General features: G+C 39.9%; 2 protein-coding genes across 14 annotated transcripts in view; both read left to right on the forward strand.

The window, feature by feature from the left end:
- prdm16 (PR domain containing 16) overlaps positions 1-26725 on the forward strand; it is a 313157-nt gene extending 286432 nt beyond the window's left edge. For 6 of the 13 annotated variants that reach the window (XM_067413114.1, XM_067413117.1, XM_067413118.1 and 3 more), the window contains 14 exons: positions 928-1030; positions 4533-4734; positions 5712-5859; positions 6137-6172; positions 6335-6590; positions 7396-8902; positions 9067-9154; positions 10853-11022; positions 11317-11394; positions 14064-14233; positions 14570-14741; positions 18882-19103; positions 20640-20811; positions 23447-26725. In XM_067413114.1, coding sequence (XP_067269215.1) covers positions 928-1030; positions 4533-4734; positions 5712-5859; positions 6137-6172; positions 6335-6590; positions 7396-8902; positions 9067-9154; positions 10853-11022; positions 11317-11394; positions 14064-14233; positions 14570-14741; positions 18882-19103; positions 20640-20811; positions 23447-23581 — 3459 coding nt within the window. In that variant the 3' untranslated portion in view covers positions 23582-26725. Of the gene's footprint in view, positions 1-927; positions 1031-4532; positions 4735-5711; positions 5860-6136; positions 6173-6334; positions 6591-7377; positions 8903-9066; positions 9155-10852; positions 11023-11316; positions 11395-14063; positions 14234-14569; positions 14742-18881; positions 19104-20639; positions 20812-23446 lie in introns of all 13 variants that reach the window. The other 7 variants (XM_067413121.1, XM_067413120.1, XM_067413123.1 and 4 more) reach the window with 7 other exon arrangements.
- A 13922-nt stretch (positions 26726-40647) lies between these two features.
- Positions 40648-57508, forward strand: LOC137038061 (atrial natriuretic peptide receptor 1). Its single transcript, XM_067412498.1, has 7 exons — positions 40648-40836; positions 42623-42757; positions 46768-46942; positions 48813-48911; positions 49175-49266; positions 49474-49614; positions 56351-57508. Exons 1-7 carry the CDS (start codon positions 40672-40674, stop codon positions 56489-56491), a joined length of 948 nt encoding a protein of 315 aa, XP_067268599.1. The 5' UTR covers positions 40648-40671; the 3' UTR covers positions 56492-57508.
- Positions 57509-72089: the final 14581 nt, after the last annotated feature.

A 72089-nucleotide genomic window follows, 5' to 3' on the forward strand; every position in this document is an offset into this window, starting at 1 on the left:
ATATATATATATATATATATATATATATATATATATAATGTATATATATATATATATATATATATATATATATATATATATATATATATATATATATATATATATATATATATATATGCTAGCTATACAAAACGTGTGTACGATTTTAGATTTAAAACAAATATAAATATAAACACCTTTACCCTGCATTCATAATCTCACACGGAAATACACATTTAATGTCGCAAGTGTAAACAACACACACGTTTTTTTTATAAGCATCTTTAAAAGCATCTTGTTTGCGTGCGTGTTTAATTTGAATATTATTATTATTATTTTATTATTATTATTAAAAACGAAAACACGTCACATCAAACGCATCGGAATACGACTGCATTGTTTTTGCTACATTTACAAATCCATTTTTTATTTAGGCTATATTATTTTACTATTGTATTATTTAAGTTTTATCAGAGGCGCTCGTTTATTTTGAGTGTGTGTGTGTGTGTGTGTGTGTGTGTGTGTGTGTGTGTGTGTGTGTGTGTGTGTGTGTGTGTGTGTGTGTGTGTGTGTGTGTGTGTGAGAGAGAGAGAGTTTTCATTTATTTCATGTTGCATGTGTAAATTATCGAATGAAGCGGGCGGCTTCAGATGCGCTTTGCCTTTAATATTCACTCCGTTGTCTTTTTATCCTCTCCTTTGTGAATGTGTGCTGTGTTTTTTAAATAATTAAAACATCATAAAATATAACAAATTAATAGTATTTCTTTTAAAGTTTCTATGTTTAAAATAAAGGCGTATTTCTCTGAAAACACGGATGATTATGATGATAATAATAATACAAACAATAGCAGTAGGCCTAGTAGTAGTAATATTGATAGCCTACTTTAAGGCCATTTTTGTTGTTGTTGTTTTATAGAGCTTATGCGTTTTTATTCTCTCTTTGCAGATCTATTATAAAGCTATTAGAGATATTGAAATAGGGGAGGAGTTACTGGTTTACATGAAGGACGGAGTTTTCCCCGAGGGCTCGATGGCACCGAACCTGGAAGGTGAGATTAATGCAAGTCATTAGGCACTCTTTTAAACAAACTCACACAGACCACACTCGTTCACCTCTGCTAACTGTTAGTAAGATGCTTTATGTGCTCTATGTATGTCTTGATGTTATTCAAAGTTCGTCAATGAAGATAATATGAAAGTGCATTTGAACCCAGAGGTGACTATAGGCTACTTGTATGAACTTGCTACTATATAGAACTTAATATTTATTTATTTTAAGGTGTCCATGTTACAGTGTAATTATAAGTAACTACATTACATTGACTACGTGTGCTTACTATAGGTTTATGGGCCCCACTTTATATTAGGTGGTCTTAAGTACTATGTACTTACATCAAAAAATAAGTACAATGTACTTACTGTATTGTAAAACACCTTTGCTGATACTGAGGTGGGATACGGGTAGAGTTAGGGACAGGTGTGGTGGGATGGGTCAGTTTAAGGGTAGGGTTAGGTGTAAGGGAAGTGCCAACTGTGGAATTACAAATGTAACTACAGAAATTAATTACAGACATAATTACATGTAAGTATTTTTAAAATGTAAGTACAATGTAAAAACATGTATGTACACAATAAGTGCATTGTATCAAATGATTCATTAAAATGTTAGTACATAGTAGTTAAGGCCACCTAATATAAATTGGTTCCGGTTTATGAATAAGGTTTGGTTTAAGGTTTATTACACAGTTATTAATTACTAACATGTAAAATAAAGTGTTTCTTTTTGTAAGCAGAGGTTGTCACTTGTACTCTCCTTATTAAAACACAGAACGCTGGCAATTTGCAAACAAGCTCGTAATCTTCTTAATCTTTTTTTTTTTTTTTTGTCTCCAAGTGATCTGGTAATCTTGGATTTGAAGCTCAGAGTAGTTGATGCAGACTAGAAAATTGCAAAAGCACTGAAGTGTGTCACGGCGCAGCCGTCGCTCCCCAGCACATGCAAAATGTTTTATCTGATAGAGATGTGTCCTCAGATCTCCCTGCCAGAAAAGCAAGAAGAAAGCCCTGCGAGGGAAAGACCCTGGCTAAGAGAGACAGGGACGCCAAAAGATGCAAGCCAGGCTCCGCTCAGACAGATCAATTCAGAGAACAAAAGAAAGGAAATGTAGAGTAGAATGAACACGGCCGTCGAAGAGGAGTCAGACGAGAGGCTGAGAGATAGACAGAAGGAGAGCTCTCTACATCCACCTCCTTCTCATTCGGCTTATCGGTGGTGGAATTTGGAGTGGAGCTAGAGGAGTCTCGGGGGACCTCACCCATGCTCACAGATTAGCCGCTAAACTGCACATAATTGTGTTCCCCCTACGTCTCTCCAAGAGCTATTAGTTTCCCATTCCCTGTCTTTTTCCCCAACATTCCTGCCTTTGTCGTTAGTGCCACTGATGGGACGGAGAGATAATGTCTTGATTCTTTTTATGGCTTCTCTCGATAAAATAAAAAAGGGGGGAAAAAGTCAGTACAGATTTTTTGCATGGCTTTTTTTCACTTTAGTTTTCCATGTAAAGGCCTCATTGGGGTTACAAGGGTAGTTTATTAAAAATACTTGTTTATTTTCCAGGAATTCTGTGAGCATTGCAATGGAGTGTGTTCTACCAATGCTGCACATGTCATCAGAATATATAATCCTAGTGTATACAGCATCAATGCACCCGTTTCATCCGCTTTGCTTTCACAATATTGAGGCAAAGAATAGTGAAAGTCATCCAACTTGGCTTGATCTGGGCCATGCATGGAGAATATCAGAGTTATCACTGAGTATAATTTGAGGATGATGATAGCTGATGCATTAAATCTTAGTACCTTCCCTTGCCTCTCCACGACTCCAGGGTTATCTGTGTGCTTGGCTCTTGTGTCAGGATATCACCACAGATAAAACAGCCTGCACATTTTCAGCCATTTAACCCCGGGTCACATGAACAATTACTCCAAAGACATTTTTATTCTAAAGTCAAAAACATGACATTTTAATTTTTAATCTTGTTATCTGTTTCCTATTTCATGTCATTAATTTTATGCAATAAATATACAAATATTATTTAAAATTCAATATTTCAATCTTAAATATTAGAATTTGTTATGAAAATGTTAAGCACTATTACCAGTCTTACACTCAACCGCAAGCTTTTTTGGATGTTATGCATTTGATATTAAAACAAAAAATATTTAAATGAGGGGCATCTGCAAACAAAATGCGGCTAGAGCTTTTCATAGAGCTAACATCGCTTTCGTGAACCATTTTTGAAACAGGTGTTTCAGTGATTTTTAGTGGATGTGTAAAATCAGTTCACACAGGTGTCCTATAGAGTAACTGCAGGTCATCAAATGAACTATGGACATGTTCCACTAACATTTAACAGCCAGAAAGTGCTCAAATATTTTACATTTATGCATTTGGCAGACGCTTTTATCCAAAGCGACTTACATTCCATTCAAGGTACACATTTTTTTATATGTAGTATTGTCTTGCTGTCCCTGGGAATCGAACTCATAACCTTGGCGTTGCTAGCGTCATGCTCTACTGGTTGAGCTACAGGAAAGATTTTGGTTTTCATTTGTGACCCTGGACCACAAAACTAGTTATTTGAGATGTATACATCAATACAATATACATAAATAAGCTTTCCATTGATATATTGTTTGTTAGGATAGGACAATATTTGGCCGAGATAAAACTATTTGATCCAGATAAATCTGGATTTTGAAAGTGCAAAAAAAAAAAAAAAATCGAAATATTGAAAATAAAAAACGCCTTTAAAGTTGTCCAAATTATGTCCTTAGCAATGCATATTACTATTAATAATACATTTTGATATATCTAAAGTATGAAATTTATCAAATATCTTCATGGAACGTGATCTTAACTTTACTGGACTTGTCATGATTTTTGTCATAAAAGAAAAATAATTTTTGACCCACTGCTGCCACAAATATACCCGTGCGACTTATGACTGGTTTTGTGGTCCAGGGTCAAACATTATCTATTGTTTTATCATTTAAAAGCTCTTTTTGTGAGATGTCTTGCTGGAAATGGCACTTTGTTGGATGTTTTGTCATCTGACATAATGACATTCAGACTGAAGATGTAAAAAAATAAAAAAATAAGTTACCTGGAGTTCATTTAAATTAAAAATGTAAGTTAATACAATGAACATTTTTGAGAATCAACAACCTTTATTCAAATATTATTCAAATATTTTATAAGCATATTGGGTAATTGTGTGTTTATTTGTGATGACGCAGTGAAACATGCCAAATTGTGCTATTTTCATGATTTATAAATTTTTTTTATGTGGTTCAGATACAATAATATTTTGAGTTTCTATTTATTAAACCAATTTCCTTCATTGTGTCAACTCAAATTTTTCATTTCAGTAAACTCAACATTTTAAATCAACCAGGTTACTCACTTTTTTTAAGTTAAACCAACAATATTTTTTTTTACAGTGTATTTAATTGTTATTCATGAGCAATTGTATGATGCTGTCCCAACAGATGAGCAGATGTACCGCTGTGAACACTGTGATGAGCTCTTTACATCAAAGCTGGAGTTACGGCGGCATCAGAAATACTCCTGCAGCAGCACCAACTCTATCTTTGACTCACTAAGCGAAGACTTCAAACAGGAGCGCGAAGACAGCGATGAGCCAGTGCACGAGTGCAAAGACTGTGAAAAGATCTTCCCTAGCGAGTACAGGTCAGCACACTCCACCACACTGCTCAAGCTGTAATTACCCACCAAGCTTTAGGTAACCCCAAGCTGTTAAAAAAAAAAAAACATGCTTTCTCATGTTTATTTGCCTGATTTGCGTACATCAGTGGTTCTCAAATGATTTTGACCCAGATTTTACATTGTGCCAGTGACCCAACACAGAACCGAAATTGTTTCTTGCTCATGTGTATGTTAAATGTGTATGATAAACATGCTTACGATAAACTTTTGCATGATTACTATGTTTATCTTACAAAGGCAAACAAAAATGTCATTCAAATCAAACACTGAAATTTACTAAAATTACAATGAGCCACATAGGAAAACATTATGAAAAATTATTAACATGACACAGACCGCAAAGGAAAAGGTCGCCATATTTGGCATTTGCCAAGTGATAGATGATTATTCTATTTTTTTAATGAGTTTGAATGATGTAAAAGAAAAAAGAAAAAAAAAGGGAAAACAAACCCGGACCCACTGTATATTTAGTGGTCTTAACTACTATGCACTAACATTTAAATTAATCATTTGATACACTGCACTTATTATGTACATGTTTTTTCATTGTACTTACATTTTAAAAATTACCTGCATGTAATTACATTTGTAATTCATTTCTGTAGTTACATTTGTAATTCCACAGTTGGCACTTCCCTTACACCTAACCCTACCCTTAAACTGACCCATCCCACCGCACCTGTCCCTAACTCTACCCGTATCCCACCTCAGTATCAGCAAAAGTGTTTTACAATAAAATATGAACACAATAAGTACACAGTACTTAAATACATGGTAGTTAGGCCCCCTTATATAGTGGGACCAAATACATTTTTAAAAGATTCCGCTTTTGTTATTATACACGGCTATATGATTAGTTATATTCTTCTCTGTAATATGCAATCACTGACCTCCATGGTGGTCACATAGAAAATATTGATGGTGCTCTTATTTATTCTTAGTCTCGGGCAGCATATGATCGTGCACACAGAAGAGAGAGAGTATAAGTGTGACCAGTGCCCCAAAGCTTTCAACTGGAAATCCAACCTCATTCGCCACCAGATGTCACATGACAGTGGCAAGCGCTTTGAGTGTGAAAACTGTGATAAGGTAGGTTGCTGCAACTACATATTCTCGAAAGCATTCATGAGTTTACATGTGGGAAGTTGAAACATAACATGCTCGTGGACTTGTGTTTTAAAATGTCTTTGAAGAAAAAGTATATCTTTTACATTCAGTAGTTTGTTTTAAAAGGTCCCGCAATGCATGTGACAAATGATTTTTTAACAGTACAAACATTCCATGTAGTCTCTTGATTAATATGAGGTCATGAAAGCTGAAGATTATATAAAATGAATTAGCCAAATTTTGTTTAAAATTCTTTTAGATGGATGTCACACCACAGGACGTCAACTTTCCAAAAGTATTACTTTTCACTTCCCATGTACTTCAAATTTAAAGACATTATAATGCTAACAGTACAATTAATGCTCATTCATTTTCATCTTACATTGCCTTTGCACAATGTTAGATTTGTATATTTACACTTGACACTTAAGTTGGGATATTTCTGTGGGTTCTTCAGGTGTTCACAGACCCCAGCAACCTCCAGCGCCACATCCGCTCTCAGCACGTCGGTGCCCGAGCCCACACCTGCCCTGAGTGTGGCAAGACCTTTGCCACCTCCTCGGGCCTCAAGCAGCACAAGCACATACACAGCAGTGTCAAGCCTTTCATCTGTAAGTCTGAGCAGTCTTGTCTAAGCCTCAGATACAATTACCAGTGTCCAAAGACCTCCCGGCTAGCTCCACCCCAAGATTGTGACAGCTGTTGTTTTATAGGTCAGAGAAACTAAATGAAATTCTAGAGCCATTCTTTGTTTTGTTCTACATTTGTTGCGCTTTTCTTTCGTGCTTTCTTTTTCGCTCTCTTAATTACTCCATTTTACCCTTCTTCTTTTGTTTTGTTTTTTTGTAACTGTGCATTTTCTTTTGAGGGCCCATTAAGGCTTGTATATGGCCAATGCAGATTTAATGTTTAGAGGTAAATGTCTCTGCCGTGTCTTACCAAAACTGAGAAAACATCATCTTATTTTTGCTTGGCTTCACAATGTTATGTGTGTTACCGTCCATGTCCAAATGCATGTATGCTGTACCAGTGTACATGTATTTGTATGTATACAAAATGAGCTGAAGTAGATCTTCTACTAAATAATATCATCAACAAGTTATTAATATGCTAATTTATCATATTTTTAACATATAACATTACCGTGTGTAGCCTTTTTTTTATTTCACCTTCAAAACAGAGTAGAGTTCAATGTAGACTATGGTAGCCAACCCTGCTCCTGGAGGTAGGCCTTCCTGGACACTTCAGTTCCAGCTCTGCTCCAACATACCTGCCTTTAAGTAATCTTGAACAGCTTGACTTGGCTGTCCCAGGTGAGTGTCTGATTAGGGTTGGAGCTGAAGTCTGCAAGATGGTAGCTGTCCCAGAGCAGAGTTAGCTACTTCTGACGTGATTGTTGAACAGCATGCACAGTTTATCGGTTTATCTAATCAGCTGCCGGATTATCATTTCTATTGAATGAACACCAAATGAAAACAGTATGTTAATAGAATTAACCAGTCATGTGTGTTCTCCCAGGTGAGGTGTGTCACAAATCGTATACCCAGTTCTCTAACCTGTGTCGTCACAAACGGATGCATGCAGACTGCCGCACCCAGATCAAGTGTAAAGACTGTGGGCAAATGTTCAGCACTACCTCCTCCCTCAACAAGCACCGGCGCTTTTGCGAGGGCAAGAACCATTATAATCCCGGAGGCATATTCACACCGGGCATACCAATGACATCCAGTCCCATTTTAGGCAAGTCCAAGTCTCATCCTGGCTTGAACCACGGACTCGGCTTTGGTGATTACTTCTCACCCAGGCCACATCATGCAGGTTTGCCCTTTTCCCCAGCACCTCCTGCATTCTCAGCCATGTCCCATGGCTTCCCAGGGATCTTTCCCCCATCACTATATCCTAGACCGCCATTGTTACCTCCTAGTCCACTGCTCAAGAGCCCACTTAGCAACAGTCAAGATGGGAAGCTGCCTCCTCTTGATGCTTCTACTCTTTCCGTGGTCACATCCATGCACAACAGCAATGGCAATGTAGGAAGTGGTCTCAGCAGCCTGTCAGAGGAGAACCGAGAGTCCAAACTGGACTTGTCATTCTCAGACAACAAGAATAAAGTGAAGATGAATGACATGTCGGATGGTAGTGACTTAGAAGATGTTAACACATCTAGTGGCACAGATCTAGACACCACCACTGGCACTGTGTCTGGCTCTGACCTAGAAAGTGAGGCAGAAAGCGAACGTGAGAAGAGCAGGAGGAAACCGATGCAGGAGAGCAAGCAAGATGAAGTAAGCAGCAGTTCAGTATCTGTCTCCAGTTCAGGGAACCTCCCTTGTGAGCGTCCTTTCCTCTCCTCCCAGCATTCCTTTTTCCCACCACCAGAAGAGCAAGCACTTCCACCCTCCGGGGCCACCACTGACTCCATTAAAGCCATTGCCTCCATTGCAGAAAAGTATTTTGGTCCAGGATTTATGGGCTTGCAGGATAAGAAGATGACCTCCTTAAACTATCATTCCATGTTTCCTTTCCAGTTTCTGCCCAACTTCCCACATTCCTTGTACCCATTCACAGACAGAGCACTCAATCCTGGCATGTTCTTCAAACCTGAGCCTAAATCCCCTCGTGAGCACATACAGAAATTACCCACAGCCACTGGTGCGGACTCACCCTTTGACCTAACCACCAAACCCAAAGAGGTCAAACCTCTCCCTCCGCCCCCCAGCAAGCCAGCCTTGCCATCCAACACCCTTCTGGCCCCTGGCGAGGAGCAGCCTCTGGACCTTAGCATAGGCAGTCGAAGCCGAGCCAACCATAACGGTGGCACACACGAACAGCGCAAGAATCACGTCTATGGCGCGAACTGCAAAGCAGCTAAAGATGAACACCCAACACTAACTCAGTCTCAGAACTTGCATCAGCCCCAGATGCCTCAGCCGCAAGCATCCCTTCCTCAGCCACCTCCTCCCCAGCAGCAGCCGTCGCTCCACTACGCCAAGCCCTCGCCGTTCTTCATGGACCCCATCTACAGGTATTTCAAGCCGAGTAGGCCTTATTGTATGACCCAACACAATGACAATCCAAATCTGTAGCTAGGGATATGTTAAAATGTGACAAGTTGTGGAACAAGTATTGGTACCCAGTAGGTTTACAATCAACCTTCGTTCGTACGTAACCCTTGGTGTTGTTGTCCAGCAGGGTGGAGAAGAGGAAGCTATTAGACCCAGTAGGAGCTCTAAAGGAGAAGTACCTGAGGCCGGCACCACTACTTTTCCATCCTCAGGTATGTTTTTACATATATTTGCTTTATTACCTCTTGTACCTCAGTAAAGATCCTGCTCTTCATTGCAATCAAGTACAGTGAAGTATGCCGAGATGCCAAAAACATATTCCCAGTGTCCTCCGCCTCAGGTCTGTTTGGTTCAAGGGGAGCCTTGATGTTTTAAAAAAAAGTTCTAACTTCTGATGGTATTTATTTTCATTAGATTATTTTTCATCATGAAGATAATCTCAAAAGAGGTATTGCCTGTTCTGGCATGCTGTGCATTCAAAATTCTTTATCTTTTGCTTAGAAAAACAACCCCCATTGTTTGTGCTAGTATTTTAAACCTTTCCCACCTTTGAACGGTGACAACAATAATGAAAATATTATTAATAATGGCCTTTTGAATTGAAACAAATTATGCCACATACTTTCGGAGTAGACCATTGTCTCTGAGAAGTTCTCCGTTGAGTCCCCACCGCTAATAACTTCCTAGCATTTCTTTCTTGCTCTGGCTGCCTAGATAATGTCTGCATGTCGATCAGGGACTTCCTGTGTTTGTGTGTAATAGAATGGCCTCTCTTGTTGGGAACTGTCTTATCTGACCTGTAAATCTGGCCTTCATCAATGCTAACCTACCTCCCCCCAAATCCAAACCTTCTCTCGCTCTTTCCTTCTCTCTTTTCAGCAGCCCCCTATTTATTCAAATCTATTTATTCTGACTTATACAGGTGATCTATCTATCTATCTATCTATCTATCTATCTATCTATCTATCTATCTATCTATCTATCTATCTATCTATCTATCTATCTATCTATCTATCTATCTATCTATCTATCTATCTATCTATCTATCTATCTATCTATCTATCTATCTATCTATCTATCTATCATCAGTCTATCTATATCTATATATCAGTCTGTCTGTCTGTCTGTCTGTCTGTCTGTCTGTCTGTCTGTCTGTCTCTCTGTCTGTCTGTCTGTCTGTCTGTCTGTCTGTCTGTCTATCTATCATCTGTCTGTTTGTCTTAATGCATGTTACTGCATTTTTTTAAATTTTGTATTATGTTTGCTATGTTTTTGTCTCAGAGCAATATGTGGTAAAACACTGACAGAATCAAGGTGATACCATGACATATATACAAAAATGAAATACACTGTCTGTCTCAGTGTTTATCCATATTCCAAAAGTAGGAAGGATGTAAGCTGTTTTTGGCCATAGAGCCACATAGCGAAGCCTTTGTTCTGCAACAGGGGAAGTACTATCAGCGAGGGGTATCTTAAACTGCATTGTATGGTTACCGCTCACGGAGGTGAATGGCTCATTCAGACGCTTCTTTCAGAGATTTGTTGGGAACAAAGTAGGAGCCGGGGGCTCCCGAGGGGCTGCTCGAGTGGCTGCCAACGTGCCATAGGTTAGGGAGGTCACTCTTGAACAGCACAATCAAGACTCGACCTTCTGATATATAACTTCCTCCAGTTTTCCATCCTGTCTGGTTATGATGCAAACTTCCAGGCTCTCTGTCAGAGACCCTCCGCACCACTGTTATTTTGTTCTTCTTGTATCTGCCCTAAACAAACACAAAAAAAAGAGTCCCAGATGGACCCTAATCTCACACAAAATCAATTCGAGAGAAGTTTCTGATTAAATGAGCCCCTGAGCTGTGCATCAAACATAGAGTATTCCTCTCTGAACTCGCCTCATGTTCTCTCCTCAGGTGTCTGCGATGGAAAACATGACTGAGAAGTTGGAAAGCTTTAGTGCTCTGAAACTGGATGCTACCAATTCCCTCCAGCACCCCTCACACCATCTTTTTAACTTCCGCTCCCCGCCTCCTTCTCTCTCCGATGCTATCTTACGCAAAGGCAAGGAGCGATACACCTGCAGGTGAGCGTCGCTCATGAAACAAGAGTAAACACATCCTTAAAGGATTCTTTTGACTTCACAGTTGTATTTAGAGCATTTCTACCATATCATAATATTCAGACATACACATTAATAATACACACATAATAGAGAAATGGAGTATACAGAGAAAAAAATACCAATGTTCTGTTTTTGTTTTGTTAGACATCAAAATTTACATTGAATGTCCCCAAACAATGAGTTAGAACTCTCTGAATTTAAGAGTTGTAACAATGCAAGGTGACTGTATCAAAGTGTAGTTTCCATCCTTTGCAGGTACTGTGGGAAAATCTTTCCCAGGTCAGCTAATCTTACAAGGCACTTACGAACACACACAGGAGAACAACCCTACAGGTAAGCCACTCTTACACACACACACACACACACACACACACACACACACACACACACACACACACACACACACACACACACACACACACACACACACACACACACACACACACACAAATGCAGTATTGAAATGCTGAAGCTTTGTACCCCCTGTGTGAGGGAGACTCACTTCACAATTTATCCCAATAGTTTGGTGTTAGCTTGCTGCTAAGCTAACGACACAATAATACACAGAAAAATGCATATCAAATCAGTTGCTGATTATTAGTTTTTTAAGACACATTAAAAAAAAGTGTAACACACATTTACAACTGAATTTGAAATGTGGGTTACACTTTATTTTAAGTAATATTAAGTAACCACATGTACTTAATATAGGATTAGGATTAGAGTTGGGTTTGGTTTAGGGTTTGTTGCTTGTAAGTATGCATACTTTACAGTCATTGCTATAGTAACTACATGTAACATACTGTATGTAACAATGACACTGTAAAATAAAGTGTTACCAAAATGTGTCTATGAGACTCATATACTAGCAGACACAAAAACTCACAGACTTATGTGATCAGCACATGAGATAGCCTATGTTCTGACGTATTGCGTTGCAATACAAGCATTGCTCATTCTAAGAAATATCACAGAAACAATAAAATACATGAGATGTGAGAGACAGCGTGATCAAAAAAGAAAGAAGATTGATTCTGTCTGTGCAGATGTTTTGGAGGTAAAGCAAGCTCTGGACAATGTTGGCTGGTAATAGCACCCTGGAGACATCCACGCTCTGTTTATAGAACAGCTTAATTATCATTGATTTGGCTTCTAACCAGCTGTGGAAAGTCCTCTATGAGGGCACTTTGGAGACGGGGGGCTTTCAGAGTTTTAAGTGATATTTTGACCTAGGCAGGACTGAGATGTAAAAGAAAAAAGACTTTTACTGCCAAAGGCTTCTTAACAGTCCACCTTCTGAAAGGAAAAATCAAATAAAAGCATTCATTTACAAAAGAAAACCTCTTAATAGTGGTGCTTAAACATGATTTTTACCATTGTTCAGAGTTAGGGATTTCAACAAACCCTGACTCTAAGTTATAAACTTGACATTCAACCCGTCCCACAGCGTGTGCAACAGACATTAATGTTACTTCAAATTTTGTGACGCCTTGACATATATTATTACTTTTCTATTGACATTAACGGAGCTAGAGAACTATCTTGCAACTACCACTCACAACACCTCAACAGGGTAACTGATCAGCTTTTCTTCAGAAAGTGTAGGCGTCTGCATTGTTTCCTTCCAAAAGTTCTTTTGTTTCTTTTATTTTTATTTACTTATTTATTTTGGCATTCTACTTGAAAGCACTTGGAAGTTCTGTAACGTGTATCAGTTTCACACAAGTTTTTCTTAGCGTACAAAAAAGGTCAGGCGGAATCAGACCCCTCTTTGAGTTCTACAAATCTACCATAGAGCCCTGTGAACACACTCAGCGAGATAGAGAGCCTCCCGTGGGACACGGGCGCTACATGCTTGGCTCCTTCACAACAATCCCCTGATTAGCTCATTTAGAAACAATTTACCCTAACAAATAGCAGACATCATCAGCATCTCCCCATCTTACTTTCAGCAAAAAAGGCAGAGTCAGGCCAATATCAGAGCGGGCCGGCTTCAGGCTTCATTGTAGTAGGTTATTTGCCTGCAGTAGATGCTATCAGCTACTCTACGTTGCGAAATTGGCCCACTAGGTCTGACCATTGAAAGACCCCATTCGGATTGTAACGCTTCATGTACAGTCCTTGTAACAGAGAAAAAAAGAACTGAGATGATGAAGTAATTTAAAGTCCCTCTGGACCAAGTAATGAAAATAAACAAAATGGGGGGCAGAAAAGACTGGCTTAAAAAAAGGCTTTGCCTTGGCATTTTACCATTCTCTATGAACCGTGATGTGCCAAGTCTGGAAAATTAGTTTGTACAGAAGCACACACACACACATTTGCTCGCCAAATAAACTGGAACATGAAAAGGGGCCTGCATCTTGATTCTGAGCACTTGATGACGAGCGATTTTCCCAAAGCAATTATGCCTGAAAGTCAACTTTGCAGCGACCACGGGAGTCTGAGCTATACGCCGGCCACCCAACAAAGGAGGCACTGTCCGGCGAACTCCTGACACTGCCTCGCTGCGATGTTTGTTTATCAGCACATTAAACTGATGTTCTCCTGCCTATTCTGGCTGATCTGGCATTGCAAACAAGCAAGCCACAGCGATGGAAGCCGAACCGTGACTGCTGAGACACTAGCACACAGAGAATATCTCATATCACATATTGCAAGGGAGAGTTTGTTTTCATGTGCAAATGAAATAAGAGCATTCTGAGAGAAGAAAGCACTGGTCAACACCTGCAAAGCTGTCCGCATTACCTTTGTCAGCCTCTTGGTGGGGTCATTGTCACCAAACATTGTACATATTTAATGGTAGTTAGTTAAGCAATATTTCCCACAAAATGTTCTATATTTCTAATCAACACTTGACTGAAACTACAAATATGTTGGAAACAATGATAAAAATCCCTTAAATGGTGTCAGTGTGCATGCTGATAACTTTTGATCATTGGTTTTAGTCTAGCAGAAACCTCACATGATTTATCTTTTTATTTTCCCCCTTCTTTCCTTCACAGATGTAAATACTGTGACCGTTCATTCAGCATCTCCTCCAACCTCCAGAGACATGTTCGTAACATTCACAACAAGGAAAAGCCTTTCAAGTGCCATCTTTGCAATCGCTGCTTCGGTCAACAGACCAATCTGGACCGCCACTTAAAAAAACATGAACATGAGAATATTCCAGGTAAAATCAATTCTTTCTTCCTTCTATTTTTGCGAATATTTATTTTTAATTATTTTCATTTTATTGTGAACGCACATCTACGATGTTAACAGTCTTTTTCAGTTGAGATAAAAAACGTTTTAAAGATTACCTGAAAGCATATTATTATTTTCTTTTTTAATGAATAGTGATAAAATACCTGTATAACTAATGTGCAAATAATAAAAATAAACTATAAGTTAGTAAATGTAAAAAGTATCTGACATGAGCACATGCATATGTTTATATTTCCCTCAGTATTTCTTGTTTAATGAGTTAAGTAATCAATCTATCTATTTATCTACTTATTTACTGTAGTGAGCCAGCAGTCTGGGATCCTCTCGAATTTAGGAACAAATATCTCCTCACCGAACTCTGAGTCTGACAATCATGCACTTTTGGATGAGAAGGAGGACTCGTATTTCTCAGAGATTAGGAACTTCATCTCCAATAGTGAGCTGAACCAAGCCTGTAGCTCCTCAGAGAAAAGGTAAGAGCTCGCACGAATGCACAAACGCACACATGGACAGAATATGTTTTGAAACTATGGCAACAAACTGCCGCATTACCTGCTGTATATAAAGGGTCAGACATGCTCGGTCATGAAGTTACAGTCTGCCCTCTAGCGAAGGACTGTGGTCCTGCTTCACTCTCACCAGCCCAGCATGTGTGTGTGTGTGTGTGTGTGTGGTGGCACCCATTACAGACTTTTACTTCAGTGGGCAGAGGGACGGGACATCTCAATGAGTCATTTCACCTTGTTGAGTTCTGTTCTGCATTAAGCACAGCCAGATACACATCAGGGAGCACATTCCATCGCCTTATGAAAACACCAAACAAAAGCTCATTACTGCCAAATTCATGAACCGTCAGCACGCCTGACGGTGTGTGGCCAGGTTCACGTTGCTTCAGATTTGGGCTTAGGTGCTGTGGAGTTTGATTCATGCAGACAAATGTGTACGAACAGATACATGGCCAAATACATGAATTCTTTCTTAGACGTGTAATAGTCCTCCTCAGTTTTGCCGGTTCCTCCACACTCCATGCGTCCACCCCATCACTTAAAAGCTCTGCTGTGGACTGAAACCTCACACTGCCATCTGGGATCAATAGTCCTGTCCTGACTCGTACAAGCAGGCCTGGCATTTTAATATCTGTAATTCAAATAAGTGCTCTGTTTTGTCTCCCTGCAAATCGGGCTCACAGAAACACCCGTTTCAAATGGACAGGCAGCTGCAATATTCCCCTATGCGCTCATGCATCTTATTTCATGACGTTTGCCTGTTTCTCTCTCGTTTTCTGTCACTCTTGTGCAGCCAGTCTGCATTCATTTTGGAAGAAAAATATTCTGCTTTTAATTTATTCTTCTGTCTTTTTTACTCTGTAGGAAATAATACTAAATGTAGTATCTCATTTGTTTCTCCTAGTAAACATTGAGACTAGAAGAAGACCAGATGAAGAATTTGGTAGTCTCCTGCTTTTCCGATTGTTCTCCTGAAGTCTCTTCTAGAGTTTCAGAAGCTTTCTCAACACTCTCTCAAATGAGACATAACTGAGAACTCAATTTACTGAGCAAAAGGATACATATTTGCTTTATCCCTCCATACAAGTTGAATGGAAAACTGTCTCATCATATAACTGATAATCAAATGAGACATAACTGAGAACACTGGTCTGAGCTATCATGGCCAAATTAAGTTACTGTGTCAACAACTTATCTTGTTTTGTTTTTTTACTTCTATGGAATGTTAGGAGAGACCTTAATGAAGAGCTCCATACGGTGTAAAAAGATATGAATGAGAAATTTAGGTACTAAATCGCATTTTTTTTTTCCAGAATTTTGTGATGTAAACTCGCAATTAAGAGAAAAAAGTCATAATTGCGGGACGTAAACTCGCAATTACAAGAAACAAGTTTGAATTGCGGGACATAAACTCGCAATTACAAGAAAAAAGTTCTAATTGCGGGACGTAAACTCGCAATTACAAGAAAAAAGTTTGAATTGCGGGACATAAACTCGCAATTACAAGAAGAAAATTCTAATTGCGGGACGTAAACTCGCAATTACAAGAAAAAAGTTCGAATTGCGGGACATAAACTCGCAATTACGAGAAAAAAGTCCGAATTGTGGGACGTAAACTCGCCATTACAAGAAAAAAAGTCAGAATTGCTGAACATAAACTGGCAATTACGAGAAAAAAGTCTGAATTGCGGGATGTAAACTCGCAATTACGAGAAAAAAGTCTGAATTGGGGGATGTAAACTCGCAATTATGAGAAAAAAGTCAGAACTGCGGGACATAAACTCGCAATTACGAGAAAAAAGTTTGAATTGCGGGGCGTAAACTCGCAATTACGAGAAAAAAGTCTGAATTGCGGGACGTAAACTCGCAATTACAAGAAAAAAGTCTGAATTGCAGGATGTAAATTCGCAATTACGAGAAAAAAAAAAGTCAGAACCGCGGGATGTAAACTCACAATTACGAGAAAAAAAGTGAATTGCGGGATGTAAACTCGCAATTACGAGAAAAAAGTCTGAATTGCGGGATGTAAACTCGCAATTACGAGAAAAAAAGTCAGAATTGCTGAACGTAAACTGGCAATTACGAGAAAAAAGTCTGAATTGCGGGATGTAAACTCGCAATTACGAGAAAAAAAGTCTGAATTGCGGGATGTAAACTCGCGATTACGAGAAAAAAAGTCTGAATTGCGGGATGTAAACTCGCGATTACGAGAAAAAAGTCTGAATTGCGGGATGTAAACTCGCAATTACGAGAAAAAAGTCTGAATTGCGGGATGTAAACTCGCAATTACGAGAAAAAAGTCAGAACCGCGGGATGTAAACTCACAATTACGAGAAAAAAAGTCTGAATTGCTGGATGTAAACTAACAATTACGAGAAAAAAAGTAAGAATTGTGAACTGTATATCTGAAATTGTCAGAAAAAAATAGCTTTTTTACTTTTTATTCAGTGGCGGAAACAAGCTTCCATACTTCCCCCATGAATGAAAAAAGACACAATCTGTTCTCTTCACAATATGCAGAGAGGCATGATGGGGGTTTACCTGCAGTCGGGTTAATGGTGTTTCAACGTGTGTGTGGCTGGTCTGTTTGAGTCTGACTGTCAGTCTGTAGGGGGCTGCAGGTTTATCGGGGGACCCTCAGACTGAGACATTTATCTGTGCGCTGCATTGACGGAGCCCCCCCGCCCCTCCCTTGGAGCTAACGCAAACAGCGCTCTGACATGTTTAGACTGAGAGACAAAGCGCAGGTCTGTGGCAGGACCTCTGCTGTCTCCCACGTGGCATGGACTTTCTCTCAGGCCAGGGCAAATTTGATTATGGGATATTTAAGCATGATGGAAAATGGGAAACAAGCCGTTCTTCTTGTTCCTATTTTTTTTTTTTTTTTTAGTTTTTGGTAAGTCTACACCTCACATAGCTTAACCACCCACCTTACAACCCCCTTCCCGGTGCACTCGACATTCGTCTGCTTTAATAGAAGTTCTTTTCAGAGCGCTGAAGTAAAAACGACTTTGGAGGGGTATGCGCAATGACATCATAAACGGAAATGTTTGTAAAAAAAGAGTGGTAGTGGAACGACACGGTGCTGATAGCTGCTTTACAGAACAACCGTTTTCTCTGGAACTTGGTGGCAATGAGACAAACCATGATGATTGCTCCTAACCTGTCTAGTTCGCTCTGTCTCGCCTCTCCGAAATTAGCCAATTCATCATTGCCACGCTCGTAAGAAACGTCTGTCATTAATTGCAAAACCTGTGTGTTTGTCATTCGTGGATCTGTGTTTTCGAGCTCAGGCCAGGCAGGGGGAATTACAGTCCAACCCAAAATGATGGATGGCAACCCGGAGACCAGCATAGCACTGATATTTGGCAGTCACATTATGATGAGAGAATTACCTCAGTGGACTCTCAGGGTGAAAATAGTTTATTTTTTTATCTGATATTTTGGGGAGGTGTCGTTAGACATCAGTCATTTCCAGAAGACATAAAAACTCATCACCAGTTGACATTAGAAATCTGGTGTCACTTCAGTCCTACAGGGATAGGTAATATATGTGTAATATGTGTGTGTTTGTTGAAATTGAAACGTTTTTTTAAGTTTAATTCCCAAGTTGGTAGAAACCTGGATAGGAAAAAGCAAGAGGATAGCTTTGAACATGAGAAATAAGCACTGAAATGCAGACAAAAAGACATAAACCAGGAGCAGTCTTTCTGCTAGGGATACAGTTTCACTCAAAAATATGTCTGTTCAAATATTTTAAAGGGGACATTTCATGGAGAAAACTTCTGATTATCTGAAAAGTTTCAGATTTATAGCTTATATGTTTACTCATGACAAAAAGATTTTTGTTGTTGTTGTTTTCTGTGTGGCGCCATATGACTCCCCCTGTTTGCATATCAACAAAAATTTTGTATTCAAAATCAAAGTATTCAAATAGGTATTTTACTAATTTCGTTTGCAAAGACCTTAGCCAGTAAAAACAGATTTTGTTTGCATGTAGACATGTTAAAGGTACAGTAGTAAAACCAGCCTGTTGAATACAAAGCCTCAAAAAGACGACGAAAATGGCCGTATGTAAAACTAAACAAGGACTGTTTGGCATTACAGGTCAGAGCTGACAGAAGAAGATCATGCTCAGAGTCACACTCCTGCTGTCTCCAAACTGGAGGAGGAGGAAGAGGAGATGGAGGGAGATGAGGAAGATGAGGAAGGCTCGTTGACAGAAAAGTCACAGGACGAGACGGCCTCTCCCGCCACTATGGTGCAGGGCACTTACGACGAGGACGAGGAACCGACCCCTCTCCCGATGTCTTACGAACACACGCGCAGGTCAGCAAAACACATCTGTCTGTTCATTTAAGAAAAGCTTCAGTAGAGCCACTCTCACTTAAATGAACACTCTTTGTTAATATTTGTTTGTTTGTAGTAAATGCACAGATTGATTTTGATCTCATGTTAACTAAATGGAGAGTAGTGTGAAGCAGTGTAATATATATTATTTATTAGAATAAATTAATCATTTTATTTAGCAAGGACGCATTAAATTGATCAAAAGTGACAGTAAAACATTTATATGTTATAAAAGGTTTTAATTTCAAATACAGTAAATGATGTTCAGTGAACATTTTCTACTGAAATCTTGAAAAAAATTAATAAACATTTTCCACAAAAATATTAAGCAACAGCAAATATTTTAACATAGATAATGATAAGATAAGATTGAGGACTTAAGGAGAAAAATTGACCATATTTGAATGATTTCTGAAGGATCATGTGGCTAGTGATGCTGAACATCACAGAAATAAATTACATTTTAAAATATATTACAATAAAAAAATTATTTTAAATTGTAATAATATCTCGCAATGCTTCTGTTTACTCTATCTTTGATCAAATAAATGCAGCCTTGGTACTTATACGAGATTTCATTCAAAAACAAATCTTGAATGTCACTAAATTTACATTTTTATACTACAAGAAGGATTCAATTTTGGTTGAGTGTTTATTTAAGAAGATCAGAATGAAAAATTACTGTAACAAAAGAACAATGGGCCTGCAATGCTATAGCTCTGTTCCAAAACCCAGTGAGCTGCATAGACGCACTTACAATGAAAAACGCCCATTTAAAAAGGAAGCCAGCTAAATTATACCCTATGTTGAATGTTTCAAGTTATAGTATTAGTATTAAAAGGCACAAGAGAGTTGCCTATGTAGACAGCAAGGCAGCTCACCGGATTGAGGAACAGAGTGTCACATCGACAATTGTCGATACCTTATGAATAGACGTTCATTGTTTCCCATAGTGTTTGCAACTGTGATGAATCATCGTCTGTCGGTCCTCGAACAATAACTAACACAACTAATCAGCAATTAAATGTGTGTTTAATCATTGAAACTTTGGTTTGCCAAAACGACGGAAAATAGCCTGTATAACATTAACACTTAACCATACAATTCCATAAAATTATGGAATTCGGAGCGTCCAGTTCTGCAGCATTTCCGTTTACTCTTTCGCTGTTCTCATCTCGAACAGTATTTCTGTTGGAATGCCATGTTTCAATGATCAATATTTTGTGGCATATTTTATTCAAGAGCAAAGGAGACTTATTCAGTGTTTCCCAGCATCTCGTTTAATTCTGCATGGAGAGAGTTCTTCACACCAAAGCAGTGTCCATTTGTTTTGTGCTTTCATCCGCTAGTGTGATGACCACCTATACTTTTCATGTCCCGTCACCATCTCATCCACTCTGCATGCTCCTCAAATGCATCCAGTTCCAATATTTTAGATTTCAATTTCTGGGCTAACTGAGGGTCCCCTCCCCTCTCCACACCCCTGGCCCTTTCCCCCTCCCCTTCCTGGTACAGGTGTATTGAGGAGGATGCAGGCCTTTTAGATCTGGAACCTCTGGCTGGTTTCCCCAAAGGCCTGGAATTCCATAAGGCTGGCGAGGAGCCCTATGACATTAAAGACATTTTTAGCACCTCGGTAGAGTCGGAGGCGCTGAAAGAAACACTTTTCAGGCAGGCTAAAACACAGGTATGTGACTGTACCTGCTCTAGAGAGCTTCTATTATGCCATGAGCCAATATTATCTTCTCATTATGTCCAGAGAAGGACAGAGAGTTAAAGAACATCTTATGAATATGGACACAGATCTTTTTAGTTATTCCAGGGTTCCCCAACCAGGGTGGACTTTGTCAGAAAAGCCAATGGAAAATGAAAATGAATGAAGGTAAATACAGGTGCTGGTCATATAATTAGAATATAATCAAATCATTGATTTATTTCACTAATTCCATTCAAAAAGTGAAACTTGTATATTATATTAATTCATTACACAAAGACTGATATATTTCAAATGTTTATTTCTTTTCATTTTGATAATTATAACTGACAACTAAGGAAAATCCCAAATTCAGTATCTCAGAAAATTAGAAAAATGTCAATATTGAAGACATCTGGTGCCACACTCTAATCAGCTCATTAACTCAAAATACCTGAAAAGGCCTTTAAATGATCTCTGTCTAGTTTTGTAAGCTACACAATCATGGGGAAGACTTGTGACTTGCTGACTTGACAGTTGTCCAAAAGACGACTATTGACACCTTGCACAAGGAGGGCAAGACACAAAAGGTCATTGTAAAAGAGGCTGGCTGTTCACAGAGCTCTGTGTTCAAGCACTTTAATAAAAAGGGTGAAGGGAAGGAAAAGATGTGGTAGAAAAAAAAAGTGTCAAATCAATAGAGATAACCACACCCTGGAGAGGATTGTGAAACAAAACCCATTAAAAATGTGGGGAGATTCACAAAGAGTGGACTGCAGCTGGAGTCAGTGCTTCAAGAACCACTACGCACAGATGTGTGCAAGACATGGGTTTCAGCTGTCGCCTTCCTTGTGTCAAGCCGCTCTTGAACAACAGACAGTTGCATAAGTGTCTCGCCTGAGCTAAGGACAAAAATGACTGGACTGCTGCTGAGTGGTCCAAAGTTATGTTCTCGGATGAAAGTAAATTTTGCATTTACTTTGTAAATCAGGGTCCCAGAGTCTGGAGGAAGAGAGGAGAGGCACACAATCCACGCTGCTTGAGGTCCAGTGTAAAGTTTCCACAGTCAGTGATGGTTTGGGGTGTCATGTCATCTGCTGGTGTTAGTCCACTGTGTTTTCTGAGCTCCAAGGTCAATGCAGTGTATACCAAGAAGTTTTAGAGCACTCCTGCTGCTGAGCAACTTTATGGAGATGCAGATTTCATTTTCCAACAGGACTTGGCACCTGCGCACAGTGCCAAAGAAACCAGTGCCTGGTTTAAGGACCATGGTATCCCTGTTCTTAATTGGCCAGCAAACTTGCCTGACCTTAGCCCCATAGAAAATCTATGGGGTATTGTGAAGAGGAAGATGCGATATGCCAGACCCGACAATGCAGAAGAGCTGAAGGCCACTATCAGAGCAACCTGGGCTGTCATAACACCTGAGCAGTGCCACAGACTGATCGACTCCATGCCACGCCGCATTGCTGCAGTAATTCAGGCAAAAGGAGCCCCAACTAATTATTGAGTGCTGTAGATGCTCATACTTTCATGTTCATAATTTTCAGTTGGCTAAGACTTCTAAAAATCCTTTCTTTGTATTGGTCTTAAGTAATATTCTATATTTGGGATATACTGAATTTGGGTATTTCCTTAGTTGTCAGTTATAATCATCAAATTTAAACATTAAACAAAACATTTAAAATACATCAGTCTGTGTGTAATGAATAAAATATAATATACAAGTTTCACTTTTTGAATGGAATTAGTAAAATAAATCAACGTTTTGATGATATTCTAATTACAAGACCAGTGCCTGTATACACTAAAAAAAAGTTTGGGAATCAGCCCATGCAGAAAAACATGTTATAATAAAACTACACTCTTAGAAGATGTGTACAAATTGTACCTTTAGCGGTACAACAGCTTGTCACTAGGGAAGTACCCTTAAAATGATATATTTGTACCTTTTTTTAACTCTTAAATGGTGCAAGTACCTTAAGGTACTACTGTGAACCTTTTAGGGGTAAAAAAGGTACAAAGATGTACTTTTAAGGGTACTGCCCTAGTTACAAGCTGCTGTACCCCTAAAGATACAATTTTTGCACCTTTTTTTCTGCCAGTGGACATGCAACTTTTGCACTACCTAATCATTGTCATTTTTATTTTGTTTTATAAATATTTTCAATGTTCAACATTGATACAGATATTAACTGAATGACATTAACATAACTAACACTGTTAGCTTTCTGTATCATTGCCTTGAATATCTAACTTTAAATTGTCTTCTGGTCTCAACATTTCATGTGGAGTTGTTACATGTCTTATATGTGTGATCTCAGTTAATAGTTTTCCTTTAATATTGTTTATCGACAGGAAAATTTCTGTAATCCCTCATTATGTTCACAGGCTTTATAGCCAATTGATATTATATAGTTTATAGTTTAGGTTGCATTATAATGTTTCCAAAAAGTGTTTTCAAACCCACATGCTGTCCCCCCATGGATAAATACGTATTTGAGTATTCAATAAGCAGCTGAAAATAACAGCACGTGGATTTGGAATGACAATAGATAAAAGACGATGTGTTTTTTTGTTTTTGTTTTTTTGGTTCTAAGATGAAACTTTCCTTGTTTTCTTCATCCAGGCTTATGCAATGATGCTCTCTCTGTCTGAGAACGCCAATCTGCATTCGTCCTCCCAGAACTCCTTGGACGCCTGGCTCAACATGGGAGGAGGGCCGTCGGAAACGAGCTCCTTTCACCCCCTCAACAACATCTGATAACAAGACAAAAGAGAGATCAGAAGAGATGGAGGGAGAAAGGAGGAGAGGGAAGAGACCAACACGAAGACCAGCAATGCCACAGTAGATGAACCACCACTATGCGCGTAAGGAAGAGAACGTACTGTTGAGTGAAACAGACACAGGAACCAATCATAGATGGGAGAGTTTTATTACACAGCATAAAAGCAAGAACGGAATCATCGAATCCCAGCCATACAGCATCTTTCCTGTCTGCAACTAGCCACTATAGTGATGTTCTCTCCTCAGCAGCTGAATCAAGAGGGGGGCGATGCATTCGAATGACTCTAAAATCACCTCTCCACCTCATTTTCACTTATGCATTTCACAGAGACTGCTCTCAAGGTTTTTTTCTTTTTACCATGTTCTCGGAGAAGCCCAGGCCGGGTTGAGTGGACAGGGTAGTCGATGCGTTTCTTCACCTGGAGATTTTAACCGTTTCTATACAGCATTCCATTCTCAAGTTGATTTTCTACAGCACTGTACCAAGGTTTCCTTTATATTAACTCACAGCCGAAGTCTTACAGTAGATCCTTAGTGTAGACATCAACATTGATTTCCGATGGCAATAGAAGCACTTAAGTCTAGCCTGCAACTAGCATGCTAACTTTCCCCCAAGTCTGACCGCAGTTTGCAAGCCACTGGCTCAAAAAGTCTATGCTGGAAGTCGCCTTTGTGATTTTTGTTTCGGCTGCTCGACAGATAAAAGCAGCCGACTTCATATGATATATCACGCAGCACGGTTGTTCATGTGTATAGCATCATCATCATTGTAATTATTGTTGTTATGGTAAGTATTTGAGCTGTATACAGGCCTTTAGTCTCGACTGAAAGTTTGTTTTTTAGACTTAAATTATTCTCCAGTGAGGCAATTGGAAAATCTTCTTCTTGAATTTTTTTTTCTCTATGTCATTTGTTCCTCGGTAAACAGTATTGTTTCTTTTTGAGCACATCTGTGCTTAAATGTTAATATAATTCTTTAGTGAAGGACCAAATTTGTACAATATTGTTGTATGATGTACAAACTAAGTTAACAGTTGGTAGCAGAGAGTGTTGTGTGCCAAATAACCCCCTTTTCTTTGACAATCATTTCTTGCTCAAGTGGTCGCCTCCACTGTTAGTAGTTTTTTTTTTCTTTTTTTCCCTCTGTTGTTGCTACTTACAAGTGTTTGTCTTTTATTTATTTTGATTTTTTCTTTTTATTAATGAAAAAAATGAAGAAAAAAAATGTTTTACCCACTCTTTTGAAGGAATGAAATTACTGAAATATCATGGAAATTCAGAATTGTTCAAGCTCTGTGTAGAAAAGAAAATTGCCAAAATCTGAAATACAAAAGACTGTGTTTCCTTTATGAGCACATACTAATCATGAAGTTTTGTTTGATGCATCTGTTCAACCATTTAGAAATGTAGGCACTGCGTGATTAAAAAAAAAAAGTAATTAAAATATCAGGTAACTCAAATAGAGGGGCATTATATTTTGACATTTTTACACATTTTATCACTCATAGTTAAACATCTAAAAAAAAAAATGGGTCGACAGTGTATCTCTGGGTTCAAATTGCATGTTTCCTGTGTCGCATTTGTTTGTCACCTGGTCCTAAATATCATATCAAATTTGAATTCAAATGCGTAATAATACCTCCCCCCAAAAAGACACTGCAATTGAGAGGGCTACATTGGGATTGTGATTTCTGAGAGATGCCCAAATCCATGAATACACATGAGTCCTTATCCAACTTCTCTGAACTGTGAAGCCAGCGAATGAATCGTAAACAGCTGAATGCATATCATGAATGTGTAGAGTAGATTTAATATGTAGGTTGAGTCAAACTTCTCTTGATTGAATGTCTTTTTGGTCAGGATTTCACCTTTACTTCCTCTCCTCACTTCTTTTTGGATGTTAAAGACTCTCTGGAATCGGCACTTAAATAAAGCGCACCCCTGTCTCCTAACACATACTTTCCTTTACATCTGAGCTCTTATCTTAGTACTGATTTTAATGAAATGTTTCAAAGCAAGGCTGGTTTTAACAAGCACTTTAACTCATGGGTCAAACAGGCAATTTTATCAGATGCTTTTGAATAAAACAGCAAAAGAATATCCAAGCGTTGCCAGACGAGCTTGTTGGTTTTGAACATTAGGAATGTTCAGTTTTCACCTCGAATACAAACCAAATACGATGGATTTGACTGGCATATCACATGGAGAACGCTCTGTTTAAAAACTTGCAGCAGTGTTGTATTGAATATACTACCAGGTGGCACTCTTACCCTGTTTCATACTGTATCTCCTCAATATATCCTTGAGTAAAAAGCCTGTGTGATGCATAGGATTTCTAGGGAGGGAATGGAATGATGAGTATGAAGGCATGTCACATACTACTGTACTTAGCAAGCGCTGTAGGTGAAGAAATTGACCCACACTGTTAAAATCATCATGAAAAATGGTCAGAAAATGAACAATACAGATATCCTTGGCCCACTGTTACATTGCAAACAAACGTATCATTTCAAAAACCATAGATAACATGGTTTATCTAAATAAATAAAAATAAAAAGTGTATAGTATTTCAAAAAAATGACATTGATATGTCCGAAAGTTCATTTTAAACATGGGTTTGAAAATAGATGGTGCTTGTTTCATTTGGATATGAGTTGTATATTGCTTCTGTTATGTTTATTAAAAAATATTGTGCATGACTTGTGTTTTAGAGGTCATAATGGTGTCCATTTGTGAAATGTGTATCTTAAATTAAAAAGAAAAAAGAAAAAAAATATGAATTTGTAGATGCACTTATTGTACATGTGGTTAGGTTAGTAGGTTTGACTTTAAGTCCTGTTTACTGCCTTAAATACTATGGGCAGATGGTTATTGAACTGAACAATATGCTTGTGGGAGAGAAATAATGACAAAATTTACGGATTGTAGAATAATACTGAAAATTCTGAAATTCTGAAGTTCTTTTTTTGATGCTTGTGATTACTGAAGATGTACTTTAGAGCAATTTCATGGAAAATACATGATTCTGATGTTAATTCTGTAGAATAGATATGTATACCAAATGTAATCTTTCCAATGCTATGAAGAATTTATACATGAAATTGATATGCAATAAAAACCTGTGTGCTTTTTATATGAATGCATGATTTTCTTTTCTTTTTTTTAAAATCATGATGTATTTGTCCATGAGGATGACAGTTGGTTGAGAAAATGCCCACAGTGTGCAGAGCTGAATTCTTTGAAGAACTTCAGTCACCAGAACATTAAGGTCTAAGAGAATAAAGATTTCATGTGTGCTCCATTCTGACTCCAGCAAAACCTCCCTACTTACAGAATGTTCACCCTACGTCTGGTTTTATATGGGGGAATGATATGTGATATTTTCAGGTTTTATGCTCTTTTGGCAGTCCAAAAGAGTGCTAATTGAAACAGTCCCTTTAGAAAGTCATCATACCCTGTGAAAACCTTCACCTTTTGTCACATTACAAATAAATAACACATTACAAATAAATTAAGTCTAACTTTTTATGAGGGGTATGTACACATTAACCCTCATAATCAAAGTGAAAATTCTGGAGGATTATTTTTTTTTAAAAAGTAAAAAACTAGAATAACAGGGTTGGAAAAGTCAGTCCTCTGATTTAAAGGTGTCATGATAAGGCTTTTTGTTATTTTTTATACTGTTCCAACATTCAAAATCATCATAACTAATAAGTAATAGGCTATTTTCTACACTGGTTTTGACACTCTCTCCTGGACGCTGGGTTTTGATTGGCATCCCACACTGGAGACTTGGAAGTAAACGGCCACGGCTAGGATTGAATAAGATTTGCATATTTAATGAGCTTCAGCTCTCCTGTCAGTTCAGTTCACATGAGGGAGGGATTGTTTTGAAAACGGCAACCGGAATAATTTGCTCGATCGCAGTGCTCATAAGCGTCTTTATCAAACAAACACAATGATTTATTTCTCATCCACTCGCAATTAATTGGAATATTATTTTTGTATTACTTGGCCCGCCCGATCGGTGTGGATATAGGCATAAGCGTGAACCATGCGCATACACACACACACACACACACACACACGTACAGATCAAGAAAGGAATATTATCTCACTATTTGAGATTCACTGGCCTGGCGACGGGCGTACATTTTAGTTTGCCCGTCTGTAAAACACATAGCCCTGGGACTAATATTACATATTTAAAAACAAATTTTACTCACATAAGTGTGTTGCACATTTCCTGTCGGATCCAATATAGAAGGAACAGCATTGTGTTTTAATCTCATTATGTCTGCAAATCCAGCTTCAACCTGATACTTGTTTAGAAACGATTCCACAGTGAATTGGCACGAACACACGAACATGCGTACGTCTTCCCCATGTGAGCTGGAACTTTGTTAAACATAAATGAAGTATCACACATTCCTATTATGATCCAAAGCATATGCAGTGACTGTGTTCTTCCACAACCAGGAATAGGGCAATATCTTACTATCTTCTTTGGCATGTTTATTGCTGCTGGTTAGCGCGATCCGAACAGCTCCATGAGTCGGTGGCCGGGGCTACTGAATCAGACGTGCTTATTATTCTGTAGAGGCGTGTTTCGCAACATGATGACATCAAGATGCGCACACGATCGTTTTCTGGGCCTGGTGTCTATAAAAGGCTTTTTTATAAGATTTTCAAAATGTGATAGACCACAAACATGAGGACAAATAATCTTAGATTTAACCGTTTTGCTCCTATAGTGTGTGGTGTGCCTAGCCTAGAAATCTAGACGCACCCTAGCGGCAGCAAATCTAATCTGTCGCGAGTGTTGTCCAGCAACTCTCAATACACGTCTGAGCTGTAAAAACCAAACTCTGGTCGGGCCAATCACATTGTGTATAGAGTCGGTGGGCGCGGCTTTACATAATGATACCAGGTTTGCGCTTGCGTGCTACTTAAACACAGAAGCTTGCAAACAATCGAATCAGAGTCAGAGTCTCTGGAAGACTTGAAGTTAAGCATTTCTCTGAGAAAAGAACAAAGAACGGCACTGAAGTCATTCTTAAAAAGGGAAGATGTTTTCAGAGTTTTGCGGACCGGATACGACGAAAGTTTAGCTCTGCTTCACCTTCGTTGCTCTGGTTGGTTGTAGCTCTATCCAATTGTGTGCAGAGGGAGTTTGAAAGACAACCGTTTATCCCACCCCACGGATTGAGCCCTGTCAATGGTGAGTTTCCAGACCAAACATCTTAATGTGGGTCTGGCTTGTCAGGCAATGGTGTGCCATGATGTGACAAAGACAGCACACCACCCACAAACAGATTTTAAACCAGAGTCCCAACTATAAACACAGAAAATCTCACGAAATCTCGTGAGCCTTCAGGCCGGTGACACTGCCTGTGTGACGCGCGTCTCAGGTGCGGATCGAGCCGCGCTGAAAACGCGTGCATGCTAGAAATAGAACAGATCCCTACTTTTCACGCAACTTGCAAGCGTGTTGGAAGCGTTTACAGGCAAAATAGAATACACTGCAAAAAATGCACATTTTACTTAATAATTTTGTCTTGATTCTAGTCTGAACATCTAAAAAATTCTTAAATCAAGCTGAATTTATTAGATAAGTAAAACAACATAAGATTTTTTTTTCTTGTTTTGTTGAAAATAAAATACGGTTTTGCTGATAACAGGCAAAATTATCTGCCAATAGGGTGAGAAAAATCTAGTTCCCTTTCAGTCGGTCACGTTCGTTGTCTGACGAATTGGGATCACTTCTGGGAGCCCCTATCAGCTTCGAGATGTAGAGAGCGGGCCAATGACTATTGGCATGCGTGCTTCGAATATCGCACCCCGCCACGCAGCGCGGGCATAAAGCGGAAGCGATCGCAATGCACTATTGTCATTCACTTCGGAACCGAACACGGTGTTGATGAAGAAGACTGTTCCTGCTTCAGCAGAGAGAGAAAGAGAGAACGAGATAAAGGCTTATTTGATTGCTGGTGAGACGGCACGATCAGCGATGGCCGCGAGCTCTCTGATACAGTGATAAACTGCTGTTTTTACAGCACTGTTTTGTCTGTTGGTTCGATGAGAGCATTCCAAATGGTGAGAGCATACACAGGGCTGCACTAATCTCCTGTGTTATGCCGGGTTCCTGGGTGCTTCAGCACATTTAAAAGAGCAAATTTTCTTCTAAAAGCGCAGCGCGGGTGTGACACTAGGTCTTTTTCAAGATGTCATTTCACCTGTGCGTTTCTGGATGCGGTTGTTTCCTGTCCTGACGGCCACGAGCCTTCTCGCATAACAATGCTGAGATTGCGTTCGTAGATGTTCTCCCAGGAGAACGGAGTCACATCAGCGCGCTGTTCGTCTTGCCTTCTCCGCGAGGGTTTGAGTGTTCAGCGCGCTGTGTGCCGTCTGCCGGCTGACCACGCGCATTGCCACGGCAACCCAGCACACGTCACTCGGCCCTCTAGATGCGCGATCGAGACTGTTACCTCAAATGGGGTTGAGTCCTTTCACTTATACCCCGATCTAGTTTCTTTTCTGGTGATCTGGAAAAGAGCTACTTTGGCTGATCTGAGGATTACAGGGGGGCCACCCTGCCGAGTACACTTCCGTGGGCCACCCACTCCTCTAGCGCATTGCAGCATAATGAGACTGTGGTCGTGGGTGGTTCATGCTCATGAGAGCATGACCACGTCAGCGTGTTGTTCGCTTGCCTTTTTCATAAAGGGTTGAGTGTTCAGCGCACCGTGTGCCATCTCACGGCCATGCTCACTATCTTGCATGCCTGCTGGTAGCTTACAGGTGGGATTGCTGGTCCCTAAAAAAAGAAAAAGAAAAGAGGGACCTAGCATTTCATTTGGGGCTCTAGCAGAGGACAGATATCAATTGCTGCATCGGAGAGAGGGCTGTTATGTGTTGAAAATTAAGATGAGGCTGAGATTCTCACTATAATAGTGGGTGCTCATGCTGAATCAGATTCATACTTGACAGCCATGCTTTCCCGGCTGGCCGAGGCGTGGTGCAATGCATACATTTACCTTGCCCGCCCCTTGCCCTTTTCCCGGATGTGCATTGGGAAAAATTTGGCAGTGTGGAGCCATTGGTGTCAGAATATGGAGCACCATTGGGGCCATAATCTGTGAAAAGTCTTTTCCTTTTACTGCCCTCATCGGTGAGGTGGCAGTGCCACTGGCCGGCTGCTTCTGCCCAGCACTCTTGGTGCACGAGGGTAGTTCTGAGCCAAGGTTGAGCTGAGCACAGTGACAGATTTCTTTTTAAAGTCACAGCGCTGGCCCTTGGCCAGACAATGTCCATCCTGGTCCAGAAACATTGGCGACCCCTCAGTCTGCTCGTCGCCATGGGCATCGGTCCCTCGATGCCACCTGTCTCGGCTGTCAGTCAGCTGGGACGGGTCACCCAAATTTGGTCAGGAGCTTCTCTTCCCCGTAAGAGGGCCGGGTGGAGAACCATTTGTAAATTCTGTTCTGCCACTGTGTTAAAAAAAGCCAGTGGTACCCAAAATTATAAATTTTTAAGAGCAGTTCCGATACCGCTGGGTGCCAAGAGAACGTGCTTGGTGTTGGTGATGCTGCCATGCCTTGTCACCCTCAGGCGCCTCTCTAATCGCCAGCAGGGGGCGTCGGGATGCCTACACCCTCAGCAGAAGCAGGTTTGTGTTGCCCCGCACACTCAGACCCGCCACGGGCCGCTACCATGCTGGCCAAGCCGGGTCCCTGCGTGCCGCTGCGCTTCCCCAATGCGGGTACGTCTGTGGTGCCGTTGGTCCCGCTGGTTCGGTCACTGGGGGCCTGGCTAGTGCTCCCCAGCCCGTCCTGCCGGCTCATCCTTACCATCAGATTTGGCTATGCGATTCAGTACAAGATGCAGAAACGCATCTTCAGGTGCATCTGTCCCCAAGATTGGTTTGGAGCGATCGACCTGAAGGACGCATACTTTCTTGTCTCTATTCTCCCTCGACACAGACTGTTCCTACGCTTTGCGTTCGACGGACGAGCATATCATTACAACGTCCTACCCTTCGGGCGGCCCCTGCCCCCCCGTGTCTTCACGAATGTCACGGAGGTGGCCATTGCTCCCATGAGAGAGCGTGGTGTTCGCATCCTCAACTATCTCGATGACTGGCTGATCCTTGCCCAGTCGCGAGAGCTGTTGTGCGAACACAGGGACATGGTGCTCAGTCACCTCAGCCACCTACGCAATTATGCGTTTCCCCCAGACACTGTGCAAGGTCAGAGAGGACGAGGAGCAGGTCCTGTTGGTAGCTCCGTATTGGCCCAACAGGACTCGGTTCCCAGAACTAGTGCTCCTCGCGACAGCACCTCCTTGGCCCATTCCTCTGAGGAAGGACCGCCTGCCTCAGAGACGGGGCACCCTCTGGCACCTGCGTCCAGACCCCTGGAAACTCCATGTCTGGTCCCTGGACGGGACGCGGAGGTTCTAGGCGGTCTGCCACAGGCTGTGGTAGACACCATCACTTCCGCTAGAGTGCCCTCTACGAGGCACCTCTATGCGTTGAAGTGGAACCTGTTCGTCAACTGGTGCTCTTCTCACCGAGAAGAACCCCGAAGATGTTTGGTCGGTGCCGTGCTTCTTTCCTACAAGACGGGTTGGAGAGAAGGATGTCTCCCTCCACCCTCAAAGTTTATGTTGCCGCGAGAGCCGCTAATCATGATTTGGTAGGTGGAAAGTCCTTAGGGAAGCACAACCTGATCGTCAGGCTCCTGAGGGGGGCGAGGAGACTAAATCCGTCTCGCCCTCCATCGATACCCTCTTGGGACCTTTCTCTGGTGCTGACCGCACTCCAGAGACCTCCCTTTAAGCCTTTGCAGTCAGCAGAGTTAAAAATTCTCTCTCTGAAGACGATACTCCTGACTGCATTGGCCTCCATCAAGAGGGTAGGGGACCTGCAGGCATTTTCGGTCTACGAATCGTGCCTGGAATTCGGGCCGGACAACTCTCACGTGATCCTGAGACCCCTTCGGACTTGCGTGGACAGAACGCAAAGCTTAAGACCACAGAGCAGCTCTTCGTCTGTTACGGAGGCCAGCAAAAGGGAAAGGCTGTCTCCAAGCAGAGGATGGCCCACTGGATAGTAGATGCCATCGTCTTGGCGTACGAATCTCAAAACATGCCCTGCCTGCTCGGGGTTAGAGTCCACTCCAGCAGGGGTGTGGCCTCTTCCTGGGCGCTAGCTCGTGGCGCCTCACTGACAGATATCTGTAGAGCTGCGGGCTGGGCGACACCAAACATGTTCGCTAGATTCTATAGCCTACGTGTAGAGCCGGTATCTTCCTGTGTACTCACTTCCCATAGTTGGTAACACCGAAGTGCCCGTTCTAAGTGTCGGCTTACTCCCTCCCACCACTTCCTTCCCCATGTAACGGATACGAGCATTTATATGCTCCAGTCGAGTTCCCCAGAATGGCGAACCCTGTCGAGTCCTCCGCAACCCGCGGCAGTCAGATGTGGCGGAGCATCTGATGCCAGGTCTAACAGGGGCTAACAGGGGCAGGTGACGCCAGGGGGCGGCAGTGGCTCAGTGGTTCATGTAGGTTGTCTAAAAACCGAAAGGTTGGTGGTTCAATCCCCGGTTCCACCTGACCAAGTGTTGAAGTGTCCATGAGCAAGACACCTAACCCCGGCTGCTCCCGACGAGCTGGATGGTGCCTTACATGGCTGACATCGCTGTCGGTGTATGAATGGGTGAATGTGAGGCAAAATGTAAAGCGCTTTGGATGGCCATAGGGTCTGTTAAAAGCGCTATATAAAGGCAGTCCATTTTACATTATTTTAACACTCGTATGCATTGGTGGAACTTGTGTTAGGCTGGGATCCATATGTTTTGACCCCCACGGCAGTCCCATATGTGTATTCTTCCACGATACCGCTCCATACGGCAAACCCGTGTCTTTCCCTCGGCAGAGCCCGCTCTGCCATCTCAGTTTGGTGTAGCTCCCCCACCTTAAGTGGCCGGGGCCACCCCTGGGACTTCCGTATTTTGTACTGCCCACGGCCAGTCTGTACGTGTATTCTCCACATGGTAACTCCCTCTGGGCATGATGTGGCTTCCGCAGCAGCCCCTCGGGCACGCTTTCCCAGCATTATCCAATAGTCTGCTGAATGGGTCTTGCAGAACAGCTGCATGACTCTCCCTGCATGAATTTCTCCGTCCTGTACAGACGGGGTCTGAGGGGCTCTAGCAGCGCGCTGAAAGTGGTAGTAACAATTCGTCGGTCAGTCCGACGTACGTCAAACATGACCAACTGAAAAGGAACGTCTCGGTTACTTATGGTAACCCTCGTTCTCCGAAGGAGGGAACGGAGACGTACGTCCCATCACCACAGTGGCTGTACCATCACTGCAGGCCAAGTCACTAGTTCGGCTCCTCAGTGAAAAACAATAGTGCGTTGCGATCGCTTTTGCTTTATGCTCGCGCTGCGGGCGGGGGAGGCGATATTGGCCTGTTCTCTACATCTCGATGCTGATAGGGGCTCCCAGAAGTGATCCCAATTCGTCGGTCAGTCCGACATACGTCTCCGTTACCTCCTTCAGGGAACGAGGGTTGCCATACGTAACCGAGACGTTTCTGATTGAAATTGTGTTTCTAGTTTCCGTCCCAACTCACTTCATTTCGATTTTTTTCCCCTCAGAAAACAAGCAAAAATATCTTATGTAATTTTATTTATCTAGTAAATGCATCTTGATATAAGTATTTTTAGATATTTGGACTAAAAAAATAAATAAATAAAAAACACTTAAGAAGAGCATGTTTTGCAGTGTTTAGATGTTTAGATGTCATTTTGACAAATACATATTAATAAATTACATTTTGATGTTTGAAATTCTTTAGGTTGTGACATGCATGCAAGTACAACTGTAATTTAAATAAATATTAATAATTATAGATTTTCAAATATTGCACGTCAATATAGAATGAAATACTCTGCAGCCTATTTTGCCATTAATACCATAGTATGGTCAATACTGCCGAGTTCCGACGTTGTCTTTGCTGTATCAGCAGTTTACATGAAGTATAGGGCTTCCCTGTATCAAGCAGCGCGGCGTCAGACACGCTTCTGGTGTGCAAAGGCATAGAAAATGGCACGCAGTTGATATGCAACAGAATAGCCACGCTTGTGTCTCTCCGGCCTCAGAATAAGCATGGCGGATGATATGCAGGAAGAAATCGTGATAGTGTTTGGAATGATTTTCATGGAAAATTCACAGGGAAAAAAAGGATTTGGTTGAAGTCGTGGAGACGGCGGGAACGGTCTGTAACATGTTACAGACCGGTCTTTTGAGGCTGTGGAGAGCGATGAACCGGTCCCCAGTCTTAACGAGGGGGAGCGCGACTCACCACACTCTCTTTTTTGGCCTCTCTCCATGTCGGAGAAAGACAGTGTTGGGACTTGGTGGCCAACAGCCCCTCCCCTTGAGTGAGGCAGAGAAGAAACTTCATAAAAGCCTCTTCATGTTTCTCTCTTCCCGAAATCCACTGACCACTGTGTTAACCGAGTCACCAAACATGTGAGAGGGGGGCATCAAGGAGAAACACCCTGTCTCTATCCTTATGTCAACAAATATGTCAATGTCGAAGACCCACACTGTATAAGGTTTCAGCCATAAATAATATATTTTGTCATGGAGGTCCTCAAAGAAGGGGAGAGACTGTTGTTGAAGTTCCAGAAATCTGTCCTCTACTTTGGAGATTAGGGGAGCTCTTGTTCCTGTGGCCTGTCTGGTTGAAATCTGGCCATTGTACGAGTCACCACCTCGAGTAGTTCCTCTCCTGCTTTGTCATCGCGCGAGGAATGCTCGGAGGCGGCAAACTCCCATTCCATTCCAACGGAAACAAGAGATTCAGTGTCCTCTGCCCGAGCTAAAGAAGTGTCAGGGCACGCTTCTGGCAAAAGAAACATTGCGAACTGGAAAGAGAGTGAGAGATAGGGACGCACCTGTCTCTCTGTGATTGATTCACAGAGCTCACAATCACCCTGCTCCAATGCAAGGGCAGCATGCTCTTCCCCTAAACAAACAAAGAAAAATCGTTGTGCGGTATTCAGGCATGGGCCGTGAACACAGAGGCCGTTTACCTTGATTGACCTGGCCGAATAGGGCTTTATTGGTAGCCTCTGATGAGCATGAATTCATCGTCAGAGATTCAAGTTCAAGGCCAATTTCATTGGCGTGTTTGCACACATAATTTACAGCCTGTATGCTTCCCCTTAAGAGTGAGTAGGCTACTAATTAGGCTGGGTTATTTAGACGGTTTTTAACGTCAATATTGTTTGTGAACTTAAGTTGTAATATGTAGATGTATTCTTTGCTGTATGTAAATTTCAAAATATTTTTTGTTTCCTTTTCGTTTGTGTTTGTTTGTTTTATTTTTGATATTGATACATTTTTGTTTTGTTTTAACAACAGCAAATAATTGTTTTAATGTTTAGGAGAAAAATAAAACTTAGCCTACCACTTAAAATGTTATAGGCTATATACAGTACAATGTTGTAGAATAATATTCTAACAATGTAATGAATAAACATTTATAGAAGGTCATCACTAGACATCAGTAAACATTAGTTTTTAGATGTTTTCCAACCTTTTAGAAGAAAAAAAAAATAAAACTTCCCGCTAAAAGCATTACTAAAAACAATGAATGCTAATGTTCTCAGAACATTTTTAGAAGAAACTACCTGGAAAGCTACAGACATTAACTTATAGAAACAGAAACATGTCTGCAAAAGGTGTGATAAAGGTGACATTCTTAATTAGATTAAATCAGGATATATTAATCATTGGAGGTTGTGTTAGTTTAGCAAATGGGGGAACTGCAGTTTTTGAGGAACTTGACTTAATGTTGAAAAGCGATCTTGTTGATCATAAGAGGCAAAAAGTAAAGTAGGCCTACAGGGAACATTCCAAATAGTTTCAAAAAGCTGAACAGGTTTATAAAAAAATAGACCAAAAATAGAGGGAAATGTCGACATTACTTTGCCTCTGCTTCAAATGTATATGTATACAATCCATTCACATCATGATTAAAAGCCGCATGTACTAGGCTATAAGATGGGGTCAGTGGCAGTGTCCGTATAGGCAAACACAAGGAAAGTTTACAAATGACACCCACTAGATGGCGCTTTACTTCATTTTACACTTTCTCGTTTGGTTTGTCCAGGTTTCATTTGCACTCATTCACCTTTGAGAGCTTCTACAGCTTGTAATCTTTTATCGGAAGATCGGGGGGGGGGGGGGGGGGGGGGGGGACACTTCTTGCATTAAATATGAACACTCAAACTGATTTGTCAGTCTGAAAGAGAAAAGATTTCCATGTGAAAGCCATATGTGCATTAATGTATAATAGGATGCCTATAGCCTTTTCATACAAAAAAAAAAAAAAAAGCACTTTATACTTGTAAACAATTAACGAGAGATTTACTCTTGTAAAGCAGCTTATTTGCACCTGGTTAATTAAACATAAAATGCAGTTTTAAGCCAATCATATTTATGTATTTCTTTATTTTCTTTTAATGCCCTTCAGTTGAGCTTATGAGTCTTAAATAATTTTATTTTGGTGTTTCGAATAATATCCAGGTTTTATTACAAGGTGGTTTACTTTTTTTAACCTCTGTCTTCTCCGTTTTAAATATACCTGTATAGTATTATATTCAAGTGAAAGGGAGAATACACATTTTCCAAATTGTTAAACGTATATGTTACACATGTAACCTGAAGACCTTAGTGAGTTTATCTAGTTGCCTTATTGCGTTCTCTGTTTTATAAAATATGTTTAAATAAAATATGTTTAAATCTCAAATTATGTGGTGACTCTTTAGCCTATAACCACTTTAATAACATTAACAATAGACAGATCGAAATTTACAGTAGTTAAATTACAAATGTCTAGCTATTAAACTTTGGTGAATATATTTGATACATTTCGGCCTAGCCTTACTGTTCGCTAATGTCTTTTTAAACAAACGTATTGTGTCACCGTTGTATTATTATTAATTCATTATTGGATAGTAGGCTAATGTCTATTTTAATAGTTTTAAAAAAAGGCAATCGGTAACATTTATTTTTATTTTCCTAGCCATTTGTATCGATTGTTTGAACATTGTTTAAACGAATGTGATGAATAAAATCGTGGAGAGCGCAAGAAAAACAAAAGTGCGTTCGAAAGAAGAATATAATCACGTTACAGAAACAAAATGCATGCAGTTACTAGAATATTCTGTCTCTGTCGGTACCTTCACCATTTCTCTTTAACCCTGTCACTAAAACTACGTCACATAGGCTACTGCACATCAAAGAAGAGCAGAGACACGGACATGATGAGATTATTCTCAGGAAAACAAGACAGTGAGTCAGCTATGATATTATAGCGTTTGATTTGGATTTGCACCTAAGAAACTTAAGTTCCAGTGGTTTAAAATACAAGTGTAATCTCATGTCATCTCTGGAGTACATGAAAAAGGATTGTTTTGCGTCTGGGACTCTGTCATCGGCCTCTCTGAAGGGCACTTTAACTAAAATCAACAGCCGAAGACATAAAGCTCGGAAGAAGATCTCACCACAAAAAAAAGAGGAGCCAGAAGAAGAATGTGACTTTTGCAGGTAATACACAATATCAGGGTTCATTTACAAATAATATTTAGCTGAATAATTAACATGTAGGCTATTTAATGTTAATATTTGTTGTCAATTTAACTTCAATAGTTAATACAGATATGGTTCGGTAGCATGTTGTTATATTAAATAAAACAAATTCCTGCTGTGAGTTTAATGATGTTTCGATGATGACTTATGAAGTCAGTTCATCTCAAATTTACACAGGTGTCCTTGCAGAGTAAAGGCTGGTATATGACAATGGGCATATAATTTGATTTGAACTGGCGATGAATTTATGAAACTGAATTGAACCAATGAACTGATTTGAGCTGAATAATGATACTATTGTTTTGTTCCATATTTGATGAAGTTTGCAGTGCACCATATTGTCCTATCTTGCCATGAAGCGACTTTGCAACAATATGTGATGGTGGACCACAAAACCTGCCATAACGGTCTTTTTTTTTTTAATTGAGATTTATACATCATCTGAAAGCTGAATAAATAAGCTTTCCATTAATCTATGGTTTGTTGGGATTTAGTCGAGATACAACTCTGAAAATCTGGAATCAGAGGATGCACAAAAACAGAAGAAAAAAAAAACAGAAAAAAAAAATCTAAATATTTAGAAAATCTCCTCTAAAGTTGTCCAAGTCCTTAGGAAGGCATATTACTACGATATAATACGTTATATATATATATATATATATATATATATATATATATATATATATATATATATATATATATATATATATATATATATATATATATATATACAGAAGGAAAAATTATAAAAAATCTTCATGGAACATGATATTTACTTAATATCCTATAATTATTTTTGGCATAAATGAAAAATTTTGACCCATACAATGTATTACAATGTATACAAATATGCGAGCTCTAACCCTTTTTGTAAGCCTAAACTTGACACCAACTAAAAAACTGTCCCTCAAATCTGATTGGTTGATTGAAACGCTGTTCCAGGAACATATTATACTTGGTGAGATCACATTAACAATAAATAAAGGTGACTTGACATGTACCACTAGAGTTTCACAACCACAAAGTAAAATATTTATCCTTAAATACTGACCCTGGACCATAAAACCAGTTAAGGGGCAATTTTGTGAACTTGAGATCTATACATAAACTGAATTTTTTTTTTTTTTTTGGATAGGACAATATTTGGTCGAAATACAACTCTTTGAAAATCTGGAATCTGAGGGTGCAAAAAAATCTAAATATTAAGAAAATTACCCTTAAAGCTGTCCAAAGTCCTTAGCAAACCATATTACTACTAATAATCATTTTTGATATACATTTATGGTAGAACATCTACAAAATATCTTTATGGAGCATGATCTTTACTTAATATCCTAATAATGTTTGGCATAAAAGAAAAACGGATAATTTTGATTAATACAAAGTATTGTTGACTTTTGACAAATTGTGACTGGTTTTGTGGTTGTTGAGTTGTGTTCTCTTTTCACAGGTTGTCTTTACTTAGTTGTGGCAGTCGCAACCGTACTGTTCGCAGAATACTGATTGCCTGTGTAATATCTTTCCTGGCTCTGCTTTCTGCTGTGACCATGGACTTTAACTCATCTTTGGCTCAATGGCAAACCACTGAAGCTTCCCTTAGAAAGCTAACATCCTGTAGGACAAATGTCACTCTTAGACTCATTATGGAGCTCCAAACATTAAGAAACCTCAGTACAACAAGAGAGAAAACAGTTCATAATATCAAGGAGGAAAAGAGCTCCTGGTCCTTGATAATGCTCACAGTTGACCGTTTTTGTGGTAGTACTGATATGGACAGTTTGGGTCAGCCATGTGGTGTCGAGTTACCTGAGTTTTGCGGGCATCTTAAATCCAACCTCGCAGAGTTTCTCAATGCTACTGGGAGAGGTGAGTTGATGGATGCTAATGGTACCACAGTTTTCACTCTTGCAATTGAGAATATATTAAACACATGGGGCATCAAAGATGTTGACATTGGTCTCCTCAAGCACAACCCAGAGTGGACAGATGTCCTTGCTCTGAAACTGCTCTTAACAGTCAATGAGTTGAACTATCGATTGATAACAGGTGAAAAGAAGGAAGATTTTCAGGAGGAAATATGGCACGCGACTAGAGTCATGTCAGTCATAAAAGACATGTCTGAAAACCTCCATCACTGCTGGATGGAAAACCCTGATATTGAGCTAAACCTCACTAATATCAACTATTTCATCTACTCTACTCCCACAATTTCGGAAGGATCCACAGAGTTGACGTTAGTTTTGGAGAACACTCTGAGATGTTTTCTTCCTAGAGCTGGATGGGCTCTGAAACTGAAATCCAGAGACATCTCATCCAACATCAGTCTGAAGATCTGCCTGCTGGCCATCGCCTGTCTCATTTACCCCATAGTGCTGCTCTCCTTCAAGCAAATGACGGAATGGATCCAGGACTACGCTCAGAGCCTCAGGGAGAAGACAGAAGACCTGAAGAGAGAACGACGTCTCGCAGAAGATCTCCTTCATCAGATGTTGCCCAAAACTGTGGCCAAGCAGCTGCGCCAAAACAGACACGTAAAGGCTGAGAGTTATGAGAAGGTAAATGGTTATAAGATATACTGTGTATTCCCACATGATCTGCTAAAACAGAAGAAATCCTCCCTTCATCTAACATTCCCTTTAACAAATCAAACTCAAGTCTATAAAAGATAAGCATATTCATTAGAGATGCTGGCAAGATGGCAGTTTCAGGAAAGCGCACATGGTCCCATTCTGTTTGTTCTTTTTGTTGTAGTAATTGCCTGTAATTATGGTATTCCATATTCATCAGGAGATAAAACAGCTCATGAGGGAGTGGGGTAAATGACACATGTCTGTATATGGGCAAATGTGTGCATCTGAAGTGTGTCTTTTTAGATGTAGAACACTTATAGCAAATAGATTTTTTCGAAGAATAAAATATATAGTGTCACATGTAAAAGGATAATAATATGTTTCAAAATAGGAATACAGTGTGTGTCAGGTATGTGTAAGGTAAATAAACATGACTCATGGGAGCAGATTACTTTATTAGTGCCTTATTACTTGTTTATTGCATTTAATTACTGCTATTAATATTAATATTGTTTACACACACACACACACACACACACACACACACACACACACACACACACACACACACACACACACACACACACACACACACACACACACACACACACACACAAACACACACACACACACACACACACACACACACACACACACACACACACACACACACACACACACACACACACACACACACACACACGTATACAGGTCCTTCTCAAAAAATTAGCATATTGTGATAAAGTTCATTATTTTCCATAATGTAATGATAAAAAGGTAACTTATTTAGATTCATTGCACACCAACTGAAATATTTCAGGTCTTTTATTGTTTTAATACTGATGATTTTGGCATACAGCTCATGAAAACCCAAAATTCATATCTCAAAAAATTGTTAGTGATCTGAACAAACGAATAATGCTAAGTATTAAAGTTTAGTCCTTAACTTTCATGCTCCAAATGCTGCAAATTCGCAAAATCATGTAGCTTGTCATGTGGATGTTAACCTGCAAATGAATATCGTTAGACTTGTGGTTGTTTTCTTTAGAACCCCTAGCAATGCAATAGAAATGAATTTACTAATGCCATAGCATTGATTTAAATAGGAATGCCTGACAAGCCAGACCCACATCAAGATGTTTGGTCTGGAAACTCACCATAGACAGGGCTCAATCCGAGGGGCGGGATAAACGGTTGTCTTTCAAACTCCCTCTGCACGCGATAGGATACGGTACACAACCAACCAGAGCAACGAAGGTGAAGCAGAGCTTGTTGATAGATTAAACATTCGCCGTATCCGGTCGGCAAAACTCAGAACACATCTTCCCTTCTTAAGAATGACTTCAGTGCAGTTCTTTGTTCTTTTCTCAGAGAAAAGCTTAACTCCAAATCTTCCAGAGTCACGGTCAAAGCTGATTCGAAAGACCGCCGTTCGCCAGTTTTTGTGTTTACTAGAAGCATGCAACGCAACTCGGCCGTCGTCATTATGGCCCCGCCCACCGACTCTATACACGATGTGATTGGCCCGGCAAGAGTTAGGGGAATACAGCTCAGAAGGGTATTGAGAGTTGCTAGACGACACTCGCGGGCAGATTAAATTTGCTGCCACAAGGGTGCGTCTAGATTTCTACACTAGGAATGCACCACTCTTTTTCAGAAAATACAATTTAGTTAAATCGAGCATTTCTTGATTAGCTATGACATGTAGACATGCATATACTTGGTTGATTATTTCTTCCAGGAAGCAACTGATACATTTATTGTCTTGCAGGTGACTATTTTCTTCTCTGACATTGTGGGTTTTACTACTATATCAGCCTCCTGCACTCCACTACAAGTTGTTGAGATGCTAAATAATCTCTACATGTGCTTCGACACACGCATCGACTCCTATGATGTCTATAAGGTATCAACAGATTCTGAAATTCATACTCATAATTCATAATAATTCATTATTTCGATAAACTATTAAACAGCAAATAATTATAGCATGTCTGGCTTATGCTAAGGTTATGCTTATGTTTAGGTCTATTTTTACCCCCAAAATCAAAATTATTTTGTTTCAAAAATAAAAGATTCCTGTTTTTAGGGAATTTATTATTTAGACTCTAAATTGCCAGTGCCATAATACTAAATAAATACTTTGGGGCAATGATCTATTACTGAAATTGTGAATAACACAAAAATATTAAGCAGCACAACAGTTTTAAACATTGCTAATAAACACAACGGCACTAAAGACTGGAGTAATGACTGCAGAAAATGCAGCTTTTCCATCACAGGAATAAATTACAGTTTCCTCTCTCAATGCTGCAAGCCGTCGCTATGCGGAACACCTTCGGTGTGGCGAAAGTCTGAAGCCCGTATACCATCCCGCCATCTTATTGGCTAGTAGTGCTTAGCACCGCCCTGAGAATATTTCATGTATGCTTGATATCAGCGTGCTACGTGCCATTTCATCAGATTTCATTCCTTCAGGAAGCGGATTCTCTGTTGCCCGTAGGAAAGCATAGTTTCACGTTCATTGCAACTTTTCAGACCAGTTTTTCACTCCTCTAAGTGGACACGATGAGCTACAGGAGATGTATCGACCCATGCGACAAGTTAATAGCAGGAGGAGACACTCATGACAGGTGCGTGTATTGTTTGGGCATTCGGCAAGCTCAAGCCGTGCTTAATGGCCTATCTGACTGTGAATACTGCGATAGCCTGTGTTTGAAAGTTTTGCGCTCGAGGCTCGCATTCTTTCTGGGAAAAGAAGGCTGCTCCGTCTAACTCACCGCCTCTGACAATTACGAGTTGGAGCATATGGAGAATGAGCTGATGGAATATTCTGCCTTTCTTTCTCTCCCCAACCCACATTGGGTGAGCACAGCGTGGGCCCCGTTGTTTTAGTTCAAAACGAAATGCGGCCTACCCCAGAAGCTCATGACTTGATTTATTTTGATTTTGGCCTGTTTAATGATTAGGTGTTGTCTACAGCGGCCTCTGATTCTGAGGAGCTTGTGGGTGAATGATTTAGTTCTCTCCATCCGAGCAGACAGGAGATACGCATTTCCCCGTCATATAGTGATTAGTGAGCATACAGCCCGTGCAATAGGCCAGTCCATGGAGGGAATGGGGTCAGTAGAGTGCTATCTGTGGCTTACTGACATCAAAGAGAAAGATAAGTCTTTTCTGTTAGATGCCCCAATGTCTTAGGATGGTCTATTTGGAGAGTCTGTGACTGCTGTGGTGGACAAATTTTGAGCAGTAAAGAAGCATTGCTGCTTTTTAACAGCTCATCCCCAGGGATGACGAATGGTAATCACTGCCAGTTTGTTCATCTACAGCGCCCTTGTGAGGTACGTAGTGAGGCATCACCTATGGAGCCCCCTTGACGAGACTGGGGCCCTAGGACTCACCCTCTGAGTCGTTTGTGCCAACACAGACAGATAGACCTGAGTTCGATGGCTAAGGCCTCTCATTCTCAGGCCCCCAAAATCAGTTCCTGATTCCTTCGCTCGTCCTCCGAGGCCAGGCCCTCTTATTGTGGCCCCCTGGCACTGGTCTTAACTGTCCCCTTACAAAATGCACCTCGGGCGGTTTTAGGCCAGCCCTATCGACGAGCAATACCTCAGACGTTCAAGTCAGTCAAGTCAACTTTATTTATATAGCGCTTTTACAATGATGATTGTTTCAAAACAGCTTCACAGTGTTAAACAGGACAATACAGTTCTCCTCTGGCTTATTAACAAACAGTGTATGATTATTATTCTGGCAACCTTACAGGTCAGAAATCATATTAGATTGGAATATTCTAAATTTCTGGGTATCACGCAAGAGATGGGTTATTTGAGGATAACGTGTTGGTTGATTGGAGACATTGTGTCCGATTACACAAGAATATGAATATTTAAAGGACGGGAGTCATCGATCCACGCATCCCAGCCTTTGAGCGCGTGGACTATTTATGACAGCATTCAAACCCCCTACTGTACACGTGAAGAGGCCAGCCCGACACTCATCTGCCTTGAGGCCCTATGCAGATAGAGCAGTCGATGACACTAAGTTCATTAGCTCCATGTGTGCTTCCAGTTTCTGCAGACGCCAGAGGCTCTCTGCAGTCAGGGAATGTATTGGCACCAGCAGTTCAGTGGTTAACACCCCTAGCAGATTACTGGGCAGCATGGCAACACATGCCCGAAATATTGCAATTCGACAACGTTACACCATTCACTTCCACCTCTTCTAGGATGTCCAACACATCTGCAAAAATAAACAAATGACAACTGGGATCAACAGCCAAACCCGTTTTGAAGATTTTGAAGAATTTGAATGAATTCGGACTATTCTATTTCCCACTATTGTGACCAAATATAAAACCTAATATTTCACTAACTTAACCAACATAAAATCAAAGAGGGCATAACATTTTTGTGTTAGAGAGGCCTAAGGAGTAAAATGCATGTACGGATTAAGACAGTTATTGTGGTTGCTCTAGCCTCTATCCTTCCTTAAGATAATTTTTAAAGTCCTTAGGTTAAAGGTTAAAGTCCTGTTGCGACCCAGGCCAGGTTTTGTTCCTAAGATTGCTTTGACTCTCTTTTGTTCCCAGCAAGTGGTCTTGGAGTCTTTTTCTCTCCCTGACTCAGAGACTGGGAGTGATGTGCTGCCTCTTGACCTCTGTCTGGTGAGGGCATAAGATCTATTTCGACCGATCTTCACAGTGACGCAGATCGGAGCAATTGTATGTGTGTTTTGGTGGAAAAACAAAGGCGCTACTGTCACCAAACATTGTGTCTCATTTGGTGATCGAGGCTATTTCTGCGGCCTATGAGGCATGTGGATTGGCTTCGGCTCTAGGGGTGCATGCTCATTCCACCAGAAGAATGGCTTCTTCACTGGCTCTTTTTGAAGGCTCTTCCCTGGAGGATATATGTGTTGCGGCAGGATGGTCCTACACCTTTATCAAGTTCTGTGGTCTAGACAAGAGGATGGCTCCTGGCTCCCAGGTTTTATCTTCTTGAGTGGATGCTTCCAGCTACTCTTAGGTATATGAAAGCGTTATGGTATATTGTTCCCATAGCGATGGCTTACAGCACTGAGTGAACTTATGAAAGGGAACATCTATGTAACCTTCGTTCCCTGAGTAGGGAACGGGACACTTCGACGCCAGCCATTCCCTTACCTTCGATACGTTTCTTCCTTTGTCTTTGAAATCTGATGAAATAGTGCATAGCACACTGATATCAAGCCTACATGACGTATTCTCGGGGTGGTGCTTAGTGCTACTAGTCATTGGTACAAGAATCATCATTTAGAATGAGAATAATCAAAAACAATCCAGATGCTAAATGAGAATTACCATAATTCTAAAATAATATATAATCCAGTATATATACAAAATATATATGTATTTATATTTTTATTTCAAGTTTAAAGAAGTATTCTTAATGCTGCTAGGTGTAATCAAAACCATTTTTAATGTCCATCACAATCATTACACTGTAAAAAAATTATTTAGAAAAAAAGTTACCTGGTTGCCTTAAAATTTTGAGTTCATTGAAATTGAAATTTTGAGTTAATACAATGAACATTTTTTGAGATTCGACAATCTTTATTAAAATATTATTAAAAGATTTTGTAAGCATATTGGGTAGTTGTGTGTGTTTTATTTCTGATGATGCAGTGAGACGTGCCAAATAGTGCTATTTTCATGATTTATCACATTTTTTATGTGGTTCAGATACAAAAATATTTTGAGTTTCTATTTATTAAACAAATTTCCTTCATTGTCTCAACTCAAATTTTTAATTTCAATAAACTCAAAATTTTAAGGCAACCAGGTTACTTACTTTTTTAAGTTAAACCAACAAAAAACAACCAACATTTTTTACAGTGTAGTTGACAAGCTTCTGTGTTTGAATGAAACAGGTGGAGACAATAGGAGATGCATACATGGTGGTCAGTGGACTGCCGGAGAGAAACGGAGATAAACATGCAGATGAGATCGCTAAAATGTCTCTGGATCTGGTGGCTGCAGTCAGACAGGTGCCGATACCCCACATGCCAAACAAACGCCTTCAACTTCGAGCCGGCATACACACAGGTGTGTATATCCTCTCTTTGAACAAGAACTGATAATTACAGAAATATAGCTGCAAGCAGCAATTACAGGGCCAAGTGCAAATTAAGCATAATGAGGGGTTATTAGAAATCAAAAATGAGCAATTAAATACATTTTAGAAAATGTTTGGCAAATCGGCTGAAAATCATACAAAGTTGGGTTTCGATTATAGCTGCAGAATCAGTTTGGTATCATGCCAACAATTTTATTGATGTGTTACAATCAAGAAGCTTTTAATAACTTTTGTAGGCATGGTCTCATGATATATATCCGATTTAGATGAATATCAGTAAGTTTGAAAAAGTAGGTTTTTAAGAAATTAAAAATGGTGGACAGATATTTTGACTGACTATAGCAAAATTAGTATTACTATTCTAGGTATGACACAATTAATTGTCAATGCTAGTTTCATCAACATAAGCAAAATGAATAAAAAGCTATTAGCATTTTTGAAAATTTCATAATTTTTTGCCAAAAGGTGGCGCTGTCTCAAAACTTTTTCAGTCCCATCAGAGAAACTGCTCCTACTCTACCCATTCCAAGCTGGGAATGAACCAGGGAACAAACCTCTCTCCCATTTGTGTCAAAGGTACCAAATGCAACCAGTGCTACTCAATAGGCTCCGAATGGGATTAAAACCATGGTCTGCCGTGGGAGGTGGGCACGTTAACAAGGACCACAGTTACACACTTCTTGAGGCAATTGGAGAGAGGTTTACACACACAGCTCTTATGTCCGTTACATCACATGGTTTAGAAGACACATACTGGGTTTCGGGATAATAAACTCATCATTAACTCAGCTAATGCATTTGTCAAATACAGCACTTTACAACATACTATATATACGCACTTTTCGTCAAATTCTTTTGCGTGTAATTTTGAGAGTGTGGTTTATCAAAAAGCTTTTAATAACTTTATATAATAACTTCGGACCCACTTTATATTAGGTGGCCCTAACTACTATGTAATAACATTGTAATTAATCATTTGATACAATGCATTTATTGTGTACATGCATGTTTTTACATTGAACTTACATTTAAAAAAAAAAAAAAAACCTGCATGTAATTACATCTGTAATTAATTTCTGTAGTTACATTTGTAATTCCACAGTTGGCACTTCCCTTACACCTAACCCTACCCTTAAACTGACCCATCCCACCACACCTGTCCCTAACTCTACCCGTATCCCACCTCAATATCAGCAAAAGGTGTTGTGCAATACAATTTGAACACAGTGAGTACATTGTACTTATTTTTTGATGTAAGTACATAGTACTTAAGGCCATCTCATATAAAGTGGGGCCATAACTTCCAGACCACACTAAAGATTGTGTGATTTAAGTGAAAATCTGAGTGAAAAAGTGAAAAATTTGGAATGGTGGTAAGTTTTTTTTTTCACAGAAAATTAAGAATTGAATCATCTTGAGCAAAATAATTTTTTATCTAGCCTTTATGATTCAAAAGTTATTAACATAAATGTGAGTATAATTGTGGACAGTTGAAAGAACTAAATGGATCAAGATGCAAAAATTGCTGTGGTTGATGTTCAGGTTGTCCTCTATCTCTGAGCGAAATTTTATAATTTTCCCACAAAAGGTTCCATGCCATATATAGATTTCAAAATCGAAAGTATTGTTACTGTAAAAAATTAAAGTCAAGAAATTAACCATGTTTACTTACCTTTTTTGTCAATGATTCATCAGCCAGATTTAGTAGACACTTTCTAAAATCAATATTTTGATCAATGCCGATTAGCGTTAACATAATGATTATGACAATAATAGTATAACAATATGATGTTATAGTTATTCACAGTGTTGTCTGTCATGTCTCTCATACCTCCTCAGGCCCTTGTGTAGCTGGCATTGTCGGTTACAAGATGCCCAGGTACTGCTTGTTTGGAGACACAGTTAACACGGCCTCTCGCATGGAATCCACAAGTCTGCGTACGTTGGTTTATCTAAATAACTTGCAGCCTGGTTGTTCTGTGTTCAGAGGTCATGAATATTTTCGCTTACTACATCACCATAGAGACCTCATCGTATTCCTCCATTGAGCTCATAACAGCCTCCATTTCAACCATGACATTAGTATGTGGCTTAGCTAACAAAATAATGTGTCTGAATTTCCCCTCAGCACCAATATAGCTTTAGTTCTTTGGTCATTTTGCATGACGGAAACACTAACGTTTCTTTTATCTGGTCTTCAGCACAAAAGATTCATGCAAGCTCTGCTACATATCTAGCACTCATGAAGGACAATGCGTATGAACTGCAGTTACGGGGTGAGATTGAAGTAAAGGTAAGAATCCATTTAGTAGATGGTTAAGATCAGTTTCAGTGAAGCTTAACATTATGATTTGAGATTGTGGTATCCCATAAAATGAATTAAATGTTTTTCTTCATAATATTTAATCAAAATGCAATGTTAACATTAAAATGAACAATATGAGTTGAACTCATATAACATATAACAATTATGAATAAATGTGTTTGATGTGGTTTTTAGGGAAAAGGAAAAATGAACACATATTGGTTAATTGGTCACAAAAACTATAGTGTTCAGAATGACAGTTTGGTGTGCCACTGGAACCCCAATATCTCAAGAAAGAAAAAGGCCCCTGTGGGGAGCAACGTGTCTATAGAGAATGTAAGTTTTCTTCTTGTACTACTACTTGTTCATCATGGAACAGACACTGCCGTTCAAAAGTTTGGGATCAGTGAGACTTCTTTCAAAGAAATTAATACTTTTTTTCCAGATGTATTAAACTGATCAAAACTGACAGTAAAAAAAAATGAAAAAACAAAACAAAACAAAAAAACATCACGGTTTCCAAAAAAGATATTAGAATGATTTCTGAAGGATCAAGTGACACTAAAGACGGGAGTAATGATAATAAAAGTTCAGCATTGCTATCGCAAGAATAAATGTAATAAAATATAAAACCATTCATGTAATAATATTCTACAATATCACTGTTTTTTATTTATATTTGATATTAATAAATAAATATATTTTAAATATTAATTTTTTTAGATAATTTTTAAAAGATCAACAAAATAGTCAAAGGGTAAATTTACTAAATATTTGCACCCCTTTACCATAACTCAGCAAAAAAATAAATAAATATATATATATATATATATATATATATATATATATATATATATATATATATATATATTATTCAGGCACTGATATAATGTTGGCCAAAATGTAGTTTTAAAGAGATGTTTGTCAAATGATGATCAAAAAATGGAGAACAACATTATTATTTTCTTATATTTGACTGTAGTGGTGGAAAGTAACTGCAGACCACCAGTTAAGTACACCAGATCATAGTATTCTACTGTGACCTAGAACTCAGAAATGGCCTGAAAGGAAGTGTTGTGACTTTATTTGCTTCAAGGAGCAAAAAGCGATTTCTGAGAAATACTGTTAATATCTGAAATCAACCCAAACTTTATTGTATTTTGTCTGCACGGTCTGAGGTGCAAGTAATTTATCATACAATTATTATATGGCTTCTCCTTCTGCAGCCACTTCCATTTTTCTTAGTGATATTTAGCGGCTTTTTTTTCAGGAACTGATGTTTTTTTTTCCAGCTCACTGGATAGAAACAGTGCTTTATTCACACATTTTATGCCATCCATTCATCCATCCATCCATCCATCCATCCATTCATCCATCCATCCATCCATCCATCCAACCAACCAACCATCCATCCATCCATCCATCCATCCATCCATCCATCCATCCATCCATCCATCCATCCATCCATCCATCCATCCATCCATCCATCCATCCATCCATCCATCCATCCATCTATCGTCTTCCGTTTATCCAGGGCCAGGTTGCCACTTCCTAGCCCTAGCCACTTGCGGCAGCTCTTCCGGGGGAACCCCAAAGTGTTCCCAGGCCAGCCGGGAGACATAATTCCCCCAGCGTGTCCTAGGTCTTCCCCAGGGCCTCCTCCTGGTGGGACATGCACAGAACACTTCCCTGGGAAGCATCCAGGAGGCTCTACTCTGAGCTCCAAGTGACCAAGCTTCTCACCCTATCTCTAAGGGAGTGCCCAGCCACCCTACGGGAAAAGCTCATTTTGGCCACCTGTATCTGGGATCTTGTCCTTTCCGTCATGACCCACAGCTCATGACCATAGGTGAGAGAAAAACCGTAGATAACGTTTCTAATTCCTAAAGCTCTTGCCTGATCATTGAAATGTACAGGTAGATGGAAAGCCTGCTAGGCATTGCTGCCGGTCGCACCTCCTCCGGTGCCCACGGGTCAGTTGCAGGGTCATCAGCCAGGAACCACCGTTCACCAACGTTTCACTCCTTAAATCCTGGAACGTCTCCTGGTGGCGGCGCAGTGACAGGGACGTCTCGCTGTCACCCCCTGCAGCTGATAGATGTTACTCTCTGCAACTGTTGTCGGGGTTAGTTGTTCTTACCCCAGCTCTTGTCTTTCCTCCTCAGCCAGAGCCAAAAGCTTCCCTTCTCTGCCTCCACTGCTAACTCTTTGGTTGCCTTCTTCAGGTTCCCTCCGGTCACTCCTACATCCCTCAGGAGGCGTGTGGTTGACAGCCCCATGTAGCCTCTACATCCAACCTCCACTGGATAGATGGTGGTTTTCCTGCCAGCCTCCCGGCACTCAGCAGCCAGCTCTGAGTACTTGGCCTTTCTACGTTCGTAGGTGGCCTCCATCCCCTCCTCTGCTGGTATAGTGAGCTCAATGAGGAGCACAGCCTTTGCCTTGGTAGACCACACGACTATGTCAGGGCGGAGAGATGTAACAGTGATCTCGACCGGGAACCGGAGCTGTCTGTCAAGGTCGACTCTCATGTTCCACTCCTGATCAGGGGAAACGGCCTAGATGTTTCTCTTGGCCTGATGTTTCTTCTCCCCCAGTCTTCCATGACAAAGCTGATGTAGTTGTGGTTCTCTGCTGGTGGTACCCGTTTGCTTTCCTGTCGCCGCCCCTCCAGCACCTCGGCTAGCTTTCTCAGGACCTGGTCGTGGCGCCATCTATAGCGTCCCTGGGAGAGCACGGTCTTACAGCAAGATGTGCTGGAGGCTTGCGTTAGGGGTATTGCAGAGTGTTAGGGGTAATGCAGAGGGGTATTGCATCACCCTATATCCAGTGATATTCCTCTGACCTTTTCCATTTTGTAACGCCTCTCAGCCGTCTCTCTTTCTATAATACTTCTTCAAATCTCCGTCTTGCTCTTTTCCTTTATCATGATTGGACATGCCCCCTACTACTGATTGTGTTATGGTTGCTCAGTCCAATCCAATTTCAGTAGTGTTTCTCAGAAATTGCTTACAGGACCATTAATTCCTGTACTAAATTAGGTGTTCACACAGAGTAGATGAGGATAAATAATACTATGAGCTGATGCAATTCTTAGTAAATTCGTCCTGAAAAGAATGTCCTAACTAGGTGTGACATGTAAATGTAGGTTTTTGTCCATACTCGTCGCTACTGTGAAAAGATCGATAGAACATGCTGTTGATCACTTGGTTTTAATTTCTAGTGTGGACACTCACTGATCCAAAAGTATTCTTCACATAACTGTATTAACTGTAATCAGGGCTTGACATTAACTTTTTTGCTCACCACCCGCCCGCTATAGTGTTGTTGTTTTTTTCAAAATGACTAACTAACACACTAAAATGACTTTTTTTTTTACCACGGTATTGATGTCAAAATTGTGGCCAGTGAGTGGCACTGGCCACAATTTTGACATCAATACCGTGGTAAAAAAAAAAAAAAGGCTATTTATATCAGGGCTCGATATTAAGCCTGTCTGTGTGCTTTTCCTTCGGACAAGGTAATCTGTCAATCACTTGTCAGAGTAAAAAAATGTTCTTGTCTGAAAATAAATGGGATTTTTTTTTTCATTCTCACCATTGTTCAATCAGTTTGTGATTGTGATCATTTTTCCCTAATCTTATTAAATATAGGCTTCAGCTTTCATTATATATTTTTACATTTTATAAATAAATTAAAATAGAATAAGACACTATAGGGCTGTTACCAATCAAATTCAATCAAAAATACAACTGTATTAAATAATGTTTGGAGATTGTTTTAAATATATATATATATTTTAATATACAAATAATAAATGTTGGAAGAATGTTTAAACATGAAATTAAACCACCATGAGTGAATCATTGACTCGATTCAGTGAAACAGCTGATTCATTCAAGAATGAGGCATTCATTTATTAAAATAGATAATTTAATCTTTGATTCACCTGATTCATTCAAAACGCTGAATTGGTCAGTAATGAAAACACGGTTGAGAAAACAATGCAAGACACACTATAGTTCTGTTGTAGTCTTTGAACTATTTTTGCTGCTGAAATAGAACAAAACCAGTCAATATTGCGTCTAAAATGTAAGTGACTTGTTTACTGAACTGTCATATGAAATCAGTGTCACATTTTCAATTGTGATGATGGTGTTCAGGGAAAGAGCACTCTTGGTCGTGTGGTGTTGCTTAAAGCAGCACTAGGTAACTTTTCAACCTTCATAATATATTTTCAAGACTCTTGTGACGATACATCGACTTACAATAGGTTGAATGACACGTCTGAAAAGTTGTGACACAAAAAAAGTTGGGACAGGAGCAATTTAGGGCTAGTAATGAGGTAAAAGGGTTAAATGATGTGATTTGAAACAGGTGATGTCAACAGGTGATTGAAATTATGATTTGGTACAAAAGCAGCATCCAAGAAAGATCTAATCCTTTAGGAGCAAAGATGGGCAGAGGATCGCCAGTTTGCCAACAAATACGTGAGAAAATTATTGAAATGTTTAAAAACAATGTTCCTCAAAGAAAGATATAAAGAGATTTGGATATTTCACATTCAACAGTGCATAACATAATTACAAGATCCAAGGAATCTGGAGGAATTTCAGTGCGTAAAGGACAAGGCCGCAAGCCTAAGCTGAACAACCGTGATCTCCGATCCCTCAGGCGGCACTGCATCAAGAATCGTCATTCATCTATAAGCGATATCACCACATGGGCTCAGGACTACTTTGGCAAACCTTTGTCAAGTACCACAATACGTAGTTACATCCACAAATGCCAGTTAAAACTGTACTGTGCCAAAAGGAAGCCTTATGTTAACAGTGTCCAGAAGCGCTGTCGACTTCTCTGGGCTCGGAGGCATCTGGGATGGACCATCACACAGTGGAAATGTGTACTATGGTCAGATGAATCAGAATTTCAGGTATTTTTTGGGAGGAATGGACGCCGTGTGCTCCGGACCAAAGAAGAAAAGGATCATCCAGACTGTTACCAGCAACAAGTCCAAAAGCCAGGGTCTGTCATGGTATGGGGTTGTGTCAGTGCCCTTGGCAAAGGTAACTTGCACTTCTGTGAAGGCAACATTAATGCTGAAAAGTACATAGAGATTTTGGAGCATAATATGCTGCCTTCAAGAAGATATATTTTCCAGGGAAGTCCATGCATATTTCAACAAGACAATGCAAAACCACATTCTGCACACTTTACAAAGTCCTGGCTGCGGAGGAAGAGGGTACAGGTACTTGACTGGCCTGCCTGCAGTCCCGACCGGTCTCCAATAGAGAATGTGTGGCGCATTTTGAAGCGCAAAATGTGACAACAAAGAGCCCGTACTGTTGCCCACCTTAAGACTTGTTTGCAGGAAGAATGGGACAAAATTACACCTGAAACACTTCATCACTTGGTGTCTTCAGTCCCTAAACGTCTTTTAAGTGTTGTGAAAAGGAATGGCAACATTACAAAGTGGTAAATGCTTTACTGCCCCAACTTTTTTTGAAATGTGTTGCAGGTCTGAATGACAGGAAAGGATGCATATTTACAAATGACATGAAGTTGACCAGACAAAACATGAAATATTTTGTGTTCATATTGTCTGCAATGAAATACAAGTCAAAGTAATTTTAGAAATCACTTCTTTTTTATTTTATTTGCACATTCCATACAACTTTTTCTGATTTGGGGTTGTAGACATACGGGGTTATGAGACGACCCGCGCATCACTAGTTCAGGGCTATCAGGGTTGTCATGTCAACAAATGCACGTGCGATGACGTCTGATGTAGGATTACAGCTTAAGACAGTAGTTGAGGACATTATTTTTTCCCAACTGTAGGGGGACCCCGAGAGCAAAAGTTACCCAGTGCTGCTTTAACTGCATCATAAGTTATAAATATAAAACACCACATTTTGAATCTTCTTTGAGCTGCACTTGTTTGTTTCCATTTCTCTTCAGGCTGCATGAGCCTTAACCCCACAACCTTGTTAGCTTCAGTTCAGTATACATTATATTATATTATTATCCAGTATCGATCGCCACTTACTCTAAATTAATGTAGAATAATTTTTCCGTTTTGGTAATTCCCTAGTTCTTTTGTTGTTATTGATGTTTTAATCATGCTTCTTGCTGGTTGGGCAAAAAAATTCTCTTTCACTTTCCCCTTTAAAAAAATCCACTTGTCCCAGACAAGCGTTAATGTCCAGCCCGGTATATATTATGTATATTAGGCTGCTGTTACTTTAAGACACATGCGTTTCTTTCTCAACCGTTTACGTTCCCTTAAAACATAGGTAACTGATGTTTACATGAATACTCACCAAGACTGGGATTTTGACATTATTTTGTGTGTATTTGACGGTTTAACAAATTTCATATTTTAGGTGTGAGCACAAAATCTGTGGGAATTAGTAAAATGATGTGCAGTATGTGCAATCCCACATTGAAATTTAAGCCCTGTAACACCAACAAAATGGAAGTAATGGAAGTGTTTCAGATACTTCAGTATCAATATGAAGCAATATGTTTTTGACAATAATATATTGTACTTAATTTATTATTTCAGATGTTTTTTAAAAAAAGACCCCTGTATATATAATATATAAAATTCACCCCTGCCAAAGTGGCTAGTAGGAGTGACTGTTTTACACGCCGCTACTGATATTACTACACTACCCGCATTCGGTGGGTGTTAATGTCAAGCTCTAACTGAATATACATGTAATATACATAAATATTATTTGTTCAGATGATGTTTTAGTTTCACATTCAGTCTGGACAAATAGCTTTTCACAATCATTGGATATTATGTCATGCCTGGTTAGGACACAATGAACTCTTCGACTTCCATTATACACTTACATATCACTGTACATTATTAGAAAAGGTTATATAGTGTCAGAAAATACATTGCTAATATACTGAGAATACATTACTACAATATCTGCACCACATTTTTCAGTCCAGCATCACTGTCCAAAGTATAGGTGACAGTGTCACACCAGTCTCTCAACCTGAAGTCCCGCACAAACTGGAGGGGTCAGAGGTCACACTGTGCGTTTCTGCACAGGTGGAGAACTGCGGCAGCAGCTTTGGTACGTTAGGCTCGATGGTGGGAGCACTCCAGGGGGAGCAGGAGAAGGAGGAACGTCTACCTGAGCAACACCATGATAAAAGTTCTCTGCTTCCTGGTGCAGTGTCTCACAGCTGATCTGCACTGTCCAGAATGATTTATAAAAAAAATGCACATGTTTTTAGTGTTTTTGTATGAAGGTGAATGGGTGTGCAATGTACTGTGTGGGCCATTGTCGCTTGTGTACAAATTGACCTAAAGTGCCGCTGAAATATATTTCTAATCAAGATTTTTTTACAAGAAATGGCTCATTTTAATCCCACCAGCTTTTGTGATAATGTTTCAGTGAAAAACTAAACTTTCAAAAAGTATTCTAATATTCACAGCTTGGTAAAGCCCATTGAGTCAATTTTTGCAAAGACATAAGTGTTGTCACCTTGTCATATGAGCTTCACCTGTGACTAATAATGGATCAATTAGGTCTCAAGTGTGTATAAAAAGAACCCCAGTACACTAGACCTTCACATCAACTGCAACTAGACCTCTGCAAACATGCCTAAGATTCACCCTGAGACTAAAGTTTTGATTATCAAGAGGCTGAAGACCAGATCCACTGCTGATGTGGCAGACACCTTCAATGTGTCTCAGCGTCAAGTACAGAGGATAAAAAAAAGATTTGAAGAGACTGGAGACGTTTTTGACAAGCCCAGGTCAGGCAGACCCCGCAAGACAACTGCTCGAGAGGACCGTTTGTTGGCTCGAAAATCCAAGGCCAGCCCATTTTCCACTGCAGCAGAGCTCCACGAGACCTGGTCACCTGAAGTCCCTGTGTCAACCAGAACAGTTTGTCGGATTCTGTCTTGAAATGGCCTCCATGGTCGAATCAGTGCCCAGAAGCCAGCACTAAACAAAAGACAATTGAAAAACCGTGTGGCATTTGCCAAGGCCCACAGCCTGCTAAAAGGATGGAAGCTGGAAAAGTGGCAGAAGGTGGATTTTTCAGATGAATCTTCTGTTGAATTACACCACAGTCGCTGCAAATATTGCAGGAGACCTACTGGAGCCAGAATGGATCCGAGATTCACCCAGAAAACAGTGAAGTTTGGTGGCGGAAAAATCATGGTCTGGGGTTACATCCAGTATGGGGGTGTGAGAGAGATCTGCAGGATGGAAGGCAATATCAATAGTCTAAAATACCAAGAAATCTTAGCTACCTCTTATATTCCCAACCATAAAAGAGGCCAAATTCTGCAGCAGGACAGTGCTCCATCGCATACTTCCAACTCCACATCAAAGTTCCTCAAGGCGAAGAAGATCAAGATGCTCCAGGATTGGCCAGCCCAGTCACCAGACATGAACATCATTGAGCATATGTGGGGTAGGATGAAAGAGGACGCATGGAAGACGAAACCAAAGAATATTGTTGAACTCTGGGAGGCATGCAAGACTGCTTTCTTAGCTATTCTTGATGACTTCATCAATAAATTGTATGAATCCTTGCCAAACCGCATGGGTGCAGTCCTTCAAGCTCATGGAAGTCATACAAGATATTAAATTTGGATCTCACAGCACCACAACTTAATTTGCTGACATATTTTTGTATTTGCTCTAAACTTGTTCAATTTCTGTATAGGCGACAAAACTTTTGTCTTGCCAAAATTTGACCTTTCCGTCTTGATTAAATGATAAATATTTTTTCTGTGAACATTATTTATTTCAGTGCATTAAACATCATTTGGGATGGTTTTAGCTTTTCATATGAGCTATTTCTAACACCAATTAATTAATTAAAAGTCAGGTTAATATCAGGTATTTCTAGAAAATAGATAAGCGACAAGACTTTTGTCAGGGACTGTATATATTTCATATATACGTTTATTTATATCAGATTGTGAAAGAATGGTTGGGAGGAAGCATGAAGAATCATTTGAAAGTCTTTGGAAATGTGCTGGAGGGATCTTGAGCAATACAAGATCTTGACCAAAAAATTATCCCCACTTGATGGAATAGTCAACTTTGAAAACGCAAGAATCAAGCATACTGTAAATTCTACTCCAGCACATCCCAAAGACCTTGGGCTCAGAGATGCCAATTAGTTTGTGAAAATGATTCTTCATGCTTCGTCCCAACCATTCAATATATTCACCAATCAGGCATAACAGGTGAAGTGACTAACCCTGATTATCTCTTCATCATGGCATCGGTTAGTGGGTGGGATATATTAGGAAGCAAGTTAACATTTTTCCTTAAACTTGATGTGTTAGAAGCAGGAAAAATGGGCAAGCGTAAGAATTTAAACGAATTTGACAAGGGCCAAATTGTGATGGCTAGACGACTGGGTCAGAACATCTCCAGAACTACAGTTCCTATGGGATGTTCCCAGTCTGCAGTTGTCAGTATCTATCAAAAGTGGTCCAAGGAAGGAACAGTGGTTAACAGGGTCATGGGCGGCCAAGGCTCATTGATGCACATTGGGTGCGGAAGCTGGCCCGTGTAGTCCGATCAAACAGACGAGCTACTGTAGCTCAAATTGCTCAAGAAATGAATGCTGGTCCTTATAGAAAGGTGTCAGAATACACAGTGCATCGCAGTTTGTTGCGTATGGGGCTACATAGCCGCAGATCAATCAGGGTGCCCATGCTGACCATCTGATGTGAGCATCAGAACTGGACCACGGAGCAATGGAAGAAGGTGGCCTGGTCTAATGAATCATGTTTTCTTTCACATCAAGTGGATGGCCAGGTGTGTGTGCATCACTTACCTGGGGAACACATGGCACCAGGAAAGGCAAGCAGGCGGAGACAGTGTGATGCTTTGGGAAATGTTCTGCTGGGAAACCTTGGGTCCTGCCATCCATGTAGATGTTACTTTGACACGTAACACCTACCTAAGCATTGTTGCAGACCATACACCTTTTTAAAATGGTATTCCCTGGTGGCTGTGGCCTTTTTCAGCAGGATAATGTGCCCTGCCACAAAGCAAAAATAGTTCAGGATTGGTTTGAGGAGCACAACGAGTTTGAGGTGTTGACTTGTCCTCCAAATTCCCCAGATCTTAATCCAATCGAGCATCTGTGGGAAGTGCTGAACAAACAAGTCAGATCCATGGAAGCCGCACTTCACAACTTACAGGACTTAAAGGATCTGCTGCTAACATCTTAGTGCCAGATACGACAACACACCTTCGGGGGTCTAGTGGAGTCCATGGCTCAATAGGCCAGGGCTGTTCAGGGAGCAAAAGGGGAGACTAACACAATATTAGAAAGGTGGTCAAAATGTTATGCCTGATCAGTGTGTATGTATGTATGTATATATATATATATATATATATATATATATATATATATATATATATATATATATATATATATATATATATATATATATATATATATATATATATATATAATTGTTTTATTATTAAAATTGGAAAGGTTTAATTTTGAAATTGAAAGGGTTTACTTATTATAATTTGCCATAATATAATAATATAATATAAATTATATGAATAACAGCTGTACACTTAAAAAATAAATAAACATTTAATTCTTAAATGGTTCTTTGGCAGGGTGTATGGTTTTTTTTTTTTTTTTTTTTTTTTGTGCAAAAAGATTCTTTACACTATAAAATGGTTTGAAAAAAAAAAGTTTCTTTAAAGTACCTTTCACAAAGTGGTTCTTTGGGGAACCAAAAATGGTTCTTCAATGGCATCACTGTGAAAACCCATTTTTGGTTCTTCCTGGCCCCTTTATTTTTAAGCGTGTACGTTTAGAGGACAATTTTTTATTTTTTTGTCAATAGTTTAGCCCTATTGTTTGTGAAGTGAGGATAGTTGTCAAGTATGTTCAGAGTTAGGCCTACCTGCCTCAGTCCAATGTTTACGTCACGTTTGTTTCTTTTTTCTTTTTTTCTTGTTTTGCCACTGTTAATATTTATTAGATTTTTTTTTCTTTGTAAACTAGTTTTTCCCCCTTGTCCTACTTTTTATTCCATTTTACTCCTCTGTGTTTTTCTTGATCATTTTTATACATAGTTCTGTTTTGATGTCAATACATTTTAAATGAGATGTATTTAACTGTTAAATAGACCAAATAAACATTTGTGCATTCAACCAAGTTCTAATATGTGTGGTCAGTTGTGGATTGGGGAGATATCAGCCGTTGTAATCCCAATATTGGTCTACCACTAGTTACAACTCAATTCAATGGTGTTTCACAACAGAGAATAATTTGCTAATTAGGGCTTCAGTCTATCAGTGTATAGGCTCTGCACCTGGAAAACACTGTAGGTGAAATGCAATAACCCAAAGCTGCGAGGTTGATTTCCCTTTAATTTCAGTCTGCAGTATCTCATGGTAGCAAGTCCTCAGCCAGATCCTCAAACAACACTGAGCAAATCATCTCAATTAGCAGAAGTGGCAGATAATGAGAGAGAGATCCAGCGCACATGATGAATGATTAGGAATGGAGAAGCTCTTATGTAGAGGCTTTAAAATGACAAAGGCCTGCGCCCAGAGCCATTGTGTCCCAGTTAAATGAAGGTTGGGGTAATTACTTTGGCTGAGGCACAAGCTACATGGGGTACAATAATACAAACACATAAGGGCCAAACCTTTCTTCTAAAGCAGTGGAAAAGAAAATAAACAACAAAATTAATATAGTATTTAGTTAAACTACTAAACTACTAAAGTTTAGCATGAAGTCAATCTGCTGTCCAAGTCATTGAACTTTCTCTATAATATCAAGAAACCAAAGAAAACATTTAAACATCAGTTTTAGATTACAACCAAGGTTCAGAAATAATTTGGCAAATATATTTTTTTACATTGACTTACTTTTAGACATTTTATAGTTTTTACCAGTCACCTTGAGTTAGGTTTAACATCAAAGTCTCAGATTGACGTTAAGAGTCTGACCAGTGGGGGGAGACATTATACCACATTTCACACACAAAACACTGCAAATACCCTATTATATAGTGTATAATACATCACACGGAAGGTATACAGTAGAGGGGATATTTGTTTTTATATTTGACACTATTTATATTTGACACTAAAAATTCGATAACTAAATATTCAAATAAAATGTATTTATTATATCTTAATTAATTGTATAAACTATAATACTGATCTGCCAACATTGTCGCTATAGGATAAATTAGAATAAGCTGATAACATCACCGTTTTCTCCAGAGCGACTTTACAGCCGAATCAAATTGTGTTGCAATATTTTCCTGACCAACAAGCTGCTTTGAAACAATCGTCGTCGTAAAAGCGCTATATTATTGGCTAAATAAAGTTGACTTGACGTTATTGGCCCTAAAAGGAAAATATTACAGCTAAATTTTTATTTTATTTTACTATGCAAGTAAAAAAACAAATACATAGGGAAAAAAGGCTCATAGAAAAAAAGCATAGCCTATATTGACAAAATATGTTTAGTAGGCTATACATCTGCGCAATTTAAAATAGCAATTTTGAAAGCATGCTTTAATCTACTTTTCCTAAATAAATCATCTGACTGTAATTAATTGAACCTATATTGATTATTTGACTTTTTAAACCTACATGAACTTATTTTATTTACTTATCCATGTCATTTGATTATGTCAGTTATGTGCATCATTTTCTGTGCATAAAGGGTCAACTCAATCATGTCAGTCAACAGCTGACATTTACAATTACAACGAAATTCTTCTGAGAAGTGGAAAACCAAGATCAACATAATGACCGTTCTCATCCTCAACCGGATCAATCCAGTCAGCACCAGACATGGGAAAATAATGCAAATGTGCCAACAGGTGCGTTCCTCGAGCAGTCCTTTGGGCTCTCTTTCTCTTGTCTAGTGATAGTGTTACGTAATATCAATTTGGATCTTGCTGCATCTTGACAGCAGTAAACGTTTATGTTTTTTTAAATGGGTAAACTTGTTAAACCTGCTAGTTTAACTGGCATTTTATTCACTATGCATAATACAAAATGCCTTGCAAAACTTCTGTGATTAATGTAATAGTCCCACATGGAAACTTCAGTAGGCTACAAGTGAGACGAGGGAGCCAGTTGAAGCGCTTCTTTAATGCACTTCACGCAAAGTGGAGCCTAGTTGCAGCGGTGTTGGTCAAGTATTTCAAGCACTATAGAGAAAATTCGTTTTCACTGAATCAATATTGAGGGCATAACCTTGAAATTAAGAGAAACATGCATTTTGGAGAGAAATCTGTCTGCACATGAACACATGGCCTACTTTATATGTAACAAATGTGATGACAAAGAAAGAAAACATCTGACTTTTATTTTTACTGCATGGTACTTTTATTTTTATTTATGTATAAGTCTAATAATGCCACTGGTCTAAATATAGCAAATATATATAGATCAGAGAATAATACATTTGGGACTAGGCTTTTAAAGGGTTAGTTCACCCAAAAATGAAATGTATGTTTTAAATGGCTCACCCTAATGTCGTTCCGTAAGACCTCTGTTCATCTTTGGAACGCAGTTTAAGATATTTTATATTTAGTCCGACAGCGTATCTAAGCATCAAAAATACATTTTGGTCCAAAAAATAACAAAAAATATGACTTTATTCAGCATTGTCTTCTCTTCCGCGTTTGTTTTCAAACCTCAAATAAAGATTCAAATGGTTATGAATCAGCGATTCATGATTTGAATCGCGTGTCATAATGCCAAACTGCTGAAATCATGTGACATTGGCGATCTGAAACATGAATCAAAATGCAGCTGCTGAGCAAACACACAGAGTAACGTCATAACATCATTTTAAACACACTTAAATGTACCTTATACTCATGACCGGAAACGCGGAAATAGTGCAGGCGCCCGGCAACTGTGTCCCGTCCCGTCATAATAAAAGTCCCGCTGCTCGCAAGCCGTGTGTTTGTTTAAAGGGGGGGGGGGGGGGTGAAACACTCAGTTTCAGTCAATCTCATGTCAATCTTGAGTACCTATAGAGTAGTATTACATCCTTCATATCTCCGAAAAGTCTTTAGTTTTATTATATTTATAAAAGAAATATAGGCTGCACCGAGTCTTTCCGGAAAAAAACGAGCGCCTGGAGGCATATCGTGTGGGCGGAGCTAAAGAATGACGAGCGCAAAGCGGTGACGTCCTCAAGCGCGGAGAAGCCCATAGCTATCGATCTCAGCTAATAGATGATCCAGAATCAGATCTGGAGGCTGAAATAAATTGAACAGGAGAAACAGGCAGCAACAGCATGACGTCCGTCTCTGTGGTATGTACTGTATTTAGTGGCCTGTCAACATTTGTGTGTGTTTACTCGCAGTTTATGAGGACATGATTCGGTTTATGGACTATTGTATGCGACTAAACCTTAGCAGTAGCAAGCAAAACGGTTTTGCACGTCAGACTAGTGTAACGTTATACATAGATGATCTCATTGGTTTTAAGTTATACAACAATGGAGTCCGTTCGCGCATTTGAATGACGAAGCACGCGATCATGACGTTTACTGATGTTTACTCACGCGACGATAGCCAACAGCATAGACATTTGAAGCAGTTTTACTCACCGGCTGCTTCCAAAGCAGGACCGAACCTTTATCGCTGGGACCGCTCCGTCAAAAACACACTTCTTTGGTATGATTTGGTGAAGTCCTGACAGCAGTGAATGGTGAAGATCCACTTTTAGAAGTGATGTTGTGAAGCTTCCCGTCATTTCTGCGTTCAAATCGGTTCAAATGTAGCGCTGCCTTCCCGGAATGCTGTGCTGAAACGTTGAAGTCGCTCAACGTCACCCATAGGAATAAAGTGGAGCGCGGCGCGACCATAGGGCGCGTCAGAAGTGTTCACGGATGATTGGATCTGCACCTTGAAAGAGTGTTTATGGGCATGCATTTCCTCTCTCCGAAACTTGTGAGAAACCGGAAGGAATATTTTTAACACAGAAATTTTTTTGAAACTTTGTCTATGTTTAGGATGGGAATCCAAGTCTTTAACAGTGTAAAAAGCTCAGTATGCATGAAACAGCATCCCCCCCCCCCCCCCCCCCTTAACAATCGCTGTGCTCAGCTCCACAACACTCGTCCCTGCTCTGCTTCACACTACAGTAACGTTAATAACCATGAACGTGATTTCTGCCCGAGTCCTATTTTCCACTGGCTGAGAGGTGAAGACCACATCTCCCAAGATACTGCGCTTACACTTGGCGTCATCAAACTACACCTTTGTTTTGAATAGGCGCCCTCTAGTGGACGGAAAGTTGCAATTCAAAACCCATAACCACAATTACATATTACTTAATCAATTAGTTAATAGCCATGTGCCCCAACAAGTAAAGTCATAACATAATTATACCTTTATAAATCATTAGCTAATGATTAATTAAAGCAGACAACTGGAAGTAGAAATGCATGGCTTTGACCCGTTATGGTAATTAACACATTAATTTAAATTATTAGTTAATATAATATGTTATTAAGGAATTAATACATTATGATATATTTAACTAATAACAATTTAATGATTATTTAATCTATTAATCATGTAAAATCTCCATTAGTTGCTGATGCAGTAATCATTAATAAATGAGTTAGTTCTAGCCTGGATGCCAGCCGAACTTAGCCCCGCCCACACATTTTTTAGGTTGGGCAGTTCGGTCTGGCCTCACTCCATAGAGGAGTAATTATCCCCGAACAAAAACTGTTCGGACCAATGAAATCATCAGGGCGGGCTTTAGACGATGACGGACAGATGATCAACAGTAACGTAATCATGCACGTCATCAAAGGGGCTTGGATTATATTTGTTCAAATCTTAAACGGAGAGCTTGTTTATGCATTCACCTTCACAATTTCTCTCAAAAATGATGATCATGTTGGAAGTACTCTGTGTGACGTGGCAAGCAGCGGGGCGAGGGACCGCGAGAGCGGGCCGGTGATTAACGTTCACGAGTGCCAGCTGCGTGGCACACCGGTCTCGTCTCGCGGCCATGTGACGGGAGCATATAAGGAGGAGCAAGGACAGCGGAAGACGAGAGAGGACCAGGCCTGGAATTTTATGTTATGTTTTGTTTATGTGTTTGTGGGCAGTCGTCCGTGAGGGGCTGCCCACGTTTTATTTTGTGTGTGTTTGCGGGCAGTCGTCCGTGAGGGGCTGTCCGCGGTTTTACTTTCGTTTTGTTTATTTATTTTGAGTTAATAAATGTTTGTGAAACGTTCGCCGGTTCCCGCCTCCTTCCTTCCCATCTACAAACCTCATTACATTGGTGCCGAAGCCCGGGAGGAAGGAGGGACGCGCTGTCGGAGAGCCCTCGCTGCTGAGGGGGATCGCGGTGCTGAGGAGTTCGGGCAGCGCGGATGAGGAAAGACCGCGAGGGCTGCCCGAGGCGATGGTGCTGGAGCGGGAAAGGTGGGACAGAGACCTCGCTGCCGTGCCCCTGGGTCGAGGTGGGGTGGCTGCCGTCCGAGAGGGAGCGGAGGAGTCGCCGCGCTTGCCGGGGGCCGGAGCCTGCTGCCATCCGCCTGATAGGGGAGGAGCAGGGAGCGCGGGGCTCGCTGCCGGGTCCCTCGAAAGGAGGAGTCACCGCCGGCCGCCAGGGGGCGGAGGAGGATCGAGCGGCCCACCAGGCGTCCAGTGCCATCGCACAGCACCGCGAGGAAGAGCCTCTCGGCGGGCAGAGGGCCGAACGGCAGTGTGTCTGGGAACCGGACCAGAATTTTTTTTTTTTCCCCTTCTTTCTTTTTTCCCTCTCTCCCCTCTCTCGTCCGCGGGCTCCGTGGGCTCCTCGTGCTCCCGTCTACATTTCTCTCGCCTCTCTGTCCTTACCCCCAGGTGCCGCGGCCGCCGTGATCGGCCCCCCCGGGAGAGGGGGGGGGGGGAGTAGAGCGCAGTCTCGGGAGTGCCCCCCGGCCTGCGAGGGGCGATGGGGGTATGTGACGTGGCAAGCAGCGGGGCGAGGGACCGCGAGAGCGGGCCGGTGATTAACGTTCACGAGTGCCAGCTGCGTGGCACACCGGTCTCGTCTCGCGGCCATGTGACGGGAGCATATAAGGAGGAGCAAGGACAGCGGAAGACGAGAGAGGACCAGGCCTGGAATTTTATGTTATGTTTTGTTTATGTGTTTGTGGGCAGTCGTCCGTGAGGGGCTGCCCACGTTTTATTTTGTGTGTGTTTGCGGGCAGTCGTCCGTGAGGGGCTGTCCGCGGTTTTACTTTCGTTTTGTTTATTTATTTTGAGTTAATAAATGTTTGTGAAACGTTCGCCGGTTCCCGCCTCCTTCCTTCCCATCTACAAACCTCATTACACTCTGTGTATCATTAAATTCTTTTATGTTTTTACAACACCGGCAAAGATCGTTTATTCCAGCGTTTGTGCAGACAGGGTTGCCAAGTTTTTACAACAAAACCCGCCAACTACCAGCCCTAAACAATAGCTTCTCGGGGGGTTCTCCGGAAAGAAAATGGTGTTTGGGGGGTAAAATGTGTGTTATTTTGGCAAGGTTGCCTGCTAAAATTCACATTCATGGGTCTATATATCACATAATAGCCGCTTCAACCCACGGACATAGAAAACAACCCGTGGAAAAAAAAACGGTGGTTCCTGGTTCGGTTGAAACACGGCCCATAATCACAGCCCAATGGAGCAGTTTCAGACTCATATTCTGACTAGAATTGAGTATGACCACATTAGGCTAGGTTAGTTCACCATTAGTAATAAATTACCTCATGATTATCTGTGCATTAGTTAAGCATGAATTAATGCATATTAGTGCAGCCATATTGTAAAGTGTTACTGAATATTCTTATAAGATTTGAAGTTCACTACAACATTCAATGGAATTCACATTTAATGAAATTACACACTGCGCATTTTGTTAAATGCATGTCAACCAGCTCTCTCATGCATTTCTCCAACTGTGTGACTATAACCTACATTTTTAATGCAGAGATTGTAAGTTTGCTATGTTTTACATTGTCAAAATCTTTATTGGATAAACATGATACACATTTGATGCTCTAAAACAATAAAAAGTGACTATTTCACCACTTTTCACCTGAAAGGGTTTAATCAAATGTCTCCTCCTTAATCAAATGTCTCCTCCTTACTGACGTCAGAGGCAACAACATTAACACTTATTACACAGCTCCACAATTAACCTCTGCATCACATTACAGTGAATGAGGGGCTTGGAAGTCAAGTTGACAAGCATTTCAAACTCCCTCCCTCCCTCTCCAGCCCCATGTCACCCACACTCACTTGTCGGGAGGTGTGGAAGCTGGCGGAATCATTACTGGAAATGACTCCGCTCACATTCCTGCAGATAATGTGGTCGTCACGGGGGTAGACGCCACCAGGAACCCTTCATGGCCAGACCTGCCACCTCTGAGATCAGAAAGAGAGCCTCTTTTCTCCCCACGCTGACAGTCATAATCCACAGCTCACCGAATAACTGCATCTCGTTTTGACTTTCGAGTTGAAGTTATGGTGAAGTGTGTATAACGCAGGGGAATAATTGAATGATGCGCCATGGAATCTTTAGATTCAGCTTGCATATTTACAGCTCTGGAAAAAATTAAGTGGATTTCTCAATGTTAAGTGGTCTCTTTTTTTTTTTTTTCCAGAGCGTTATATTAAAAACATATTATCGGTTGTGTTAGAATGTTAGATGTTAAATGTTAGAACTTGTTAGCGATGTTTGCTAAGGCATGTAATTAAGAATCTAATCAGTTAAAACTAGTTTTCATTGACTTTTTCAGTACCACATTATTGTGATGGTCTACTTTAGACATTCTATTGATTATAAGTAACGTCTACATCTACATGTTCGCTAACTCTCTTTAGAGTATTATTAGAGTGTAGGCTACTGTTTGCTTTATATCTGCTAAGACTTTATTTTTTATGATCCCCAACAGACATTCTATGGACTATAAGCAACTGTGCAACTACATGACAACTTATTCTACTAACCCTAGCCCTGCCCCCTAAAAATCTACTAATACTCTACTAATAAGTTGTCATGTAGGTGCGACGTTACTTATAATCAACAGAACGTCTAAATGGTACCATCAAAATAAAGTGTAAGCATGTTTTCTCCGCTGAACAGACCATACATAGGATAATACAATCAAGCATTGCAGTGCTGTTTGGTTACCAACCTGGGGACAAAAAGTTAAGCCATACTCAGACAAGTGCAATAAACCAGGCAACCTTTTTCTAGGAATATGAAGCAGTGTCACCATGGTAACCATTCAGTGATGGTGCTGTTTAGTACCTCTGTCCAAATAATGCTTTGGAAGCAAAAGAACGTTTAGTAAATATCAGTTCATCTGTCCAAGTGTGCCTTCAATACACTGGGGAAATTATTTCAAATTATACTTCAGGCATTAATATAAGGTTGGTCAATAAGCCATAACCTCACAACCGTTTAATATTTCTGCCTGCAGAAAAATTATAACCACTGCTCTATACTTTTTATGAACATAAGCAAATCAGTATTTAGGAATATACAGAGCATGATCAATTACCTTCTATCCTATTAAAGGGGTGGTTCCGTGGGATTTTTCTAGGCTTGGTTGTGTTTATGGGGCACAGTATAACATTTCTTATACTTGTTTTGTTTTTTAACGCTGTATTTTTCTTATATTTGACCTTTATTCCACACCGCTGTCTCCACTGTCCTTTGAACGGCGCGTTTGCGTCCTGCTTCAATGAAGCCCATCCCTCCGATAAACGCAATGGTCTTAGATTGGTTAGATGAACAAATGTAGTTTCCTGTATTTTTATTGGTTAAAGTGCCAAGCACAGGTTGTCCGGAAACGCTGCACCCCTTACCATTACGGCAGAAGTCACATCTGCGGTGACTAGCTAGGGTTTATGATGTCACCAACCCGGGAAGAAGCTTGTTGTAGTCCAAACCGGCTGTTTTTGTAGGCAATAAACTGCCATAACTTTAAAAGACAATATCTCCGTTTGCATTGAACTTTCAGCGCTGTAACTTTGCAGATACTGTTTATGATGAAGCAGGAACATTACACACTAACTAAAGTTAAAAAAGTGAAATCACATGCAACCACCCCTTTAAACGAAACGATACAATAAAATAAAATGATTTTTGAAATATTTAGAATTCATAACTCTTGTGAAACAGAAGTGTGCTTAAACAGCACTAGGTAACTTTTCAACCTTCATAATATTTTCAAGACTCTTGTGACGATACATCGACTTACTATAGGTTGAATGACACGTCTGCCATAGCTTTACAGGGTCTGTATCATTTTTAATCGTACTTTTAAACTTCGGGTTTCGGGAAGTAACCCGAGAACTAAAATAACTACAAAATTCGACTGCTTTACGGCATATACGTCACTTCCACCAACACCCACACTTCCTTAAATTCGGACATTCAAGCCCAGCTTTATTCGTCGGATAATATAGTCATGTCCGAAGCAGCACAGTCAAATAAGAAAGAAAAGGTTTTGTTGGAGGAAAGCAATAAGAGGAAACGAAAAAGTGATGGGATTAAAGGCAGGACGAGGATCAACACTGGACCAGCGTTTGCTCGTTGGCGTGAGCTGAAGGAGGCGTGCCCGACCGATGCTGTCAGGCTTATTATGGTGATTACCTACCACTCAAACACTGAATTGAAGTATTATATAGATTCTGTAAAACGGTAACCAATAGACTACTATAATGACGCTGGCTTGTAAACGTGAGCATCGCGATTATTTAGCGCTTGAAAAAAATAAAACCAATGAAATTATATTCATATGACATGCTGAAACATACGCCACTGACTGTACCTGGGATGAAGACATTTCACACGCGACGCCAGAAGAACACCTGCATGTGAACTCCTCCTGCAGTGTTCAGGGGAACTGTTAGTGCTGCACCAACCCGCGGGGACGCTTTTATGAAGTTATTTGGCCCGCCCCGCACCATTGTATATATTTTTACAACCCGCCCCGCACCAGCAACCATTAAATAGACATACGGGGTCCGCGGGTTATGAGACGACCCGCGCATCACTAGTTCAGGGCTATCAGGGTTGTCATGTCAACAAATGCACGCGCGATGGCATTCGCTGTTGTAGGATTACAGAGCTTACGACAGTAGTTGAGGACATTATTTTTTCCCAACTGTAGGGGGACCCCGAGAGCAAAAGTTGCCAAGTGCTGCTTTAATTGTATTGAATGTACTTCAAACCTTAAAGGAACACGCTGAATTTTGGGACTTTAGCTTATTTATCGTATCCCCAGAGTTAGATATAAGTCCATACACACCATTCTCATCACAGTGCATGCCATAACTCCGTCTGACGCATCCACCGCTAGCCTAGCTTAGCACAAAGAATGGAGGTAAATGGCTCCATCTAGCCTACTGCTAAATAAGTGACAAAATAATGCCAATATTTTCCAATTTATATGTTGTGATGTGTATAGTTACATCATGTTCTAAGACTAAAAGAAAATTAAATTTGTGATTTTATCATATTAGATACATTTAAACATGTTGAACATTGTGAACTAATGTTACTCTGCGCGTTCACTCGGCGACTACTATAAGACACTTGTTGCACATTGCATTAAGCTAGATCGATATTAGTCATGGTAAAACACGGTACTCGCGGTAAATCAAGAAAATGAGATTAAAACAATAAGACTAAACATGTTGAGCTATATAATATGTTTCCTAGTATGTGGTGTTTTCATGGTTTCTATAAAGTCAAACTGGAAATCGAGGAAACGTGGGTATGATGTCATTGATAGGCGACACAGTCCATATCCTTGTAAAAAAATACTTATTTAAACATTCTTGGAAATATCTAGCCTAATGTAAGTACACAAGTACACCATATATAACACTGCTCTAGTGGTTTTGGGGTATTTTAATCCAAAAATTACATATTTTTCCCTTACATTTTAAATAATCATAAATAAATAAAAAATATGTTACAATGATATTTTATCCTGTTTTAAAGAAATGCACTTATTTTGATGTATTGAATAAAATACTAAAGCATATGTAAAGTACTTGATTATAATTTAAAATGTTGGTGTTATTTATTATCATATGTAAAGTTAATATTTTAAATGTACTAAATTGTAACCAACATTATGTATATTTATATAATATAATATAATTTAATATAATGCAATGAATATAATATAATATAATATAATATAATATAATATAATATAATATAATATAATATAATATAATATAATATAATACAATATAATATAATATAATATCCTCCTGGGACCCAGAAAAAAAAAAGTTTTTTGAATTTTGTATTTTTTCATGTCATTAGATTGTTTAGAGCATAAGAAACAAATGGACAGATTATTTTTTTGGAAAATTATATTGTATTCATATTTTATGATATGTCCTCTGTAGTTGACACCAGGACTCAGTTGTTAAAAAAATTTAATGAAATGAAATTGCATGTATAGGCAAAAACAATGGGATTTATTTTTAATTCACGAATACATTTTTAAGTTTCAGGATTTTTTTAAAACAAACTTTTTTTAAAGATGATTCTGAGCTATGTTATAAAAGATATAACTGAATGCTTTGACATACCATCTTACTTTATGCAACATGTGGGTAAAATGGCCATAGTTGGATTTTCCCATTCAGTACAATGTATCGGTATATTGCATCTAATTTGCATATTATTGTGTTCTTGGTGCAACATGTAATGAAAAAAAGAAGTGTAATAAGGGGAGTAATAATTGGCAACATTTTCATAATAATAT

This window comes from Pseudorasbora parva, chromosome 13 (assembly GCF_024679245.1).
Source record: "Pseudorasbora parva isolate DD20220531a chromosome 13, ASM2467924v1, whole genome shotgun sequence".
Classification (NCBI taxonomy): domain Eukaryota; kingdom Metazoa; phylum Chordata; class Actinopteri; order Cypriniformes; family Gobionidae; genus Pseudorasbora; species Pseudorasbora parva.

Bases quoted from the DNA above. Each gene is read 5' to 3' on its own strand.
- LOC137038061 (XM_067412498.1), top strand. From the start codon at position 40,672: ATGACGGAATGGATCCAGGACTACGCTCAGAGCCTCAGGGAGAAGACA. The intron at 42,758-46,767 runs GTATCAACAGAT...TGAATGAAACAG, and splicing joins ACTCCTATGATGTCTATAAG to GTGGAGACAATAGGAGATGC. The intron at 46,943-48,812 runs GTGTGTATATCC...ATACCTCCTCAG, and splicing joins TCGAGCCGGCATACACACAG to GCCCTTGTGTAGCTGGCATT.